Below are 72089 nucleotides of genomic sequence, written 5' to 3' on the forward strand. Positions count from 1 at the left end.
AAAGATTGAAAGAGCCAAAGGGTCAGGGAGACTGCTGTGAAATATTCCTTCGCATACCTAATTCTGTATTTGTAGTTTAATGTTTTCTTTATTAAGTGAGGTACACAACATTATAGTCATTATAAAGTCAACAGCATGTGTAAAACTGGGATGTTCCTATAAGACAATCCTGAATAGATTATGCCTCAGGGTGACTTTAAACTTCTGATCCTCCTTCCTTTACCTCCAGAGTGCTCAAATTACAGACATGTACCACCACCACACTCAATTTATAATGTGCTGAGAATCAAATCCAGGACCTCTACATGCTAGGCAAATACTCTATCACCTGAGCCACACCCACACCCCTGTTTTGTGCAAATCAAAACTTCAGCATGCATTTTATAGTTCCACATGCATTGAGCACCCAGTGCAGTGGCAAGAGCCGTTGGTTGTGTATCCAGGATCAGACTGATGATGTGATGGTTAATACTGATGGTCTGTTTGGCAGGGTTAGAATCACCCAGGAGACAGCTCTCTATGCATGACTCAGAGATTATCTAGACTAGGTTAAAAAGGAAGACTCTCGGTGTCTGTGCTGCTGGGGTTCTATTTACGAAGTGGTTCCCTGTGTCAATGTGTTCAAGTGTACTTCCCACTTTCTCTTCAATAAGGTTCAGTGTGGATGGCTTTATGTTGAGGTCTTTGATCCATTTGGACCAGAGTTTTGTGCATGGTGATAGATATGGTCTATTTTCATTCTTTTACATGTTAATATCCAGTTATGCCAGCACCACTTGTTAAATACGCTTCCTTTTTTTCATTTGATATTTTTGGTTTCTTTATCAAAGATCAGGTGTTTGAAGATGTGTGAATTGATATCTGGGTCTTCTATTCAGGTCCATGGTCTGCATTTCTGGTGGGAATGCAAGCAGCTACAACCCCTTTGGATGCCAGTGTGGCGATTTCTCAGAAAATTAGGAAACAACCTTCTTCAGTACTCAATAATACCACTTTTGGGTATATATCCAAAGGATGCTCAATTATGCCACAAGGACATGTGCTCAACTATGTTTTTAGCAGCTTTGTTTGTCATAGCCAGATCCTGGAAACAATGCAAATGCCCATCGACCAAAGAATGGATAAGGAAAATGTGGTACATTTACACAATGGAGTACTACATAGCAGAAAAAAAAACCACGACAGCTGAATTTTGCAGGAAAAATGGATGGAGCTAGAAAACTTTGTTTTGAGTGAGGTAACCCAGACACAGAAAGACAATTACCACATGTACTCACTCATAGGTGGTTTTTAAACTTAAAGCAAAGAAAGCCAGCCTACAAACCACAATCCCAGGGAACTTAGACAACAATGTGGACACTAAGAGAGACTCACATAGATCTAATCTACATATGAAGTAGAAAAAGACAAGATCTCCTGAATAAATTGCGAGCATGGGTACCTTGTGGTAGGATTGAAGTGGGAAAGGGAGAGATAGGGAGGGGAGCAGAGAAAAATGTAGAGCTCAATACATATCAATAAAAATGTATTTTTTTTTTTAAAAAAAGGGAAGACTCGGTCTAAGTGTAGACAGTACTACTCCATGTACTGGGATCCCGGACTATATAGAAAGGAAAAAAGAGGACACTGACATCACTCATTCACCACTATGTTGACAATGGATGAAATGTAAGCCTTGTGCTATGCTTGCCAAGCCTTCCAGACCATGATGGATTTCTCTAACTGAAAGCCAGAATAAACCCTTGTTGTCTTAATTTCCTTTGGTAAGGTACTTGGTTGAGGCAATTGGCAAAGTAATCCAAATAGAAGACAAATGATAAGCTCAGGACATAAGAAGTAGACTATGAACTGTGCTGAATTATCTTTTAATAATCCAGTTCGATGGAAATTTACCTAGTCCAGAAAGAAATATTTTAATGCTTATTTTAATTTAGTATGTAAATAAATCAACTCTCAAATATGTTGAATGCCACCCAGAGCAGACCATCTCAATCCGTTAAAAGGACTTCCCTACATAGTCAAAGGTGATAGAATTTGTTTTGAAAACAGTATCTCAGGAGAAAAATGAATACTGTAAATAATTCTTTTCCATAAGCAAATGGTAATGTATGTGAGAAGGAATGAACTCTAGTCACTATCCCTTGTCCTAACACTTTGTACAACAACAAACTGGACCAACTGCTTCAAAGGAAAGCTAAGCCCTGGGCAGGCAGACATGATCAGTAATTCAGAGCACCAAAGACATGTCATTGGTTTGTTAGTTCATTTATTAATTGGGAGTAAGCCATTTTGTGGCTTTTACTGCCCATTTAACACAGGTGCCTCACACTGGTTCATCGGCTACATTGTCTATTCATCCACAGGAGGCTAATTTAGATGCCTATGCTATTTGTGATTAAGCCGTCATCTGATGGGACCAGTGTGTTGGTTTAAATTTCCCCTCCCAAAGGTTTGTCCTAAGTATTTACATACAGAGAGATGCTCAACATAATGATGGATACACTCGATACGCAGGATAAAGAGTGATATTCTTCAACTGAATACAATCCTGGAGAGTGATCAGCCTGCATTAGTTAAATTGCACATTTTGTCACAAAGAAATGTAGCAGACTGAATGAAAGCTCAGAGTATGCTAGGACAACAGACTCGTAGGGCTTTTGCTAACATCTGTGTCTTCACAAAAATAGAATTAATTCATCAATAGCTTCATACACAATCACCTTTAGAGCATGAATCCATGAATCAAAGCTGCCTCATCATTCAAAGTTAATTGCTTTCTAATCAAGGCACCCTAACGGAGACATTAATTAGCAAAACAGAGTTACAGATTTGCTTTAGCTTTGAACTTAGTACATTAACTTTTTTTTTTATCAGTAAAATTGATCATGGAAATTCATCAAATGTCAGCCACCTGTGGGAATGTGGAGGTCATTAGGATACTTCAGACTGATCTGAAGATAGATTGAAGTCTGGGGACTTTTCCTCTCTCCCAGACTACTTTCTAGTGTAGACACTTCAGACAACCAGCTGATAATCGGTTATCCCATCTATCCGGGGAAGACTTGATCAATAGCCCCGCCAGATATTTTCTCTGCAAATGAAATGCTCTGCCCATTCATCCCTACATTACATAAAATACCTGTGCTCACTGATCTGGTGCCGGCTCTAATGAATGTGTGTTCATGAGGATGCGGATACAAAAGGAAAATGGTCATGTTTATGTTATGTGAGCTCTTTTAATTTTCCTACTGTCACACCTATTCGTTACCTGGCACATTATGGTTCAAACATTGGATCCTGGACTGAAAAGAGCAGGTTAATGCCTAAACTTCGTTCTCTGAGCCCAGGAATTGTTTATTCAATTATGTTTAAGGAAGCCTTCTAAGGATACATCATTCAGTGTTAGTCCCATTTGTTCATTTCATGTACTCTGACCAGGGCAGGCTATCATGCTACAGGAGGGATGAGAAAACAGAGAGATATGAGCAAGTAAAGGATGGGAAGAGAGGATATCTATTTGGATTTTGATGGCAGAATCTCAGTTGTACTTTGAGTCTTTGATGATGCTATCTCATTATTGACTTCAGGTCCAAGTGGTCTAAGACAATCAAATTCACATCTCTTGCATATATGGAACCAATTGTGTTGCCATGAGATGTTGTAGATTACAACAAAATAATCCCACACTAGCTCAGAACTGAGTATAATAAAAGGTTCTTTATTTAGGGGTAGACTCACAGATCACAGCCCTCTGCATGAATGGTGAATAGAAACCAAATCCAGCAGCCAAGGGTTCATGCACTGTTTTACATCTGTATATATAGAACGTTTGACCATGCCCAAAGTAGGCCAGTATCTTAAAGGCTATTGGCTGAAGTAGTTCTCACAGAACCTCCCCCTTCTGTCTAAAATAACAGAGTTCTAATCCTAATACAGAACTATATACAATAAGAACAAATATCAAGTATAAAATAATTACAACAGCATAAACAATATCAAGCAAGAAACATATATTAAATGCTTCAATAGTTATACTGTCTTAAGAAGTTTAAGTCTTGTATAAGAAATGGCTTGATCAAGACATGAAAGAAAAGTAACTATGACTATCTAGTCTTCAACCCCATTGAAGACCTGAGAAGGGAAATAATATTACTTGAGTAAACAGGAAGCACAATCAAGCAACTTTCAACTGGTGCAATAAGTGACAGAGACAGCAAGCTACCTGAGCAATCTCCCAAATTCTCATTTGCAACGTTGGAGCAACCAACTTTGGCTAAGGCCTTAAGTAACTGACAGATCATTTTCAGAGGCAGGAAAAATTTCAAAACCATCTTATCCTGTCTTGGCAATGTTTGGCAGTCTTTTTTTCTTGTATCCTACTTGTCCAGTATGGACACTGTGTATTTTGTCACTGGTAGAGGTAGGGGCAGTTCTTTGCCCAAAGGCCAGTATCTCCAAGAAGAAAATAAGCTCCAAGTGGAATTTCTTTGGTGCCCAACATTCTCTTGGAAATAGATCGGTGCTGCCAAAAGCAATTGTGTCTCATGTCAGCAGAACCCTGTTATTTAAATGCCATATTACAGGTTTTTGAAGTGGTTGAAGGTTATCTATCTATGCGGAATATAATCTCTGTGTAGCTAAAGAACCTGATTAGTCTAATTATAAGTATGATAAACATGGATAACTATTGACCTACAATTCTTAATACCTATATAACTTAAAGACTAAGGCTTCATATTAGAATACTTAATAATCTTTGAACAACTGTGCAGCAAATAAGGACAATGACCCCAAAATGTAAACAATGTATAAGTATCTTGATCAGAGGTAGAAATGTATAGTGCAATATGATAAATATATCCTAAAATTGCATCAATATACAATTTTAAGCATCAATATACAATATCTTAAGCAGAGGTAGAAACATGCATGCATACAATGACAAAATAACTGTGTAGGTGTATAAATATTGTAAACAGAAATAGGAGCATATTCAATATAACAAATATAATTTGAGCGTGTATAAATATACAAGAATCTATACCAATGTAAATTGTCTATCAATAATAGCTCACAAGTATTCACTCTTTTACTCACAATTATTATTAGTGTGAATAAACTCATAATAATCTACCTATTATTCCTGCAGTATCTTTTTAAAAAGATATTCCTGATCCTGATCCTACATAATTTTCCTCCCAATCCCCAACCCTATACTATTTGTAATCAACCCCTAATTGATGTCCCAAACCCCGAGACAAACTTTGTTGGGAGAGGAGGTGTCGTCTTCTAGAATTACTTCCAGCAGTCATGGGGTAATGTTATTTCTATGGGATTCTGTAAAAACTAAAATGATGGTTAAGTCTCAAGATTATTGTCTGGTATAATTGCAAATAGTCTCTGAGTAGTCGGCAAGGTTTTTCTTAGGTTCCTATTTGGAGTTTTGGCCAGAACGCTGTAAGAAGGTGCATTATTTCAGCTAACCTATAAGTTGAAATCATCGTGAGTAGCTGGTATTCAAAACTTATCTTAAAGTAGTGTTGTCAGCATCATGACATCATATCAACTATGTGGAATCATTGTTGTGGGGCCCCATCTTCTTCCTGGAAACTTCAAAGATTACTGGAGGAAAATTTATTGTTCATTGTGGAAAACTTAAACATAGACTCAACAAAAAGTATGATAGAGACAAAAATAGATATGGGGAGAAGTAAAATTTTCTCTAAAATCTTTCTTCTTTTTGTCCCATACCAGATGGCTTCAACAAGAAACAGAAACTTTGAATTTTTCTTTTACCAATGTGCTTGGATTTAGAGAATGACAAAGTCATTGTCCAACTCCAAAGTCAGGTTTAATTTTTAAGTGAGTTGCAAATTTTGTTATACGTATGTGTGTGTGTGTGTGTGTGTGTGTGTGTGTGTGTGTGTGTGTGTGTGTGTTCAGGTAATGAAGTTTTACCTTGCAGATTTCTCTTTGCTTCGTGATTCTTTCTGGATAATTATCTTTTCTTCTTTAGGCATCTAGATGTCCAAGGTTTCTTGACTTTTTGAAGATGGATATTTCCCTGCAAGGACAAGAACAGAACCCTGCCCCAAGCCTTCTGAGTTTTCCTTACCACCTGCATGGTTGTCACCTCTGTATTTGACCTGTCATTTCTCTTTCTCGAGAGGTTTCTCTTTTTCAAACCAACTCTTTATTAATTTCAATGATATCCATAGCTTTTCTTCTACTGTGAAAACAAGAGCAAAACCCCTTCCCCAAAGTAGCACATCTCCTGGTTTCCATTGTGAAGTCATGCATTCTTGAAATACACTGGCTGATTCAATTCAGAAGTTTTTTTCTATTATCCAATGTCTCTCTCCTGCCATTGTTCCTTTCTCATTAACGTTAAGAAAACTCAAGGTTAATAAAGCATTATACAATCTATTTCTTGGGGCATTTTCCATCCCTTTCTATTTGCTTACCATATCCTTTATTGTTCGATTTGATCTTCCTATAGGTGCATGGCCTGTAGAATTGCTTAGTATACCTGTAATGCACTTTATATTATAATAAGCAAAAATTGTTTCGTTTTCTTAGAAACATATGCTGGACCATTGTCTGTCTTTATTTATTCAGGTATACTCATGGTGGCCAAAACTGTTCAAAGCAGTTGTCCATTGAAAACCTAAATAGGTGTCAATGATGTGGTGTACATATATTGGTTTTCCAAATTCTACAAAGTGGAACACATCCATCTGCCAGATTTCATTCCTCTGAGTACCCTTTGGGTTACCCCCAAATCAGAGGGAAATAAAACCTTGTGTTGGAAGGCCTAGTGTCACATTACCACTGCCAACTATTGCCCCCAGCTCAGAACTCAGTCAGAAGGGCCTTGTCATGTGAAAAGATAGGTTGGGATAGCACAAGTGTGTATCTGTGTGGAAAAGGAGACAGATTTTAATCAAAACATCAGCCTCTGCCACAGAGCATAGCCCCATGTTTCTGACATTTTACAGTTGTGTGTCTGAGGTTACAGCCATGGAGAGTACAGACAGTTCCTGGCACTCTAGGTACAGATCCTGCCCTTCTCATATGCGCTGGGTTTCACTTCACACTCTGGCCTCCTAAGAGCCATGCAGGAGCTTGTTTGGCTCCCATTACAGATGCCACTTCTCTCTTCTAGGAGCAGAAAATAGAGATGAAGCCCCTGAAACTCATGCCTAGGGAGACACAAAGTTACCTAAGAACTTAATTTCAAGAATTCTGTGCCCCCACCTGCTCTACCTTGTTCCTCCAGAACAAGATTATCTTAAATTTACAGTTTACCAAATATTTGAACTTTCATGTCTTCTTTTTCCTTCTTTCACTGGTGCTATTGATTCTCTGCTCTGTAGTGACCATTGCTCTCTAGAGCAGCTAAACACCAGAATAAAATAACATTCTCGAAGCCAGCTCAAGTCAGTGAATACTGGCTACCCAGTTCATGCCAGGCATAGTCCCAGAGCCTACAATGATCATATAAATAGTATAAATGCATACTCTATCAGAGCAGAAACACATGTACACACATAAGTATAGTGTGAACTGTATTTGTACTTTGATAAAGGTGATAGAAGTTCCATCTATGAAACAGGAAACACTTGAAAGACAAAGACTATTTCAGAAGGCAGAGAAAAACCTTGCTGGTGAGAAGAGAAACAGAAAAGGAGCATGACAGGTGTGGGAGGATGTAGGGGGAAAAGGTGTTGTATTAGTGAGGCTTTCAAGTGCTGTCATATGTCACCATGACCAAAATCAACTGGAGGAAAAATAGTCTGTTTCGTCTACCACTTTCATCACTTAGGAAATCAGGACAGAAACGGGGAGGCAGGAACTAACGTAGAATCTCTGAGAAGTGCAGCTTGCTGGCTTAGCTCCCCATGGCTTCCTCAGCTTGTTTCTATACAATGCCCAGGGCTGGTACTACCCACGGTGAGCTGGATCTATCATCCATCAGAAAAATGCACCACATGCTTGCTTACAGAAAATGGGGGCATTTTCTCATTTGAGAGTCCCTCTTCCAGAATGTCTTGGGTCAAGTTGACATAAAACTAACAAGCACAGGTTGAATCAGTGGACAAATGGCTCTGGGTGTTTTTGTGAAGTAAGATTGTCAATCAGGTTAAACAGTTTTTGTAAGAAACAGAAAACCTTTACCGTGTTTGAAGTATAGGAGGAAAGCTTGTTTAGAAAACATGATAATTACCAAGTGAGAGATGTCTTAGTGTGTTATGGAACAGAAAGAGAATCTACACACTTTAAGATAATACTAAAGCGTTCATACAGGTTCTACCCAGATTTCTAACAGCAGTCATTGGCAACTTGGATATCACTATTTCAACTCACCCACTACTTAAGATACACCCCAGCATTGTTGGAACTACAGGCTACAATTGTGTAGAAATGCATGGGAAGGTGCTGAAATACATTGTGGGGAGAATTTAGCATGAAGGCACATTTTCCTTGGCATGCATAAGACAGTAGAATAAGCAATGTTGGACATGCTGTTTGGAAATCATGATTGATTAGCATGATTCTAAGCACTCCAATTGTGTTCTAAAAACCCAGGTGTGGAAAAGTTCTTATCTTTCTGAGTTATTGCTGCTACATATGTTTATGCAGCGTAGGAGGGATACTCTAATCTCCACTTCCTTTATTTGAAAACCAAAATTCTAAAGATGAGACCTTCCAAAGAAAAAGGAACATGAACAAGGAAAGGTGGGGATGGTTAATTCATCCAAATTATTTCTATTATTTCTTTGAGAGGCAAAACATGTGATGTGGGTTCCTTTATCCCAATATTGACTCAATCACTTTAGTGTTTCCTAATATTACTATTTTATGACTGTACCAAAGTTTCGATTTCTATACTGCTTTGTACAATAATATGAAAATGTATCCATCTACATTGTCACTAGACATGTTTTCAATCCTTGTGTTTTTCATTTACTTCTTTACTTAATTCGTTGCTAGGGCTTTAGGTGCCTGACTAATACCAACCAGAATGACTGTCACCCAATAAAGGAACAGGAAATATGTAACTCGCCACAACCAAGTTGCTCTTAACCTGTCATCTTGAGGGGTTTTCCCAGGTTAGTATTCTCTCTGAGTTCTCACTAATAGCCTTGGCTATATTAACTATGGATTGACTCCACATTTTATTCTCCCCTAAGCTTAGCTAAAAAATGGCAATGATTGGCAGGGGAGAAAAACTTAATGAAAATCCAGATCATTTATTTTTAGTGTCATTGTTCACAAAGCACTATGAAAAAGTTCACAAATGCTGATTCCACATTTAAGAATCTGTGAATGGGCAGGTCGCCCTGCAGTGCTGGCTACCCCCTCATGCCTGCCATCCCGGCTCCCATCCAGCAGGGGCCCTGACTTCTAGCAGAGGACCATCGGTGGGGTGAGTTTCCTTCGGGCCGTGGCAGGGTCCCGGTGAGGAGGACCTTGGGTGTTCCCCGACCCCTTAGATGCCCAGGTCGCCCTGCAGTGCTGGCTACCCCCTCCCGCCTGCCATCCCGGCTCCCATCCAGCAGGGGCCCTGACTTCTAGCAGAGGACCATCGGTGGGGTGAGTTTCCTTCGGGCTGTGGCAGGGTCCCGGTGAGGAGGAGCTTGGGTGTTCCCCGACCCCATAGACGCCCAGGTCGCCCTGCAGTGCTGGCTACCCCCTCCCGCCTGCCATCCTAGCTCCCATCCAGGTACGAATTCCTATATTTCTCCCTTCCCCCTGGGGCCATAAAATTTCCCCAGCTCAGCTGCCTTGCAAGCTGGGCCTTGGCTGTAGGCGCAGCTCGGCTCCAGGACGTTCCTGGGTCCTAAAGGCCTCCCTGAGGACAGGTGGTCCAGGTGCCAGCTCAGCCACATTCCTGACCAGCAGGGGCCCTGACTTCTAGCAGAGGGCCTTCTGTGGGGTGAGTTGGCTTCGGGCCGTGGCAGGGTCCCGGCGAGGAGGAGCTTGGGCATTCCCCGACCCCATAGACGCCCAGGTCACCCTGCAGTGCTGGCTACCCCCTCCCGCCTGCCATCCTGGCTCCCATCCAGCAGGGGCCCTGACTTCTAGCAGAGGACCATCGGTGGGGTGAGTTTCCTTCGGGCCGTGGCAGGGTCCCGGCGAGGAGGAGCTTGAGTGTTCCCCGACCCCATAGATGCCCAGGTCGCCCTGCAGTGCTGACTACCCCCTCCCGCCCGCCATCCCAGCTCCCATACAGGTTTGAATTCCTATATTTCTCCCTTCCCCCTGGGGCCATAAAATTTCCCCAGCTCAGCTGCCTTGCAAGCTGGGCCTTGGCTGTAGGCGCAGCTCGGCTCCAGGACGTTCCTGGGTCCTAAAGTCCTCCCTGAGGACAGGTGGACCTGGTGCCAGCTCAGCCACATTCCTGACCAGCAGGGGCCCTGACTTCTAACAGAGGGCCATCAGAGAGGTGAGTTTGCTTTGGGCCTTGACAGGGTCCTGGTGAGGAAGAGCTTTGGCGTTCCCCGAACCCACAGTCTCCCAGGTCGCCCTGCAGTGCTGGCTACCCCCTCCCGCCTGCCATCCCTGCTCCCATCCAGGTACGAATTCCTATATTTCTCCCTTCCCCCTGGGGCCATAAAATTTTCCCCAGCTCAGCTGCCTTGCAAGCTGAGCCTGAATTGTAAGCGCATCCAGGAAAGAGGGAGTGCCTGTGCTTCAATAGCCTGCCTGAGGAAAGGTGGGCATTCTGTCAGTGAAGTCCCTGCCCAAGAAGGGAACCTGACCCAGTAACAGAAGTTCCAATAGAGAACATTTGAAGTAAGAGATGGGCAGACGCCAAGGCAAGACCTCATCCAACAATCTGAAAAACAACATGAAAACACCAGATCCCAAGGACCCTACAACAGAAGGGCTTGAACACCTTAACCCAGAAGAAGTGGAAAAAAGTGCCATTATGAAAGCAATAGAGTCCCTTAAACAGGATATGAATAACTCCCTTAAAGAATTGGATGAGAAATATATCAAAAAGTTTGAAGAAATGAGTATAGAAATTGATGAGAAATATAACAAAAAGTTTGAAGAACTAAGTAAATCCGTGAATGAGACCCTGAGAAACCAAGAAAAAACAATCAAACAAGTAAAGGAAACAGTGCAAGAAGTGAAAACTGAAATGGAGGCAATGAAGAAAACACAAACGGAGAACGGGCTGGATATGGAAAACCTAGGTAAACGAACGGAGACTACAGAATCAAGCATAACCAATAGAATACAAGAGATAGAAGAACGAATCTCGGAATCTGAAGATACCATAGAGAAAATAAATGCTCTGGTCAAAGAAAACGGCAAATCCAACAAATTCTCTTCACAAAACATTCAAGAAATCTGGGACACAATAAAAAAAACAAATCTAAGAATAATAGGGATTGAAGAAGGAGAAGAACTGCAGATCAAAGGCCCAGAAAATATATTCAACAAAATTATAGAAGAAAACTTTCCCAACCTAAAGAACGATATTCCTATGAAGGTTCAAGAAGCATACAGAACACCGAATAGACTGGATCAGAAAAAAAATCCCCTCGCCATATAATAATCAAAACACAAAACATACATATTAAAGAAAAAATTTTAAGAGCTGCAAAGGAAAAAGATCAAGTAACTTATAAAGGTAAACCTATCAGGCTTACACCGGATTTCTCTATGGAAACCATGAAAGCCAGAAGATCCTGGATAGAGGTAATGCAAAAACTAAGAGACCATGGATGCAAACCCAGGCTACTATACCCAGCCAAGCTATTGTTCACTATCAACGGAGAAAACAAAATATTCCAGGATAAAAACAAATTTAAACAATACATAGCTACTAATCCAGCCTTACAGAGAATATTAGAAGGAAAATCACTACCGAAGGAATCCAACATTCCCAACACGGCCTACAATAACTCGAACATCTAGCGACCATTCACAAGCACAAATCAAAGAAGAAAAACACATACACTCTACTACCTAAAAAAAAAAAAAATGACCGGAGTCAACAACCACTGGTCATTAATATCACTTAATATCAATGGACTCAATTCACCTATAAAGAGGCACAGACTTAGAGATTGGATACGAAAACAGGATCCAACATTCTGCTGTTTACAAGAAACACACCTCAACCACAAAGACAGACACCTACTCAGAGTAAAGGGTTGGGAAAAGGTTTTCCAAGCAAATGGACCTAAGAAACAAGCGGGCGTGGCCATTCTAATATCTAACAAAATCGACTTCAAACTAAAATCAATCAGAAGACATGGAGATGGACATTTCATACTCGTAACTGGAACAATTCATCAGGAGGAAGTCTCAATCCTGAATATCTATGCTCCTAATATAAAGGCACCCACATATGTAAAAGAAACTCTTCTAGAACTCAAGGCGGTCATCAAACCACACACACTAATAGTAGGAGACTTCAACACTCCTCCCTCACCAATGGACAGGTCAATCAGACAGAAACCAAACAGAGAATTGAGGGATCTATTGGAGGTATTGAATCAAATGGACTTAACAGACATCTATAGAACACTCCACCCAAATAGGAAAGAATACACCTTTTTCTCTGCAGCTCATGGAACCTTCTCGAAAATTGACCACATACTTGGTAACAAAGCAAGCTTCCACAGATACAAAAAAATATTAGTAACTACCTGTGTCTTGTCAGATCACCATGGACTAAAATTAGAATTCAACAACAATGCTCCCCCCAGGAAGCCAACAAACTCATGGAAACTGAACAGTCAACTACTAAATCACCCCTGGGTCAAGGAAGAAATAAAGAAAGAAATTAAACTCTTCCTTGAATTTAATGAAAACAAAGACACAACATACTCAAACCTATGGGACACTATGAAAGCAGTGCTAAGAGGAAAGTTCATAGCACTAAGTGCCCAATTAAAGAAAGCGGAGAAAGCACACATTGGAGACTTAACAGCACACTTGAAAGATCTAGAAAAAAAAGAAGCTGATTCACCCAGGAGGTCTAGAAGACTGGAAATAATCAAACTGAGGGCTGAAATCAACAAAATAGAAACAGAGAAAACAATCCAAAGAATCAATGAATCAAAAAGCTGGTTCTTGGAGAAAATCAACAAGATTGACAAACCCCTATCCAAATTAATCAAACGGCAGAGAGAGAACATGCAAATTAATAAGATCAGAAATGAAAAGGGGGACATAACCACAGACACAGAGGAAATTCAGAGAATCATTAGATCTTACTATGAAAGTTTATATGCCACAAAATTGGAAAATATAAAAGAAATGGACGTTTTTTTAGATAAGTACCATATACCAAAGTTTAACCAAGAACAGGTGAACAATCTAAATAGACCTGTTAGTCGCGAAGAATTAGAAGCTGTTATCAAAAATCTCCCTACCAAAAAAAGCCCAGGACCAGATGGTTTCAATGCAGAATTCTACCAGAACTTCCAGGAAGAGCTAATACCTATACTCCTTAATGTATTCCACAATATAGAAACAGAAGAGTCATTGCCTAACTCCTTTTATGAAGCTACAGTTACCCTAATACCAAAACCACATAAAGACACAACCAAGAAAGAGAATTACAGGCCAATCTCACTCATGAACATCGACGCAAAAATTCTCAATAAAATACTGGCAAACCGAATCCAAGAGCACATTAGAAATATTATCCATTATGATCAAGTAGGCTTCATTCCAGAGATGCAGGGCTGGTTCAACATACGCAAATCTATCAATGTAATCCATCATATAAATAAACTGAAAGAAAAAAACCATATGATCATCTCACTAGATGCTGAAAAAGCATTTGACAAAATTCAACACCCATTTATGATAAAGGTGTTGGAGAGACTGGGGATACAAGGATCATACCTAAATATAATAAAAGCAATATACAGCAAGCCGACAGCTAACATCAAACTGAATGGAGAGAAACTCAAAGCCTTTCCTCTAAAATCAGGAACGCGACAAGCCTGTCCACTCTCTCCATACCTCTTCAATATAGTGCTTGAAGTTCTAGCAATAGCAATAAGACAACATAAGGAGATCAAGGGGATTCGTATTGGAAAGGATGAAGTTAAACTTTCGTTATTTGCTGATGATATGATAGTTTACATAAGTGACCCCAAAAACTCTACCAAAGAACTCCTACAGCTGATAAACACCTTTAGTAACGTGGCAGGATACAAGATCAACTCCAAAAAATCAGTGGCCCTCCTATACACAAAGGATAAAGAAGCAGAGAGGGAAATCAGAGAAGCATCACCTTTCATGATAGCCACAAATAGCATAAAATATCTTGGGGTTACTCTAACCAAGGAAGTGAAAGACCTATTTGACAAGAACTTTAAGTCTTTGAAGAAAGAAATTGAGGAGGATACCAGAAAATGGAAAGACCTCCCCTGCTCTTGGATTGGGAGAATCAACATAGTAAAAATGGCAATTCTACCAAAAACAATCTATAGATTCAATGCAATCCCCATCAAAATCCCATCAAACTTCTTCACAGACCTTGAGAGAACAATAATCAAGTTTATATGGCAAAACAAAAAACCCAGGATAGCCAAAACAATCTTATACAATAAAAGAACTTCTGGAGGCATTACCATCCCTGACTTCAAACTCTATTATAGAGCTACAGTATTGAAAACAGCTTGGTATTGGCATAAGAACAGAGAAGTCGACCTATGGAATCGAATAGAAGACCCAGATATTAACCCACAAACTTATGAACACCTAATTTTCGACAAGGGAGCTAAAGGTATACAATGGAAGAAGGAAAGCATCTTTAACAAATGGTGCTGGCATAACTGGATGTCAACCTGTAAAAAAATGAAAGTAGATCCATATCTATCACCATGCACAAAAATCAAGTCCAAATGGATTAAAGACATCAACATTAATCCGTCCACTTTGAACCTGATAGAAGAGAAAGTGGGAAGTAGTCTACAAGATATAGGCACAGGAGGCCTCTTCCTAAGTAGGACCCCAGCAGCACAGACAATAAGAGAAACAATGAATAAATGGGATCTACTGAAACTGAGAAGCTTCTGTAAAGCAAAGGACACTGTCAGTAGGACAAAAAGGCTGCCTTCTGACTGGGAGAAGATCTTCACCAACCCCTCATCAGACAAAGGTCTGATCTCCAAAATACACAAAGAACTCAAGAAACTAGGCACTAAAACTCTAATTAACCCAATTAAAAAATGGGGTACTGAACTTAACAGAGAATTCACAACAGATGAACTTCGAATGGCCAGAAGACACTTAAGGTCATGCTCAACCTCCTTAGCGATCAGGGAAATGCAAATCAAAACCACTTTGAGATACCATCTTACACCTGTCAGAATAGCTAAAGTCAAAAACACCAACGATAGCCTGTGCTGGAGAGGATGTGGGGTGAGGGGAACACTCATCCATTGTTGGTGGGAATGCAAACTCGTGCAGCCACTGTGTAAATCAGTGTGGCGGTTTCTCAGGAAACTGGGAGTCAACCTCCCTCAGGACCCAGCAATTCCACTCTTGGGAATATACCCTAAAGATTCCCTAACATACTACAAAAGCATTTGTTCTGCTATGTTCATAGCAGCACTATTTGTAATAGCCAGAACCTGGAAACAGCCTAGGTGCCCCTCAATAGAAGAATGGTTAAAAAAGGTGTGGAACATATACACATTAGAGTTTTACTCAGCGGTAAAAAACAATGACATCTTGAATTTTGCATGCAAATGGATGGACATAGAAAACGCTTTACTGAGTGAGGTAAGCCAGACCCAAAAAGTGGAACACGGTATGTATTCACTCATAAGTGGATTCTAACCATAATTAAAGGTCTTTGAGCCTATTATTCGTGATCCTAGAGAAGCTAAATAAGAAGATGAACCTGATGAAGATTATTTAGCTATCCACCAGGAGGTAGGAAATAGACAAGAGTCCCAGGTAACCTCGGGTGCATGGGGGGGTGGGAGGGTTGATGGAAGGGGAGAGGGTTAGAGAGAAGGGAGTAGGGGAGGAACGGGGAAAGCTCGGTGGCCTGGGATGGGGGGGAGGGAGGAAGGATGAATATGGGATCAGGGAAGAATATATTTCAACTAAGGGAGTCATTTTAGTGTTTACAGGAGACTTGATTACATATGGAATCCCAGGTCCAAGGAGAGATCTCCCAGATTGTTCTCTGTACAGAGGAGAAGGTGCCTGAATCGGCCGTGGCCCATAACCATACTGATGTATATTTTGCTTATCACCATAGATCCTTCATCTGGCGAAGGACGGCGATACAGTCAGAGACCCACATTGGAGCATGGGACTGAGCCCCCCGAGGTCAAAATGAGGAGCAGAAGGAGGAAGAACATGAAAAACGAAATCAGTACTGCGAGGGATGCTATCACCCACTGATACAAGGGAACGGATCTAATGAGAGTTTACCAAGGCCAGTTGGACTGGGACTGAACGAGGAGGTGATCTAACCAGATTCTCGGAATTTGGCCGGATTCTCTGACTGTGGCTGGCCCGAAGTCTTTCTGAAAAGCCATTGACTATGATACTGGGACCTGTTTCCTCTGCATATACTGGATTTTGGGGATCCAGTCTGTTTGGACACTCACCTTCCTGGACCTGGAGGGAGGGGGAGGGAACTGGAACTTCCCACAGGGCAGGAAACCCTGACTGCCCTAAGGGATGAAGAGGGAGGAGGAGAGGGAGTGGGGGGAGTGGGAGGGTGTTGGGAAGAGGGGCGGAAATGGAAATTTTTATAATTTAATAAAATTTACTTAAAAGAAAAGAATCTGTGAATGGTAAATATGAGTTGTCTTATTTGTGAAAATCATCTTAATGTAAGAATTAATAAAAGGTTTCCACCACATTTCATCAGTTTGTTTATTTGTACCCACCTCTGGCTATTCTTCACAGGGCAATCTTGTCTCTGTCGTCATGCTGGGGTCTCTCCAGAGAGGCTCCCTAAGGCATGCATCTACACTAGTCCATGGTCCTGAATTAATTACAGCTTTACGCTTTCTTTATAGGAGCCACCACGGCCAGATATTTTCCTACGTTTCATACAGTTACTTTCTGTCTCTCTTTACTCTAAAATTAAAGCCATAGGTTGTTCTATGCCTGTCACACTTTTCTTAGTACCTACCTCTATGTAGAAAGGGACGTAAATTCAGTTGTCACCAAGGCACTCTCAAAATGTGTCTATTTGGAAACAGATCCTTTGGAGAGTAAATATGGTCTAATGGTGGCATACAGACAGAACCCTAATATTATAAGAATAGAATGCTTTTTCACACAAAAAGAAACTATACCATGTAAGAGCACCCCAAGAAGGTGGCTGACTCCAGCTAGAAAGATCTCACTAGCTGCTGAATTTGCCTATAATTTGATCAGAGTTGTTTTCATCTCCAGATCCTTCACCAAGTCAGTAGTATCTGTTATGGCAGCCTGAGATCATATGTGTGCAATTTAATTAATACAAAATTATTAAATGATTTTTTTCAGTTCCAGGTTCTTTATGAGGGCTCACTATGCTTATAACAGTAATAACAATATCTGAAAGCCTGTGGTGGTAAAATTAATGGGCAATCGAGGAAACAGTTATCTTAGATCAAAACTAAAATTCCGGTAATGTAATGTATCTGGAAGTTTCTTGTCCGGCCCAGTACTGCAGCCACTTTTAAAATAGCCACACAAATGCTTAATATTAATTACAAATTGTTTGGCCTATTATCTCTTATTATTAACTAACTCTTATTATTAATTAACTCTTACAATTTAAATTAACCAATTTCTATTATTCTATAATTTACCAAGAATCTTGTGACTTGTTACCTCACTTCTTGCTTCTTTAGCTGCTGCTGACTTCTCCCAGACTCTGACTTTTTCCCCCTCTACCTCTGTTTGGAATTCCCACCTATCTATATTCTGCCCTGTCATAGGCCAAAGCAGCTACTTTATTAACCAATGACAATAAAAAAATTCAAAGCATGCAGAAGGACATCCCAAATCACCACAATATGAAGCTTTTCTTGCTATAAATTTTATTCAGTATTTGCTATGTTCCCAAAATGGATGGCATTGACTAAACAAGGACTATGAATTTGGTTACCTTCTAATCTCTGTCTCAGTTTTAGGTTGATAAGGATATATTCTGGAAGACATTATGTCTGCGATTTACACACTATTATGTGAGATTATAAGATGTGGAATGTGTATATTTGAGGCATTCTTTGGACCTTATGAAAACCATGTAAGAGCAAAATCAAGAGCGTTAAACAATACCCACTCAATGACATGCTGGGTTTTGTTGTGCTTTGTTTCTGGAAGTGGCCACGTGTCTTCTTAACTGAAAGTCAGTGAATGTGCTTAATTGATTAACTTAGCAATTGCCCAAACATTTGTGGTCTAAGTTTTCCCTTATTCTGTTTTCAGGCAGTAAAGGGTACAGGTGTCAATGACAGGGAAGAAAGTGTAGCCAAAGGTTCATCCAAATAATGAGTTTTAAAATGATATGGGTCACTTGAACCTGCCTGATGAACTGATGATTTGATTAATGGATCAAGAAGGTGAGTACATTGTTCTAATTACAACAGCTGTGTTATAACAACATCTATGAAGGAGCTTATTATGGAACCATCTATTAAAAACATGTTGCCAGTGAATTTTATAATCACACTATAAAATGTTATTAGAGAATACAACTACATCTTTGAATCATTCAATAAATATTAATAAAGCATTTATGATGTGACTGTAATTTAAAATGTTATTATCTTTGAAGCAGGTGTCAGGCATCAAGTACCCATGAACCACAGTACTGTAGCAGTTAGAAGCTTCCCATTGCTATGTGTTAAGTCCTGTCTCCTTGTATTATTTTGAAAGTAGCCCTTTTCTAAATCATAAATTTTGAGTCCAGTTCCTTGTTATGCAAATCTCAGGAGGAGCAGAGTATTTTACCCAAATCCTGCATCTGAGATTTAAACTGCAGCCACGCTCAACTCATGTATCAGCAACTGGTTGTGACTTGACTCTTCCAGGTCATGGAGAAGCAAGGTTTGGCCAACTTCCTTTTAAGTTTGTTGCTTTATATTATTACCAAGTACATTGATTGAACAGTACACTTATCTGAAGGTCTAAGAGATCCCAGAATCTATGAATTTCTTTCAAGGCTCACCAATTTATAAGTTTCAGCATTGATGAAATGGTCAAAGCCAGGGTCATCTCTTTTGATTACTTGTTTTACCAAATATAAGTTGGCAAAATGACAATTAGAAACTCCTTCCTGAGTTATGTGAGCTGACATTGTACGCAGAATGTTTAAAATGACTAACTTTTGGACAAATCAATGGAAAGTCAGTAAAGGCATTCTTATTACAACATAGAAAACTCTGAAATGCCTTTGCAAATTGCAACTGTGAGTGTAAACTGTAAAAACAAATTAAAATTACTGTTATGGCATTCCTTCTAATGTGCTATCAATTAGAAATATTGAGGGACTTGCAATCTGCTTCTTTTATGAATGGAGTCTTAGAATATGATTTACTTTTCTTCTGTTGGAGTCTTTGAATATGATTTGCCTTTTCTTTCATTTGAAACAAACCTATCCATCATGAGGTTGGTGTTGTTAAGCCAAATAAATAAGAACTCTTAATAGCCATCTCATTATCCATAAGTAAATCAGTTAAATCTCTAATGTTTTCAGTTTAGCTAATGTATTGTTAACTCTTTTTATTACTGTGACAAAACACCAGATAAAATCCCTTAAGTTAGGAAGGGTGTGTTCCGGCTCTGGGTTCCTGGGGATAGTCCATCATGGTGGGGAAAGCAAGGCAGCAGGAGCTTAGGTGACTAGTCTCACTGTGTTCAGAGTCAGGAAGCAGAATGAGATACAGAGAGAGCTGAAGGCTGGCGCTCTACTTGCTTTCTCTTTTACACTCAGTCCAGGACCCTGGCCCATGGTCAGGTGCCACTCATGTACGGGACCAGAGTTTCCTTTTTCAGCCACTTTGCAAACATGCACAGAGTTTTGCCTGACTCTAGAATATGTCAGGTGGGCAGATTTATGATTTCTAGCTCAAGCACTTTGGTTTTAAACCAAAACATAAATTCATTGGTTTTTGTTCATTTTGGTTTTTTCCCCTGTGCAATATTCATACATTCCCTTGACTCATTGTGGCCAAACAAGCCCAAAGTACAGCCATGTTTTCTAGCATAGATTCTGTTCTTAGCACTTTCTAAATACTCAAATATACAGGTCTTGGAGTGTGTCTACTATATAGCTTCTCAGGTAACATTTGTGTTGGGGAATGTGGTAGAGGAAATAACTTTTTAAAAAGAGGATGAAGGAGTCAACACAAACCAAAAAATTTAAATTCTTTAGTGAAAAGGTGGCCATGGTTTTATATCTATTCACACATAGCTTACAAGTTTATGTGGCTTCTATATGTCCTTTGGTCTCTTGATGACACTTTGGAAGTACTTTAGAATTAATGTGAACAATTTTGAATTCTTCTACTTATGTTGAATATACTTAGACTTGAATGGACAGCTTCCTGGGTTCCTAATGAGAGAGTTATTTAAAACTAGTAATGGTGTTAAGAGCAACAATACTATCAGAGTACAGTCTTTATTTTTCTAGCTCTATTTCTCCCTTGTTGCTCATGGTTCATATTAGCGCTAGGAGCAGTCAATAGTGATGAGTCATGGCCTCTTCTGCAAACTCTGCTTTCGGGTTTGTTTGTTTGTTTTCTCTTAGTTGAGTAAGGTAAGTTTGACAGATTTTTAAAAATTGTCTATATCTAGGAGCTGGGTAGATGGCTCAGTTAGTAAAATATTTGTCTTGCAAGCATGTGGACCTATGGTTTTAATTGCCACCACCCAGCAGGGTGTCACTGGTGTCCCAGCACTGAGAATGTACAGACAGGTGGCTCTCTGAAGCTCAGTGTTCAGACAGCCTCCCCTCCATAAAGGCTGGTGAGAACTGTCTCAAAAACAGGTGTACCGAATCTCATGAATGAGCTCTGAGGTCTTCCTGTGGTCCTCACACATGGGCATACACACGTACAAATAAAAACTACAAGTAAATAATGGTATGGTGATGTGATTCAGCAGGTCAAAGCCCTCACTGCACAAGCCTGGAGACCTGGGTTCAGTCCCCAAGACCCATAAGATCTACAAAATGATTTTTTGACTGTCACTCATATGCTTTAGCATTCATGTACCCACACTTACAGATACTTCATATAAACACATGTATAAACATATTAATAATAAATAAATAATTTAAAATAAATCATATATTTATAACATACAATGTGATGTTTTGTCTATACATATATCATGAGGTCTTTAACAGCATTTTATAATACTCATGACCTCACACGGCTATTTTGTGTTTGTTTACAAGGAATGAAATATTTAAGATTGACTCTTAGAAAATGTCAAGTTGTATAATACAATATTATTAGTATTATTAGCCACAGTCAATATCATTATGTTATATGTGAATCTCCAGAACTTAACACACTACATAACTGACTCTGTACCCTTAGACCAACATACCATCTCTGTTAAACTGTCTTCTCAACATCTTTGTCTCCTTGTTTATGAAGAGAGTAAAGTATATTTGTCTTCAATTTCAGACACATATTGAAGATCAAATACAAAACCCATAAGTAACTGCAAATCTGCCTCTCCTTTCATTTTCTTTCTCTTTTTTGTATTTTTTATTGATTTTTATTGAGCTTTACACTTTTTTGTTTTCTGCCTCTCCTATCGGACAGGACATTGGTACCTTTCCTGGGATTTTCACAATGAAGACACCAGATTCTTATGTGTCAAGTTGACTCTAACATGGAAGAATTTAAAGTTACACAAATAATCAGTAATATCACTTGATTGTTTTACCTTGGTGAGATTTCAAGGCATTACACATTTAGGTGGCATTTCTAGTCTGAGACACAAAATACAGATGAATAGATTTACGAAGCTGAAATCTTCTACACTCCAAAGTTTGAAAGAAACTGTTCATAAATGAAGTTTTTAGACTGAATTTATCACTTAAGTGACATCTCTGAAAATTGTGATTCATTTTAGGAAAACCTAAAAAGAGGTGAGTTTTCAGAAACTAGGAAACTTCGTAACTCTGGATGGTTTTCTTAAGAGTAATGATTCCTAGAAGCAAGAATATTTTTAATTCAAGAAAATCTTTAGTTTCCAGCTTCCTCTCTTGATTTGGATGGGTAGAAAACATACAACTTCCAAAGTTGCAAAGTTCTGGGGGATGTATTTGCGTGTGTTTTATCTCACTGGAATTATGGGTGGCATTGCTCATATGAGCTGATTTGTTAGGCCAGATCCTGTTGTGTGCACTTGAGACCTGTGAATAATTCAATTGTTCCATCAACTTAAGACTGGCCTCCCTTTCCCATGTAGGGAAGCAGACACTTGACAGTTAAATGCTAAGAGCTCATAGCTGGGAAGCGGAGGAATCAGGATTTGGATCCAAGGTAAAGGCAGAGCCAAAGACTGAGAGCTCTGCCAGCATCCCCAGCCTTGAGCAAGTTCAAGCCTATTTGAGGCAGTGGATACTGAAGATTTACATAGTATAGCCAAATGTCTGCCTTCACATTTAACCTCTTGAGGATCTCACATAGGCTCAACAGTTCCCTCATTGCAAACTTTACCCTCTCTTTCCAAGGTGATTTCAGAGCTTCTCCCCTTTCTTTGGGAGTTCAATACCAATTTTTCCCCCCAAACAGCTCTATTGCCGCGCTAAACAAATCAAGACACCTGGGGTCGTACTTAAGCATCTCATTGCCAAATCTGCAAACATTACAGCTCCCTTCTTCCTGATATGCTTGAGCAAGGGTTTTTCTTTCAGAGAAGTTGATATAGTAAGGAGTCATATTCAGCCCCCAGCATCAGCTCTGGCTGGTTCCTCCCAGCTGAATTGACATATCCCCCACCTCAATGGCTCCCACTTAGTGGCTTCCATTTCTTAACTAACAGACTCAACAGAAACCACCCACAACCAACTTCAACCCACGATGCTATTACTGCCCTGCAGAGCAAGCTGCTCTTCCTGCCTTCCCTGCTTCATAGTGCTCATCTTAGCATTCTCATAACTCAGTGTGCTTACTGTCTGTCCCCAACACTCGACAAGAATGGCTTTGAAGTATTATGCCAAATCTGGTGTGGGAGAATTGTCTGTATTCTGTCAATCATGTTTTAAATAAATGCGGATTGGCCAGACAGAAAGTATAGGCGGGAAAATCAGACAGGAAGTAGAGGTGATGCAATGAGAACAGGAAAATTCTAGGAAGGAGGAAGCTGATTCCTCCCAGTCCTACGCAGATCACTGAGGAAGCAGGATGTGACCTGCCAGCTAAAAAAGGTACCAAGCCATATGATTAAAATAGATGAAAATAATGGGTTAATATAAGTCATAAGAGCTAATAAAAAGCCTGAGCTAATGGGCCGATCAGCTTATAACTTATGGAGACCTCTGTGTGATTTTCTCTGGGACTAAATGACTGGGGAACCAGCAGGACAGAAACTCCAAGGATCCCGGCCCTCATGTTACACAAATCAACTAGACAGTTTCTTTTGATAGCTCAATGGTTCTCAGCCTTCCTAATGCTACGATTCTTTACAGTTTCTCAGGTTGTGGTGAACCCAATCATAAAATTAGTTTTGATGCTACTTCACAACTCTAAGTTTGCTACTGGGATGAATCATAATGTCAATATTTTTGGAGATAGAGATTTGCCAGTGGGTTGAGATGTACAGGTTGAGAACCACGTGTCCAGCTTGTCAGCTACATCCACTTTTCTTAGCTACTTCTTGAATCCTCATCTCTATAGGATTCCACGAAGCCAGCCTTGTCTAATTTTCTTCCTGCTGCTCAAATCATGTTTTTGTTTTGTTTTTCAAGACAAGGCTTCTCTGTGTAGCTTTGGTGCCTGTTCAGGAACTCAATCTGTAGACCAGGCTGGCCTTGAACTCACAGAGATCTGCCTGCCTTTGCTGGGATTAAAGGCATGCACCACCACCACTCAGCTTCAAAAGCATCTTTTCAGGCATTCCTCAGCCCAAGCTACAAACGTTGGCATGTACCACGGTGCTGTTCAGAACCTTCACACTTCTTTCTTCCTCTTCCCATTAGGACTCCCAGCATTTGAAAGGTTATCTACCTGCCTGTACCTCACCCAAGGATCCTAGACCTCGGGCATGTTGTCTTATTTGAGGAAAAAAAAAAGGTGCTGTGGGTTTGATTTAGTTGAGACTCTTAGAGAGTAGGTTGTCTAGTTCGTCCCAATCAATCCTAAATGCCACCACAAGTACCCCTATAAAAGGACAGCTAGAAAGTTTTGGGACATGCCAGAGGGGACGAGGTCCTGTGACCAAAGAAGTACAGGTTGGAGTAAAGCAGCCACAAGTCAAGGAATGTCATGGTCACCAGAAGCTGGAACAGAAAAACATCAATTCTACAGCTAACCTCTGCAGAGAGCCGGGGCCTGTGGCCCTGCTAAAATCTTGATTCCAGCCCAGACATCTGATCTCCAGAGTGATGAGACAATTGTTTTTGTTTTTTCAAAATTACCTAATGTGTTGCAATTTTTGATAGCAGTCAGAGAAAGCTATTATGAAGTTTCTGTGTTGGTCAGCTTTAGTCATCTAGGAAGAGGTAGTCTCAGCTGAAGAACTGCTTCCAATATACCGACCACCGGGGGTGTCTGAGGGGCATTTTCTTGATTCATGACTGCTGAGGGAGAGTCCAGCCCCCTGCGGTCAGCGCATCTGTGGGCAGGGGGACCTGGGTTGTGTAAGAAGGAGACATGAGCAACCCCCCCCCCCTCAGTCTGCCTACGTCAGGAAACGACATCATTGCCAAAGTGCCTGGGTTGGAAATTAATGCTTCCCTTGATTTATGGTTATTCTTTTTTGTCTTGTAAGTGGGAAAGCTGGATCCTCACTTCTAAGCTATGGTATATATTGTCACTGTGGGAGGACTCAGGTACACAGGACTAGAGTCACACTGACATTCTCTCAATGAGGGCCCCATGCATGCTTTATACAATTTTTGAGTTGATATCACATGTTAAACATTCATAAATAATATACAAACTAGGGTGGTACAGGTAACCCACATCTAATCCCTTTCTTCTTCGTTCCATTTTCCAGGTGGTCCTACTCCCCCTGAGCCGAGTATTATCCTGTATAGAATGCAGGTCTGTCGTTTACATGGTTTCCATTTTCAAGATATGATTTTGCATCTGCATGCGTTCCTAGAAGTACATCTATTTTAGCTTGATTATGTTAATTTCATTTTAAGTGGTATCATGTTGTTAAGGCTTGGACGTTGCTTTAAATTTACATTTTTCCAGTCTTAAGCATATTCATGTTGCTACCGGTGCTGTGTTTTGGCTGTGGTGCAATTGTCCTGGGTATAAGTGACTTGCCAAGGTCTCTCATCTGCATCTGCGTGGCTTCTGCATTGCTCGTTCATGACTAACACTGCTATAATCGCTCTTGGGCATAGCTACTCTTACACGTTTGAGAAAGTCTGTACATGGTGCCAGAATTGTTGAGTCATTTCTGGTCATTTCTAGTTCCCCATTTTCTCGGAGTATGCCTGTCTCACAGTCGTCTAAGACAGCAGCCTTGGCTCCTAAATCCTGATGTCACATGTTTGATGACTTTCTTTTTCTCAGAGCGTAGACCCTGCACTGCAGTCATGGGTCATGCTCTTTCTAAAGCATGTATGACTGTTTTCCTCTTGATATAAAACACATCACAAACTTGATGTCATTTACAACTCAATCTGGACTTCTAGTAAGGCCTACGCAGTGAGTGAGAGCTTAGCCCGTTCCTGCTTGTGGTCCAGCACCCTGGCATCCCTCCCTTCCTTTACTCATTTTCCAGTCATGCTATCTTCTTCCCTGTGCACAGAAGTCCTATGCTCTGTTACTTCAGTGCTTCTGCGTGTGTGCTTGCTATGACTGGACCATCCCTCCTGCTCTCCAGTGTTTAACATTTCATTTCATTCCAGTCTTATCATAAAGGTTATTTTCTTTAAAATTAAGTGTAGCTAACTTTGAATTGTTGAATCCCCGTTTATTTTGTCTTGCAAAATTTTTCCACTGTTTTATAATAAGTATCACATGTTGTATTATTTATTTCTTTTTTTCCCCTTTAGACAATAAAGACTCAAAGTTCAAGGACTGGTTTTTCTCTTGTTATAATGGCCTGGCAAACTGCCTGCTGCGCACAGAGCAAACCACAAGAAGCTGCCAGGAAACATTATTGCTATTAGTATTTTATCACAGAAAGTCTTATTATAAGACAATCTTATTTTAAACCAAAACTATGTGACATTCAATGAGGCTTTCCCAACTCTCTGTCTAACTGAATGAATGGATGGATATATGTGTGATAGAGAAAGGTCTTTGCTCCACTATTCTATGACAACCCCGCGAGAAACTGCCTCATACATTCAAAATGCTATTACACCTCCTCTCAACACCCCACACAAGAATAATCAAGTTGAAGACAACTTGGTAAAGTATCAGCTTCCCCTCTTATTACCTGCTCTGACACCCTAGCTCCTGTGGACACTTATCCCAATTAACAACTCCAGCCAATCTCCCTGGCACAACAGAAGCCAGGTCTGTAAATCCTCTATCTCATCCATTATAACTTTGCTCCCTACTTTGTTGCCTGCATTAATGATAACTACACTCTTGGGTCTTTGTCTACCTCAAGCAGGTTTGCAAAGCCACATAATTCATTAAGCACAATCTCCTATGCTCCTGCTCACCCTCAGTCTTCCCCTACACGGCGATCAACTTCAATGTTTTCCTTAGGGCATGGGCCATTCTTATGAACTGGTGTTATTATGATTCGATTTGAACAATGCTTTCTTTATAGGAACACCCTGCAAAGCGGTATCTAACTGCATAGTACTTATCTACTGCTGTCTACCGTGTTGCTAATCCAATGGCATTCACTTTTCCTCCCGAGGTCTGGATCAGATCTATCTTGCAAACATCATTTCTGATCTCTTTGGACTTAAAGTTAACACACGGGAGGCAGCTGCCCCTCTTCTCAGGATGTGCCCTTGCCTGTGGCACGAAATAAACATTTTTCAATTTTCACACCCATTTAAGATCAGGTGTTTGCTGCAGGACACAGGGTAATACAATTTCCATACAGAATACAGTATTCAGGATATTTTTTTTTTTTTTGCCCATAAAATACGTGTTCAGGAGAGCAACCCATCATTGCAACTGACCCATTTTAAGGCTTGTCCATAAGATATAAGTAACTCAATCACAGCATTATGTGTAGTGTATGAGCCACAAGCCATCCAGACTTATATTAACCTTTTAAAATCGCTAAAGTAATGTCTAGAACTTGAAAGTTGAGCATGAAACCTAACTTCGGTATCACTAAAATGCAAACAAACCCCTAAAGGCTTGCATTTTCACATCTCCTTGAGGGATCTTTTTTACCAATTTCCTTGTACTTGAGTATGAAGAAGAGTTTAAGTATCTTAAAGAAGCATCTTCCATGAACCAAAAGAGAAGTTCGCTGGGACACGTTTTTGTACCCACCTCTATATCCCATTACTTGTTCATGGCCAGATTCCTCTAGAGCATAAAACTAAATCCACTCATGCTCTGGGCCAAGATCTAATTTGCATAATATATTTTTCCCTTGCCTGGATACCAAGAGTAGATTAGTAATTTGATGTGAAGAATAGTGAACAATTCTTTGGGAAAGTTTCAACTGTTATTACTTTGGGGAGCTTGAACTGCAGATTTAATAACAACTAGCGTGTTGATCCGAACGTGTTTGGGCCACAGGAATAAATACCACAGAAACACCAATTTTCATATTTAAAATATGTCAATCGTGTCCAACATTAACTGAACAAGTAGTTCAGGGGATCTACAGATTTATTCATGACCACACCAAAACTCTTAACTGCTGTTGTTAGCGCCAACCCTATAGTGTCATAGAAGGGCTTCTGGAAATGTGTTTGAGTTTTTCTGAATGGAACACATAGTAGGGGTGCAGCGTGCAATCCAGACTGGGCTGGAATTAGTTTTAGCTCTCTGTCTACTATCCTCACATCTCACATGAACTACCTACCAGTTCACAAAGCACCATCCTCCTCAGATGCGTAATTATTTGGTTCAGATAAGGTTTATCTGAATGTTGCTTCTGTGGAATCAAAAGGAGAGTTAGAATGCCAATTACGTTTCTGTTCTGAGAAGCTATACCCAGCCCAACAGCATCCATCACTAATATTGAACAAGTGCATGGATCTCAAGAAGGTTTTCACTCACAAGCAGTCTTTTGGCAAGGGCCAGAAGATCACAACAAAGTGACTGGAAATCCCTTAGGAAGGAAACGTGTGCGAGTAGGGGGTTTATAAAAAATGACACTTTGTTGCAGTTTTTCCAAGCAAATTTAGCTGCCTGTCATGCAGACAAGGGTTGCCATGGTAAGCGGTTTTTTTGACTAGGTAAACCAAGTAGGAGTGAGCCAGAGCATGTGTGGAGCTCCTGGGAGAGGGAAGTTCAGGTTGCCGGGAGCAAGAATAACTTTAGTATTTAAAATCAGGAAGAGCGTGACACCCTCCTTCCCGATGTGACGCCGGCAAATGTCTGTTTCTCTCTGTCAGGCGATTTCCTTCCAAAATGATTAGCATAGGAATCACGAAGGTTTAGTGGAAGAAAAGATTGAATCAGGGTGTTATCGGTAGTCCCCAGTTAGGATGCTGTTTTGTGTCTGGGGCGGGGTGTGGATTCACACGTGCATGTTTCTGAGCAGGTGCATCCACGTGTGCACGCGTGGAGATCTTCTATCACTAACCACCTAGTTTTTTGAGACAAGATTTTTTCTTAACCTGAAGCTTGCAGATTTAGCTACACTGACTGGCCAGGAGCCTCCAGTGTAGGCCTTGGGTCTGCCTCCCAGGGCTGTGTTTACAGACTTGTACCACCTTAACAGTTTTTATGTACATCTGGAGGTTCTGTACTCTGGTCATTAAATTCATGCTGACAAACTTAACCCATTGAACCATCTGTCTAGTCTTCAAGTTGTTGCCTTCTAGATCATAATAGTATGAGTGGTAGTAAATATTAGCAACAAAATTCTCTTCAGTATGCATTGTTTTAATGCCAGGTTGAAACATAATTTCAGGTCTATGGGATAAGCAAAACCTCAAATACACCCCAAATATAAGGTAAATAAGGTCCCATAATTCCGATAATGCTAATATAATTACTTTCCCCTCCCCAAATTATCTCTAATTCAAAAACTTTCAGCGTCTGTGGAGGTAGAAGGCACCATGAACCCATATATATAACCCTATTGAACACTTCTAGACAAGCCTGTCTTTTTCTAAATGCATTATCTCACCATGTTTTATCTACCCCAACAGCTTTTTATATCCCCTATGTGCTGCTGTCTTCTACTTCTGATCATGAGAGACTCTATCTCGGAGCCTTCTGCTCCCACCCCCTGCCTTTGGGCAAACATGTCCCTACTAATAGTTCCCATTGCGTCTCTGAAACTCTCCCACGCAACATTGTGAGCTCAGCGGGAGCTAAATTGGCCCTTTGTAATATAAAATCTTTTAAATGACAGATATTGTCAGGAAACAAATGAATTCATGTTCAGAAATTAAAAGTAAGAAAATAGAATACACAAACAGAAAACTCCTCAGGATCCCCTGGGACACCAAGCAGAGAAGTTTGGGGTTGTTAAGTAACAGAAGCACAAGGCTGTAGTTTAGGAGAACTAATAAGAAGGTAGATTAGGCTATCTTGAGTCAGAGTGGTCAAGTGAATCAGCAGTTGTAACTGGGACCAAGCAGCTGAGAGGGAAGATTGCTGTCTCCTTGGACTTCTTACAAAAAGAAACAGGAGTGTGTGTTTTTACCTGGGTCAGAAAGCTGTGTACATATCCCTGTAGATGGGCAACATCAGCACCCAGGAGACTCGTTACCCAGTTTTGACATTAGAAGCTGTACCATTCTCACACAGCTGGCCGAGAACGCATCAGAACATCTCAGCAGGCCTTACCATCCTCTTCTTTCAGACCTGGTGTTCCTAAACATACTACTTGAAAGGAAATCCTAATTTCAAGGATGTACACACAATTGTCCCTAGAGGTGGTTTGTTTTCTCATCTTTATAGGCTTTGCCTAAAAGCTGTATTACCCACCTTTGTCTGGCATAACGCCCTGTTTATTTGCTGCATATGGCATATGATATTTGTAATTTATTTTTATTTTTTACTACTTTACTGGCTATCTTTTCCAGTAGGTTGTAAACTGAGGACAATGTTATCATTACCTTATTTTGTTTTCTTCACTTTAATGGGTCACCCTGATGTTGTCAGGTAAAAAGCTTATTAGTATAGCCCATTTGGAACACAGCTACATGCCCCGTGTGAAAGGACCCTATGAGTTAGTTATACCAAGAAGACCTTGAGCCATGCTATGAACTCATGCAATTCCTTTGTAGATGTTTACACGTGGTCATTTGTTAGATAGAGCATAGGCAAGTGGGAGCATGGGTGAAAATGCTGAACAAGATCACAGGTGGGGATTGCAAGGCCCCTGAGATGAATGCGCCAGGATAAAGATGTCTGAGAGGTATCCAGGCTGAACATGAGGGATGAGGATGCTACTGTGTGTATCATTGGGAAAGGAAATATTTATCCTGCCCTAACCATTCTTCTGAATAGATCTGGAAGAGTCACAAGAATGAGGAAGTTTTCGTTTACAAATTAGAGAGAAAGTGAGGAGTAGCGATGGCTCAGAGGAGTTAGGCAGCGTGGCACAATGTGATTGGCTGAAGGAGTCAGCAAACAAAATGGCAGCCGGTACCACAACTGAGGATGTGTCGAGAGTCATGGGCTATGTGAAGTGGCATTAAATTCTAGTTGAAATACCTGCTTCCTCCCTATACATACACAGAAGTACTCCATACAAAGTCCCAAGATGCCATCTAGGTTGAGTTCTCAGAGTGTATCGATAAGAAAATGCCCAGAACTGAGCCCTGATCCAGTGATGCAAAGATATATACATTCCTATCTATTGGAACCTGAGTAAATCAGAATAAAATGATAGCAATGAGAAAAAGAATTTATTAATTCTGCCCCATCAGATTACACACTTAACATTGATCCACTCAAGCCCTTCACAATCATGAAGTAAGCACAATCGTTTCCAATTTTCAGATGTAGTAAATGAAGCTTATAACAATGATATAACGTATCTAAATTCATAAAGAGCAAGCAGTTGAATCTGGATGCCCGGAGGTCACCTGTTAAGAAAACAGTGCTCACTGGCTTCCTAATAGTTTCGTGAGGAGAAAGTTTATTCAACATAATGGTCACAGTCAGCCAAAAATGTCCTTGAGCCATGATTTAAACAAATTAACAACTTCCTGTTGAGTTCCTGGGGTTAACCTATGGCTGAAGCCCACTGAGGACATCCAGGTCTCCCACCTCTGAGAAGCAGAAGGAGAAGTGGCCCACACAAGGCTGCAGGTCAACTTGGGGAAGAAAGGTAAGAAATTCACCAGCAGCTGTTTTTACCCAAGATACCCAAGAGAAGAATCTATCTTTTGTAAGCCAATAACATTCAGATAGACTTTGTACTATGAATGTAACCTAAGCAAACCACTGTCACATGACTTCATTTAAGCACTGGAACTCTAGAACATGGGAAAACAGATCCAGTCCCATGTTCTGTAAAGTGGGGCAGAACTAGAAAACTGACTGTGTTAGGATCGATAATGAATAATTTTTTTGTTGTCAAGTTGACACAAGCTTGAATTGTATGGAAAGACGGAACCTCAGTTGAGGAACTGTCCCACAGGTTTGCCGAAAGACAATCAGATAGAGGATTGATTTGGGAGGGCTATAGGTGATCCCACCCCCTTAGCAGTCAGTTCTGGAAGGTTTGAAAAAAAAGTAGTTGAGCAAACCAGGAGAAGCAAGCTAGTAAGTACAACTTCTCATGGTCTCTGCCTTAGTTCCCACCTTGATTTCCATTCATGACGGACTCTGATCAGGATGTGGAAGCCAAATAAACCTTTTTACCCCCAAGTTGACTGTGGTACATTATTATAATAGAAACCTAACTGGGAGAGTGAAAAATGGTAGGATTTAGTCAGAGGAGACAGTTGTAAAGGTCAAGAAATCCAAAGGAAAAACGAGATGCGATCAGAGCAGCAACAAATAGTAAGCTGGCTTGAAACTAATTTCTTGAAACTTGATCTGAGCTTTCTGACTTCTCAAACCATAACTGATGGCAACAAAGAAGAACAGGGTCATCCTTTAGTCTCCGCTGGAGAAAGCCACCCAGGAGGAAGAGGGTAGGAAGCCACTCTCATTATGCTGTAGTCTGATGTCTTTAGGTCTCACCTAAAATTGTCTCTCTCAGGTCCCAGACAAAATCGCACCCTCACTTTGCTTGGTGGCTTTTAAATTGGGTACCATGAATGCAGTATTCTGAAGCAATGAATTTTTCTTCCCTATATCTGTAGGTTGGAGGGATATTCAGCTTGCTTGGGTTTGGGCATTTTTGTCAATGAACCATTAAAAATTTTGGGATGTCAGTTTTACCATAAATAAAATGAGGATAATAAGACTTTATTGAGAAAACATATCTCAAAATACTTGTTTCTTGGTATATTTGTTTTAAAATCATTTTGCTTCACAAATAAATTTTTAAATATGTTTGATTTTTAAAATAAATAGTATCTTCACTCCAATTGTTTAAAGATTACGTTCTTTAGATCAAGGCCAAGTTCCTTTTTATTCCCCAGTGCATTTCAAAAATTAGTCTTAGCTCAGGACATTGTAGACACTCTACTAATAATTGCTGGTGCTCAGCATGAGTTAGGGACTCAGAAGATATGGCTGCTTCTTTCTGATATTATCATTAAGTTCAGTAATATTTTCCTAACAGAAATATTTTCTCAAGAAAATTAACCCTTTTACTTAATAAAATTTGTAAGATAACAAATGTATAGGACCTATTACCCAACACTTTGTAATGAAAGTGACTTTTTTCTTGGCAAATTGAAGGTGAAGGAAATGTAAAGACATGAAATGTATGTGCACCTAACTGACTTATCACTGAAAATTATATAATAAATAATATAATATGAATGTTATGTATGTACCTCCAAAATCTGGTTATGGCGCCACTCACACTTTTCCTTTCAATACATGTTTCAGAAATTTGGCTTTTACTTGCTTATAATTTAGTAATCCACTTCCCAATTTATGACACTTCTAATTCAAGAAATTATTAGAGTCTTGGAAATACTCTCTAATGGGACATGTTTTCCAAAGCTGGTCTTGAATCGCAAAGCCCACGAAGTGTGCAGACATGGAGAACTTCAGAGTGCATTGCCCTGCTGGGCCATCTATGCTGCGTCTCCAGGTGCCAGCTTCTCCTTCAGGGTTGTCTTCTTCAGAGGACCCTGTTTCTTCCATCTGCAAGAAAAATAGGGCCTTCTTCCGAGGAACTGCGGCTTCTTGTTTGCATCATCGAAACCCATGCAATACTGCACAGAAAGAAAGGAGGGGAATTCCCAGGCGAGGTCCATAGCTGTGCTTTGTTTGCGAATTCACTGCCAAAGTGTGAACTAAGATGGCAGAGTCTGTCTGTCTTTCTATTGTATGTGTCAATGTGCCCGAAGGCTAGTAAGCATTGAGTGTATTAATATGCGAGAGAAATAAAAGCACGAAGTCATCTATTTGGGGTTTCTTAAAAGACAATTTTTTTTCTAAATATGAAACCGTGGTAAACCAAAAATGAAAAGCATATTCTGAGCCTGAAACACTCTGAATGACAGAATAATCCAAACCATATAAAGACGAACATGCGAGCTGTCCATTGATAGTTGTAGGTCACTCTCCCTACGTGCTACAGGCCCTCTTGATGCTAAAATTCAGAGGAGAATTTGTGGGGAAAACCAAGACTTCTGGGTACAAAGAGCTGTTCAAAGCTCCAGTAGCAGCAAAGCCTAAAAAGTCAGATGTAAATGAAATAAGGCATAGCGATGGCGTTAAACCTACTGAACCCTGTGACCATCTCAAAACTGTTTTCTTTCTAACATGTATTTTCATGTGTAGAGTGAAACTAAGTGAGAAATTGAGCCAGAAACCTTCAGGTTCACAGGCCTATGCTTCCTTTCATTCTCTCTCAACCTCATCGCTCTAAATAGGAGGGACATTCTTATACTCTTGCTTTGTCTTCATCATTTAGCACGTTCAAGTGTGATTTTAAATTTTAAGCAGATTTTATTAATATTCTTTGGTATTGCTTGTGTTCTCAATCATACTACAAGACATTTATGAATCCAAGCCACTGTCTCACAAGATTATATCTGACAAATGCAAAAGAAGGCACAAGTGAAAGACAGCTAAAGACAGGGCAAAACAAGAGGCTATGTAGGATTCTAGAATTCCAATGTTTTCCTTTTGGAATCAAAAAGAGTCTATTTCCTTGCGAAATTGATGGTTCCACTTGGGGAGATGGTCTTACCTTCGGGTTAGAGTTACAGTGTCGATGAAGCTAAAATTGTGTTTAATCTTTGCAAGAACAGCTCATTTTGTCCCAGAGGGCGATTAAGAGCTTGGCTTGCACAGCTCCCTGGGTACCTCCAGTCTACTGTAAAGGAGACTTGGTAGAAACCTGTGGGTAGAGTCCTCACTCATCAGTGTGATCCAGAGAAACAAATCCATGAATGTGATACGTGAGTGTACACGGTAAACAAGAACATATTACAACTACTTACTCATTTCAGTCATTTCCTCTTTCATTCACTAAGCCCCAGCCAAACAACTATGGAGTTCAGAATATATTTGTACTTTGGTAAGCCAAGACAAAGCCACTCTTTTTGGATTTATCGGGTATGCTAAGACCATCATGTATCTTAAGTTTGTGGCCTTCCCTAGGTTGTTTATAACTTAGCATTGATTGGTGCTTAGCTGGTCAAAATATATAAGAGATGGTACCTACTTTTATTCTTTTAAAGTTATGCTAGGAATAGATTCACAAGGAAAAATAAGTTAGCTTTGATGTCAGGCTCACAGCAACTTTCACTTTTGCAAAAATCCTTGCTCGCTGCTACAGTCTTTCTCTCTTTAGCATCTTCATGAAATTCAGTATGACCTTGAGAAGCCCAGATCTTTCCATACACAAACTCTGTCATCAATTAATTACTGCTGTAACTCTTGAAACCCCATTCCTTCCACATTATTGAGCCCCTCTGAAATTATGCTGACTGTATATTTTGTGGCAGGACTTCTGACAAATAATCGAGAAAATGCCAACTCAGAAGCTCTTGCTTTCATATGTTACATACGCAGGGCAAACATCTGAGTTTATCCAAGCCAATATGACACAGCTTCCTTTATGAAATAGTAGTAAGATGGCTATGAAATGATGTATAATACTGTCTACGCATGATACAAAACAAAGGGGAAGACTCCTCACAGTGATTGATGTCAGGGCCCCATCATCAAAATTCACCTTCTTCCATAGCCAACTTCTCTTGTCAGTTTAATACTAAATTTTCCTAGGCTTTCCTAAATGTTCAGTTTCATCATTGGGATGGCAGTAAGCTTAACTTTGTATCTATGGTAAGGGAGAGGCATAGCTGGGAAAACAAACTGCAAAAGTTCTTGTAACTTAAAAAATGAAGAATATCATTCTCATGATGACTAAATGTTTGTAACTGATAGTTTTTTGTCCCACCTGATCCCACAACAGCTTTTAAAATAACCACTCATGCCAGGCAGTGATGGTGCACACCTTTAATCCCAGCATTTGGGAGACAGAGACAGGTGGATCTCTGTGAGTTTGAGACCAGCCTGGTCTACAAAGGCTAGTTCCAGGACAGGCTCCAAAGCTACAGAGAAACCCTGTCTCAAAAAACAAAGCAAAAACAAACAAATAAAATTTCTCAGAGGCTTAATATTAATTACATATTGTTTGATTTATTAGCTCAGGCTTATTATTAACTAGCTCTTAAAACTTAAATTAACCATTTTTCTTTTAGTCTATATTTTATCATGTGGTTTGTGGCTTGTTACCTCACATCTTGCTTCTCTGGCAGCTGCTTGCATCTCCCTCAACTCTACTTTCTTTCTCCCTGTATTCAGTATGGCTTTTCTACCTAACTATATTCTGTACTGCCATACGCCAAAACGGTTTATTAACTAATGATAATAAAACATATTCACAGTATACGGAGGGGAATCTCATATTATAAATGGTTGTAGTGGATGGAAAATGATAGATATCTACAGAATGGTTGCATGTATAAGTTATTTTTTATATTTTTATTAAAAATTTACTTTTCATTTTACATATCAACCCCAGTACTGCCTTCCTCCCCTTCTACCACTCCCTACCTCTCCCTTTCCCATTTCCTGTCCACTCCTTAGAGGAGGTAAGACCTTCCTTGGAGAGTCAACAAGGTCTGGCATGCCAACTTGAGACAGGACCAAGACCCTCCCCCCTGTATCAAGGCTATGCAAGATCTATCACCATTGGGATAATGTCTCCAATAAAACACCTGAGATAGGTTCTGATGATACTGCTGTATCATAACTATTGTAAGTGTCCCTGAAGAGATGGGAGCTTCCTCAAATTCCCTGTAGGTTTCTAATGCACTGAAGGCAAAAATCCCACCATTCAGTCACAAACATGTTTGGTAACATTGCTTTGGTTTTCATGTTTCATTTCTATAGGTAAGCCTTTGACTAAAGCTAGAGATCTTATTGTCACTTTAACCCCTATTTGTCGATGGCAAGATTTGTCTTGTCCTCTCCCAGAGAATGATGTGCGCTAGGGGAGAGTGTGATACTTAAAAAATTAAATCCCTTAATATTTTTTTTATAATTATTGTATCCTGGAGTCCTGATAATGGAAACAGGAAAGTGCCAAGGACCTCCAGGTGAATTCTAGGAGATAATCAGGAAGGCCTGGTTCATACCCGTTGCACAATTTGGAGTGTTCGGTCACCTTCTAAAGGGCACTAATAGATTCCTGTAAATTACTGAGTTTTCCACTTAATGTGCTGACATGACAGTGTGACTGGTTGCAGCTTGGCTAAGCAGGCCAAGCTAAGCAGTCAAGCAGGAGTGTGACTGGGGACTTGAGAGCTCACAGGAGCCCTTCTTTCTCTGCCCATCCCCCCTCCTCAGGGCCCTGGTAACAGCTTAGACCTAATTAGTCCATCCTAGTGAGTAGAATTTCTATCAGAACCCTCTCTCCACTTGTAACAATCAGAAATTCTCTGATATTCCTGAAGGTAACTGCTACCTAGAATAGTGACCATATACTTTAAAAAAATTTACAAAGGCACCTTTTTTGATATAAACATGATTGTGAGCACGGGTGGCGGCTGTAAGTGTGCTGCAAGTCAGAACTTCAAGTTGTGAAATCATAAAATCTATGTGAAATCACTTTAAAAGGCATACGTCTTCAAACTATTACCGTTTTATCCTCTACTCAATTCAAAACATTGCCTGTGTAATATTTTAGCATTCTCTGGGTGTCTTCAAAATTATCATCTCTATTGTACCTACAGCTATTTCAATCAGGAAGTCTCTCAGGCTGAGCAGGCGACCAGACACCAGAGAATTTTTCGTTTGTTCATTTGTAGTTTTTTTTTTTTATATAAACCTATTTCTCGGCATCTACTGATAGGTACAGAGTTCCTTTCTTTTACTTTCATTTTCAGATCATGCACATTTTGATGTATATTTAATTTTATAAAATGGACTATAATTAGTATTGATGAGAAATGCCTAGTTTATTATATGGAAATATCCATAAACAGAAAGGGTTTTGCGGTTTCTACCAAAACTAGAAAACTGCCGCATGGAAATATGGGTCCCAGGTTTTCCAGAGAAAGCCTGGAGAGTAGGTGAGATAGGTGAAAGAAGAATGACGTGTGTTTCACGGCTATAGCGGTGCACTTTTCCACGTTTACACAGAAAATGGGGAATTTTTTAACTATATGAAGTGTTGCCATAAAATGAAACAGGCCTTAGCTATATTATTGTATAAAAGATAATTCTTAAGTGCTTGCTTTCAGGCAATCAGGACTGAACAACTTACCAGCAATGGCTGAGCCTAGTTAAGTGTAAAGAAGCAATACAAATAGAAATAACAGAGATTGAAGGAGGGGGCGGGTTCTAAAGTACTTTCCTTCTAACCTGGACGGCTCCTTCTGTGGTCTAGCTTTCCTGTTAGTGGACAGTACTATGCAAACTTCAGGGAGAGAAGCTATCAATAGTCCTGTCTAGCTGTGATGCTAAGGACGTATTATAACAATCAGCATGGCAAGATTTCCCTAAAGACAAAATAGTGGCGCTCATATTAGCAGAATGTCTAAATGGACTGAAGGCCACTCAAGGGGAAGAAAAATATGCCTGCTGCTGCTAGAAACCTAGCAAACTACCCAGGACTAGTGAGGTCATGGATCTGAGAAGAGAAGCCACCTTCATCAATTTTACTAGATCAGCATAATTCTTAACTGCATTCTAAATACTTAATCTTATACCCACAAAAAAGTGTAGCTCTCAACCCTCATAGAAGAAACTTCTCTTGGTGTTGTGGGAGTATCTTCCGCTGCCTCAGCCAATAGTTGCTGAAGCACGAGCCCAAAGTGCAGCGGGGAGCGACTTCCGCTCCGTCAGCCAATAGCCGCTGAAATACCAGCCCAATGGGGCGTGGTATATTTCTCTTTTAAAAAGAGACACAGATCCGGATCAGGCCCTCTTGGTTCCGGCTCCTGCTCCTGGCTCCTGCTCCAGCGACTATTGGCTGAGGCAGCGGAAGATACTCCCACAACATCTTGGGAGCAAAGTCTATTACAGAAAGCCCAGCCATGTAGAACCCAGGTCCAGTGGGTATAGTTATAACACAACTTCTGCACCTAAGGCTCAGGGAACATCACAGAAGAGGGGGCAAGGGATTGTAAGAGCCAAAGGACCAGTGTCGTGAGATTATGACTTTTGCAAATGTCAGAGAAGCCACATCCATGATACTTCAACAATATGACTGCCTAGGCAAGATCACCAACTTTAATATCAATAGTATACTGACTAGTAAGAGGAAAAATTCTCACAGGGGTCTCAAAAGCAAAAGCTACAGGCAGAGGAAACATTAGCCTCTCATAAATGTGAGGCCCCTAGGTGGCTATCCAATACCAAGTGATCAGCTCTGAAATCATATACCCACAAGCGACACTAAAGGACTCAGAAATTTGTGTTTATGTTTATATATGAAACAATAACAAACAAGAAAAAGAAGCTATCAGTTTTAGAGGGGCTGGAGGGGACATGGGAATAGAAGGAGAGAACATAGGATAAGGTAGAGGAAAGGGAGAAGTAGCGTGATTATATTTTGATTTTAAAAGATTTTGATAAAAATAGTAATCTTTTAAAAATACAAAATAAAATGCCTTCCTTCTCTAAGATCTTCAAAATGATTTTCTTTCCCAGCTTTGTGCTGAATTCTTTTTCCTTTTGCTTTTGTTCATTCAGCTTGACACAGTCTTGAAGTAATAGGAAAATGAGAAGAGAGGCTAGGAGCCCAGAAATATTCCCAGCCACTTAAGGGAAAATGTTATCTTTGTTATTTCTTTAGGCATCTATTGTCCACACATCTAACACCATATAGCCTCAGTGAGTATGGCACATGGGCACAAGTGCAAAAATATTTTGGCACAAAAACGGTGCCCTTGGCACTGATGACAAGCATGGAACCACACCAAAACTAGGGCTCAGAAATTCTTTGGCTTGTGTCTCACAGACATGAAGGCACCTTGTCATCTTCAACATGGTATTTATGAGGCCGTCGTGTGCTTGCCGAATGGATGGTTTGTATGTCTTATATTGTAAAGGCTCAAATACTTAAATGCTATAACTAGATAATTATCAGTAGCAATATTGTTAACACAGTTACCTAAAACACACCTCATGCATATATTTTACCAATAGTCAAAGTAAACGGAAATATGCAAATACCCAATCTAAAAACTGCATATAAACTCCTCTCACAGCTTTATTCATAATTGTCAAAATGAGTGGAGATAGCCAAGATACTCCTTACTAAGTATGTAGAGAAACTTGTATGTCTGTATCATAGAATATTATTCAACACTATAAAGAAAAGAGTTATCAAACTTTGAGAAGATGTGAAAGGTCTTACATAAATCTGAAGGGTCTACTCATGGTGTTTCTAAGTGCAGGTCAGTCTGGAAAAAGCAAAAGTGTGGAGACAGTTATACAGGTGTGTGGTTGCTAGGGACCAAAGAGTAGAGAAGAGAGAACAGGACACAGAGAATTTGGAAGGCAATGAATATATTGGGCTCATCAACTCTGACCAACCTGTCTAGTGCCTTGCTGAGGCAGGGGCACCAGTGGGCAGCCTCTATACTTGTTTCATTTTCTTGGGCATATTGCTATTGATCTAAAACTGCTCCTAAATAACCACTGCCTTTTTCTAAAATGATGATAGACTAAAATAATTCACCCTCATTTGAAAATGGTGGTTCACTTATTTATTAAAAACTATATCCAAGAGTTGATCTACTGCTGGTGGGTGAACTTCATATGTAAAGGTATGCTACAAGGTGCAAAATGGGGGATCATGTGTAAAGCTTCTCTCTAATGGTTCTGCCTCACAGGATGTGAAGGGAAAGCCAGATGTCTGAAACTCTCCAGCCTTCTTAGATGAATTTGGGGACCATGGGCAAAGAGATGTAGCTTCATCTGGACTGATGTCAGTCAGCATCCTGCACACAGACGTGACTGGACAGTTTGCTGCCTTTGCAGGTGGATTAATTATTGCGAGCAATGCGGATGAGCTTAAGGTCATATCGATTAATAAGCGTTAGTTCCTTATGTGGGCAGGTTTTGATTAAATGGTGCTTTTAATATTTTAACATACTGCGCCACCTAACCAGGCACTCAGAACCTTAAGAATCAATGAATAATTTGCCTTTTAGGAAGAGCAATGAAAATGTTTAATATAAGGAAGTCATGGTCATTTGTCCTTAAACATTTGACTTTTTTTTTAAAATGATAACTGTGAAAATAACTGTGAAAATAAATACAGATAATGTTCATCAATCTGCTAGCCCCATTCACAGAATCTATTTTATAGTGACTAAAATATTCTCTGATTTGTGTTACTAAGGAAACATTCCTATTGCTTGAAAGAAGAGCTGTCCATGTAAAATTAGCAACACCTTTTTTCTCTCATAATTATTATGTGGCGATGTCCCCCAGTAGGTTGATCAACTCAGCTCCATTAACATGGAGTTTAAAGCACGAACTCTACATGAGAATCAGCAGCTGGCGCTAACAACTTTTCTTTATTCTATGGAGTAGAAAGACCACGTCAACTTCAGGAAGTTGCAGACTATGTCAACACCGGCTGTTCCTTCTGTTGCTTCCAAAGCCATCTCATCAGGTTACTGAGGAACAACTCTGACATGTTCATAGTGAAAACAAAAAGCTCAGTGACAGGATATTGATGCCCAGATCAGAAACCCTCCCATGATGTATATTGGAAACTAAAATTCTATTGTTTTAATAAAAGGGAATGGGAAGTAAAAGATTCATGTTTAAGTTATGATTTATGAAAATGCAGAATCATCATGCAGCAAACACAGTGTTTATTTTAATGTGAGTAGATATAATGTTTCTGTTAATAGTATCAAGAGAGGACAACAGAGAGAACTTCCGTTTCTTAAAGAATTGAGAGTAAACATCCATTTCTGTAGTATCTGAACTTGTCTCTAAGGATGGAAAATGAACTCCACCATCGCCTTGCCCTACAATTACCATTAACTATACTCATCAGAGCAAAGCTTATATTTCCTCATGAATACAAGGTTAATAAGAAAACAGGAATTATGAACAACTTTAAGATTCCATGGTGACCAGAAGTTAAAGATATAGGAAAACATGCCGAAAAGATTACATATTAATTTTCTAAATAAAAGTTGAGTTATATTTCTGTTTACAACAGAATTGCATGCAATTACCTGAGAGAGGAAAGCCAAAGGAAGAGGAAGAAAACAGCCTATATTGTCCAAAGAGGAAATACTTCCAACACATTTCATTCTTTTTCTAAGTACTTTGTGTCATTCAGATATGCATTTTACATATTACTCTAAGAAACCTGAACTCAAATCATGTTTTATGCCATCCATTTGATGGAATTTTTCTTCTGTTTGGTGTTATGCAATTTGCCAGAGAAATGCCATGATTTGTCTGAGGATTTCTTTAATTTGAGCACCCAGGCTTCTGAGTGTCACTGTTGAAAATAATGCTACAATGATGCCTTCATGTGTGCATGATTATCTGCATTCCTATATGCAAAGCTCACATGCTAAAAGTATCTTTTCTAAGACACTACAGGTGTCTCCACAAATGTACTTGTATAAAATATAATGCATTCCCATGCAGTATACAGTCTCTATGGCTGTCCACAAGGGATGTGCCAATTGACACTTCCATGCCTCTTTTAAAGATCTGCCCCTCCCATGCCGCAAGAGAATGTCTGGATTTCAGTGTCTTTCCATGAGAGTACCCTCTACCAGTGGGTTTTAAAAGCAGCAATTAAATGAGGTCAGAAGGAAGAGCCTGACTTAATCTGTGAAAAATATGACTTTGCTGTTAATTAACTGACCCTAAAGCTTAGTGGTATTTTTCCTGATTAGCTCTCACAGTCCAACCCTTTTCTAATGCTTATTCAAGTCGGCCTAATAAGGGACATGTGCAGGCATCATTAATTGCATCAGAGATTCCGAATCAGGCACAGAGTCATTGACCGGCCGCGTCCCTTCCTTGGAGTCTAAAACTTGCAGTTTCCTGGGGACTGACTCATCGCCCCTGTCATATTTCACAGGAGACATTTACCCAAGATAAACTGGGTCAAGGAACGTCTTTCTTTGGAGGGCCAAGGTTTAGCCAATGGGTCATAACAAATAACTCTTAACTAATTGTTGGTAATATTGTGACGGTGACAGCATGCTGTGTATTTATTGAAAACTCAGCATGGACTGCTTAACAGCCCTCTCTCTATTTGGTGTCTTTCTTAGGGTGTAAAACCAGGTGCAGATGCTGAGGGGGAATCCAATCTAGGGAGCCAAAGTGAAGAACTAAAGGTTCTGAATAACCCAGCTTGCCTATGCTTTGTTCACTCCCAGAAGTAATGGTCTCACCAGATTTGTGGGTATGTACAGTATCATTTGTTTTGCTATTCCTATGGAACTTTGTCCATTGTGTATAAAGAACTTACTTGAGAAGTTCTTAAGTGAAGTTGAGAGAGTAGCATTGGTAGATTTGTCCTGTTTCTGAAGGCTCTTGGCAGTCACCATGAGAGGTACAACATTCCAAGCTTATATGTTCAGCCATCTATGTGACAGATACATACCCAACCTTCCAATCTCAGCCCTCTTTTCTTGCTAATTAGCCCCAGAAACCCTGGCAACTGCATCCTCCCAAGGTTTAGTTCGGCATCCTCAGGCATCCTTTACTCCTTTCTTTCACTAACACCTGTGCTGAATAGTGTTATGTCAACTGGACAGTAGCTAGACTCATCTGAAACAAAGGAACATCAGTTGGGGAAATGTCTTCATGTGATCCAGCTGTAATATATTTTCTTAATTGGTGACTCTAGCCCATTGTGGGTGGAGCTATCCCTGGGCGTTCTATAAGAAAGATCCTGCGTTCTATAAGAAAGAAGGATGACCAAGCCACGGGAAGCAAGCCAACAAGCAGCACTTGTCTATGGCCTCTGCATCAGCTCCTGCCTCCGGGTTTCTACCCTGTTTGAGTTCCTGCCCTCACTGCTTCTGATGATGATATGGAAGTGTGAGTGAAATAAACCCTTTCCTTTCCAAGTTGTATTTGGTCATGTGTTTCATCACAGGCAGTAGTAATCCTGACTAAAACACATGCAAGGCTTACTGCAAAAGAACCATCTTATGGGTTCACAGAGACTGAAGTAGCAAACATGGGTCCTGCATGGGTCAGCACCAGGTCCTCTGATTAGCATGCTATGGCTGTTAGCTTGGCGTTTTGTGGACTCCTAATAGTGAATGGGTGTGTCTCTGACTCTTTTGCCTGCTCTTTAAATTCTTTTCCTTCTATTCGGTTGCCTTGTTCGACCTCGATATGAGGGCTTTGCCTTGCCTTATTGTATCTTGTTTTGTTCTGTTTGTCTGCCATTTCTTGGAGGTCTGCTCTTTTCTGAAGAGGAAAAGGAGTGGGTTTGGGGGAGAGGGGAGGTGGGGGGAGCTAGGAAGAGTGGAGGGAGGGGAAACTGTGGTTGTGATGCATTGTATGAGAGAAGACTCGATTTTCAGCAAAGAAGAAAATCAAGAAAACCTCTGCACAATGCCATCATTTCTCAAAGTCTCCTGCTCTTACCTGGACTCTCATATTGTTTAGATCCTGAGCTCAGAAACTTGAGTTTTTCTCCTTCTGTTTTTAAATAAATTGCTGCCACCTCCTAACCTGCTCTGTGAAGTGCCTGTGTTACATTCCCGTTGCTTAGTGCATACAGTGATGTTCACTTATTACTTTTCTGTGGGAATTCTAGGATGAGACAGCAGGGAAGAGTTAAGTCTTAAAATGTTTGTTAGGTTCAACTACATTATATGGGAATGCAGCTACCTGAAGGTGATTTTGGCCTTGCTTTGTTTCTCTTTCTTATAACATTTACTGCTATAAACTCCTGCGTTTTCCTTGCTCTTCTCTGAGCATGCCCTACCAAGTCATGCAATGTTCATCTGGAAAAGTCTCCCGTTGCCCTTCCTTCATGGGTTGAACACAGTCTTCTAGCTTCCCACTCTTAAGATAGTCTACAGATTCTGTATTGTGATTCCCTTATACTTCCTTTTCATTTTGTTTCCTGGAATGAGTCTGTCTCCTCTTCTTGGCTTTAAAAATTGGGAAGCCCTATGCCTCTGTCCTGAGCAATCTTTGCTTCATTGATTTACCCCTTCTACTCCAGCAATTCAGTTCACACAGTTGCTGATACTGTGTTTCCAGCCTTGGCATAAGAGCTGCATTTGCATGCATGTATATATCTGCATGAGACAGCTTTCAGTGTGCAACTTAAAAACTGAACCATCTACGTCCTCCTCTTTTCCCCCCTTTAAAGTCTACCTCCCCATCTGAGTGATAAAATCAAGTTTAGAAAAACTAAATAAATCTTCTAAAAGATCATAACACAGAGATCTTCAAAAGTATCCTGGAATACATTGGATGATTCTAAAGCCTTAGTTAAGTGGAAAAGTATAGTAAGGAGGGGGTTGAAGGGTGGGTACCGAGAGGTGAGCATAAGAACACACTGTATACATGGTGTGAATCCCATAACAAAACTGCTTGCTGTATTAAATTTCTTTGCTCCCTAAGCTATACATGAAGCATCTCTTCCTACATCTGAGCATCACTTCTTGCCAGGCTTCAGCTCACTTACCCTTCCAACTTCCTCGGGCTTCTGTGTGGTTCCTGTCCTGTTGATTCTGCTGGTATTCCGAACAAACTCAAGTAATGTATGCTTGCTGCTCCTCTGTCTGGCCACTCTATGCTGTGCTTGTCAGCCAAGTACTGTCCCCTTAAAGGTGGTTTCCCTGTGTTCATCATTTAAGGAGACCACAATCGCTGCCCCATAATCCTATTCAATTTGTCCTGCCCTTCAGACCCTAACTAGAAAACAAGCTGTATAATAGCAGACTTCTCTCTTTCAATGTTATGTCTATGATGCTATATCCAATTTCTGATAGTTAGATGATATTTATGAATAAATAAGTATAGAAAAACAACTGGATAAATTAGGTAAAGTGGAAGACTTTTTTTGATTGCATTTCTTTGGCTCAAATTTACCAAACAAGGCCAATTTCATACTTATTGCCTTTCTTGTGCACATACCTGAGACTGTGGCCATAATACGTATTGCTATGGGAACTGGATATGACCGAATTTGGTTTTGTTTTCACAGGTAGAGAAACTGAGATACAGAGTGATTGCCCCATGCTGTTAGCAACCTCCAGCCTGGACCATTGGTTCTCTAATTGGAATTGCTGATTAAACATCTGGCCCTCCTCCAAACCCCGGGCCATACTTCCTCAACATAATTTGCTGTCGAAGAGAGCAAAGCATGGAGCTCGGGACTCTGTTTCTTTATCAGTTACCTTTGTTCTTCAACATCCCTGGCCTTTTGTTAACTTACTGTAAGAGAACTTTCGTGATAGTATTCATTGGATCTTTTGGGGAACTGCGGTGTGAAAATTCTAAAACTAAAAAGAAGAAGCAGGTTGTCATCTGAGCGGAGCGTCACTATTCTGTTTTAGAGCTGAGATCTGGACAGACCTCTGCCCCCCATCATCATAAAACACTTTCCTTCCCACAGAGCGTTAAGTCCGATCATACCACTAGTGTTTAAATAAAACACTTTCTTTAAAGAGACCCTATCAAGGCTGTGTTTACTCTATCAGTGAGGACTCCTCCCCAGTAGAGGGAACCCCATAAAAGGTAGGCAGTATCTTAACCTGTACCCTTCTTAACTATCTGTAAATGGGAGGAACAACTGAAACAATCAAGGACGAATTTGCCAGAATTCTTCAAGGGTGATCAGAGAGCCTGTCTATCTCAGATGAAAGAATGTGGCTAACCAGACATTACTGTTACCAGGAGCCAAGATGAAAGGAAACACGGGCGAGACAGAAAATTTGCCACCTAAATGACTGAACAGAAACATGAAAGAAAAGACACCAGGCATCCGAGTCTAGACCTAATTGCAGTGAGGAACCTTTCTATGAAACGCAATTAGGCTTCTAGAGAGATCAAAGCTTTCCTCTACCAGGGAGGTGTGAGGGCAAAGAAATAGTCTCCCTGACAGTAAGAAGCATTGCCAAGATGTAAGTGGAAATCCAGAATATCTTCTAGGACTTGTAGTGGGCATGTATGTGATAGACTGTTAGTTATAATGGCACATACACAAAACATAAATAAATGCAATTAGCCCAAGATACTCTAGCTAGTAAAATAAATTATCCTGTGCTATAATTAAATGTCATTGGAAAGCATCTTTATAATAATAGTTACTTCATTATATAATATTTTTGAAAATTAAATTTACAATATTCTGTAGAAATGATTCATAATTCTCCACTTTGCCAAAACACAGACACTGTGCTCCCAGAAGTTTGAGCATGTGTAATGCTGTGTGTTCCTTAGAATCTCTAAAACCCATGGAAAACTATGTACTGTACTTCACCATGTCAAGCAAGGTAAACTGAGGATTTTGTGAATATATACGCAAATGCATTGAGATATTTCCTCCCCCAAATCCTAGTTCTGGAGGTTTGTATCTAGTAGGAAAGAAAACAGATAATACCTAAAGTGTAATTTTTATGATTGTTGAAAGATGTCTGCTAAATTGTGTCATAGTTGCTAAGAGTTCCTGAAAGTCTCTAGCAATTATGGAATTTGTACTGACCTAATAGGCAGTTTCTTGAGCCAGGACATAGTAGATTTTTGTCATCAAATCAAGAAAACATGAGAGACTTCATAGATACAGATTCTCTTACATATTTCTAGCAAGACCTGAGCAAGGATGGGGTTGAAGGGAAGAAAGGGAAGGAGGAATGATATAATGATACTTTCAAAAAATGAAAAAATTATTACAAGCATGAGGCATTAGAAATCGAATAAAACAGGCCTCTGTGTATATTTAATTTCCTTTAAGACATTTTCAGGTATTTGGTTTTAAACCAAAGAAAAGGAGATTTTGCAAGTGCTTATAGAAAACCCCAAGATTCTAAGTGAAAACCAACAGTGTATTTCACTGTTTTAGCCAAGTAAAGATATATACTATTTTTCTAAAACCTTCAGTTAGCTGACTTTTCTCCTTATGAGTCATATTCTCTTACCTTTTGAATGTATGGCAGGCTCTGATTGGGTGCTGGGTTTGAGGGATTTTCCTATGCTGCACGGCAGATATTTGCATTCTATTCATATTTATGATCTTTGTTCTAATACATAGTTAAATTACTTGGAAACAGACTGATCCTTTTAAGCCTTGCTTTTAAGATTTGTTAGGTGGTCCCAGAATAACATTTAGTCCAGGGCTAATTATCCCCCATACTGAGTCAAGACTTTCCTATGTGTTTTATCTAATGCTGTGTGAATTCTGAGGTTTTTCCACCTGGCTGGGAACAACAGGCACTATTTCTAGTCAGTACAAGTGCCAGCTACTGTCCATTCCTGTTCTATTTGAACAGGCTCCTGCATTTGAACATTTGATTCCCACTTGACAATGCTGTTCTGGAAGGTTGTAGAACCTTTGGCGTACAGGCCATGAGGGGCAGAAGTGTATCCCGAGGGGGCGGGAGGCAGATCTCTGAGGATTATAGCTTAGCTCTACTTTTGTCCCAGGTGGCTGTAGGCTCCCACCAGGACTTCTTCAAGACCTTCTACCATGCCTGATTCTGATACTTTGGGTCCAGTCATTAGTTGTTGCCAGGCATTTGTCACCATGGTGTGGAAAGTTTGGAATACAGTGCTGATTCTATTGATGACTCTCCTTCTGTGCTGATGAGTTTCTTCACACATGCGTGATGCTTTCAGACACTTAATAGGGACCCTCCTCCAATCGCCAGCGCTCTCTCGGGGTCTCAGCACTGAGAACGCTAGCTCGCTGCTCCCCCAGAACTCTTCGAGCTCCATTTCCACTCACAGAGCCTGTGGGTCTTTGTCTGGTTACCTTTTCTTCCTGAATCTCCCTTCCAACACTTCACGGTCTCTTCCTGCATGTCTTTCCTCATGTTTTAATATTGGTCCCAGTTGGTCCATGTTATGTCAAATAAGAAGTCTTTAAGATGATATTTTTAAAGTGCTGAGAGCAAATAAATGCCCATCTAGAACTTTACCTGTGCCAAAATTGCCCAAACAATGAACGAAGAGTGAAAGCATTCTCAGATAAACAAAACCGGCAGAATTTGTCAAAAGCAGTTATACATTAAAAGAAAGTGAAAACAAAATTCTACAGGCAGATGGAAAATGATTCTGGAAGGCCTCACATTTCGGAAGGGAAACATGAACACCTAATTGAAGACTTAATCCACTGGAAAATACAAATTAAAATTTTTACAATGCTTTCCACGGGGAATCAACAAAGTCTAGCACATCGCTTTGAGGAAGGATCAAGACCCTCCCTGTTACATCTAGACTGAGCAATATATTCCTTAAAAGGAAATGGGTTTTAAAACGTCAGTACTTTGCTGACTTCCCATGGGAAGCCTTACCCTCTCTGAGAGTGGATGCGGGCATGAGGGAGTGGGAAAGCTGGAGGGAATGGAAGAAGGGAAGGGAGCCTTCTTCCCTTGTAGTCACCCTGATACCAAAACCACACAAAGACTCAACCAAGAAAGAGAATTACAGACCAATCTCACTCTTAAACAAATATGCAAAAATACTCAATAAAATGCTGGCAATCCGAATCCAAGAACACATTAAAAAATATCCACCATGATCAAGCTGGCTTTATCCCAGAGACGCAGGGGTCATTCAACATATGAAAATCTATCAATGTAATCCGCCATATAAATAAACTTAAAGAAAAGAACCTTTTCTTTCTCATATAAATGAGATAATCTATATGATTATCTCATTAGATGCTGAAAAAGCCTTTAACAAAATCCAACACCCTTTATGATAATGGTCTTGGAGAGATCAGAAACACAAGGAACATATCTAAACAAAATAAAAAGCAATATACAACAAGCCAACAGCTAACATCAAATTAAATGGAGAGAAACTCAAAGCGATCCCACTAAAACCAGGAACAAGACAAGGCTGTCCACTCTCTCCATATCTATTCAACATAGTTCTTGAAGTTCTAGCTAGAGCAATAATACAACAAAAGGAGATCAGGGGGATTCAAATTGGAAAGGGAGAAATTAAACTTTCGTTATTTGTGGATAATATGATAGTATATATAAGTGACCCCAAATACTCTACTAGGGAACTTCTACAGCTGATAAATATCTTTAGTAATGTGACAGGATACAAGATCAACTCAAAAATAATCAGTAGCCCTCCTATATACAAATGATAAAGAAGTTGAGAAAGAAATCAGAGAAACATCACCCTTCACAATAGTCAAAATAACATAAAATATCTTGGGGGTAATAGTAACCAAAGAAGTAAAAGACCTGTTTGACAAAAACTTTAAGTCTTTGAGGAAAGATATTAAAGAAGATACCTGAAAGTGGAAAGATCTCCCTTGCTCTTGGATAGGTAGGATCAGGATAATGAAAATGGCAATCCTACCAAAAGCAATCTACAGATTCAATGCAATTCCCAACAAGATCCAACACAATTCTTCACAGACCTTAAAAGAGCAATACTCAAACTTCATACAGAGAAACAAAAACTCAGGACAGCCAAAGCAATCCCGTGCAATAAATGACCTTCCGGAGGCATGAACATCCTTGACATCAAACTCTATTATAGAGCTACCGTAATGAAAACAGCTGGTATTTGCATAAAAACTGACAGGTTGACCAATGAAATTGAATCTAAGACCTGGATATTAATCCACACACCTATGCACACCTGATTTTTGACAAAGAAGCTAAAAATATATAATGGAAAAAAAAAACATCTTCAACAAATGGTGCTAGCATAACTGGATGTCAACATGCAGAAGAATGCAAATAGATCCATATCTATCCCCGTGCACAAAACTCAAGGCCAAATGAATGAAAAACTTTAATATGAATCTGACCACACTGAAACTGATACAAGAGAAAGTGGGAAGTAGCTTTCAATGCATGGGCACAGGAAACCACTTCCTAAATATAACCTCAGTAGCACAGACACTGAGAGCAACAATGAATAAATGGGACTTCCTGAAACTGAGAAGCTTCTGTAAAGCAAAGGACACTGTCAATCAGACAAAAAGGCAGTCCACTGAATGGGAAAAGATCAAACAGAGGACTGATCTCCAAAATATATAAAAACCCCAAGAAATTAGACATCAAAATTTTGAATAACCCAATTAAAAAATGGGGTATAGAACTAAACAGAGAATTCTCAACAGAAGAATCTCAAATGGCCGAAAAACACTTACGGAAATATTCAACATCCTTAGTCATCAGGGAAATACAAATCAAAACAACTCTGAGATACCATCTTACACCAGTCAGAATAACTAAGATCAAAAACACCAATGATGGCTTATGCTGGAGAGGATGTGGAGTTAGGGGAACACTCTTCCATTACTGGTTGGAATGCAAACTTTTACAACCACTTTAGAAATCAGTATGGCGATTTCCCAGAAGATTAGGAAGCAAACTACCTCAGGACCCTGCAATACCTCTCTTGGGCCTATACCCAGAAGATGCTCAATCGTACTACAAAGACATTTGTTCAGCCATGTTTATTGAAGCACTGTTTGTAATAGCCAGAACCTGAAAACAACCTAAATGCCCCTCAACCGAAGAATGGCTGAAGAAAACGTGGCACATTTACACATTAGAGTATACTCAGTGGTAAAAATCAACAAAATCTTGAAATTTGCATGCAAATGGATGGAACTAGAAAAAACATCCTGAGTGAAGTAACCCAGATCCAGAAAGATGAACATGTTGTGTACTCACTCATAAGTGGATACTAGATGTAAAGCAAAGGATATTGAGCTTATAGCTCATGATCCTAGAGCAGCTAAGTAACAAGGTGAACCTTAACAAAAACATACATAGATCCACCTGGAAAGGGGAACATAGACAAGATCGCCTGACAAAATTGAGATCATGGGGGTGGAGAAGGAGGGAGAATGGAAGGGAAGACAAGGGGAGAAGGGGAGAAGGAAGGAGAACTTGAGGGAATGGGATAGTCGAGACGGAGCAAGGACAGAGATGAGACCAAGAAAGAGATGTCTTGATTGAGGGAGCCATTATAGGGCTGGCAAGAAACCTGGCACTAGGGAAATTCCCAGGAATCCACAAGGATGACCCAAGCTAAGACCCTAAGCAATAGAAAAGAGGGGGCCCAGTCTTAACTTGCCCTGTAGTCAGACTGATGAATATCTTAAATATCACCATAGAACATTCATCCAGCAACTGAGGAAGCAGAGGCAGAGACTTGCATTGGAGCACTGGGCTGAGCTCCCAAAGTCCAGTTAAAGACTGGGAAGAGTGAGAATATGAGCCAAGAGGTCAAGACCATGATGGGTTCACCCACTGAAACAGTTTACCTGAGCTAATGGGAGCTCACCAACTCCATCTGGACAGTGAAGGAAACAGCACTGGTCCAAACTATTCCTTCTGAAAATGGCTGTCAGTTGAATGGCTGGGGCAGATTGCTGGGCCCCTGGCGTTGGCACCACGATTTATCCCTACTGCTTGTACTGGCTTTTGTTGGAACCTATTCTCTTAGGATGGATGGCTACCTTGCTCAGCCTGGATATAGTAGGGAGGGCCTTGGACCTTCCCCAAAGCAATGTGCCACACTCTGAGGAGTGGATGGGGCATGTGGTAAGGGGGAAGGAATGGGAGAAGGGGAGGAAGTGGGAACTGAGATTGGTAAGTAAAATGAAAAAAATAGTTTTTTTAAAAAAAAACTAAATAATTAAAAAAGAAAAATAGTACTTAACTATACACCGTTCATATAAAATTTGGAAATAAGTATTATTTAGGCTATCAAACTGTTACTATTAAAAGTGAAAAATTAGATGCTACTTTTAGCAAGAGCAGATATTGGGGGGCATATCTTTCCCATGCATCTCTTTGTTAATGAGGGGTAAGCAAGAGCTTTGGGAGCATGTGGCTGGATTTATTTTAAAACATATTCCACTGGCTTTCAATTTACATCATAACAAAAGTGTGTATTATGGGGCAGAAATGTTTTATATGATTAAGAATTGTTTATTCGGGATTTGTAATTAATTTAACTATAACATCTAGAGGACTACAATTCTGAAAAACTTTCACTCTTGATTGCTTATTATTCACATGACAACACTACAATAATGTGACACTATTATAAATGGGACTGGGGCAAGCAGTTGTCCTGACTTAATAACATTTTAAAAGAAAAAGTGAACATTTCTGTGTAAATCATACTTGTTTATAAAATCGGCACAAAGAACATTGAGGTTTTCCTTTCACAATGAGATTAGCGATGGGAAGCAGACCGGCCGGCCATCATCATCCGAGGCAGCCACCATCATCCTCCACGTCAGCCGCCATCCCGCAAACACACTCTCACAATTTTACTCTTGGCCTTGCTGCATGGCAGATCGCATTTCTCGATAAAAGCAGAATGAAGGAAAGAATTCACTCGGTTGCTGTGTTAAAGGGTCTCCTTCGATCTAGGTCCCATTTTGAGGTCAGCAATAGCCTTCATGTGTTTGAACTATGGTTCTACTAAATCCAGTCACACATTAAAAGGAAGTAGCTGATTAGTTATGCCGTACTAACTAAGAACAGTTATTAGGCCATGCTCATCTATGATATGGCAAAACCTGACCCTACACGAAGGATTGGTGCCATTAAGAAGATTGATCGAAATGCACAGGAGTCATAATTCAAAGAATTGGTACGGAGAGAGCCATCGAATTCAGACTGTATGACTTTCTGCTCCGATGCTGAAGGAAGAGTCCACCCACACTGTCTCAGAGCTGCATTGAGCCGCAGGAAGTGTCGGTCAAATGGGCACAGAGCAAGTCTATGCTTTTCATGTCCACTTAGCTATGGCCACTTGAAATGAATTACATTCAGTAAGTAATTTCCAGCTCAGAACAGACTCCTAAGACGATGATGTGCTTGCAGGCGTGAAGAGAAGGGTCCTAATTACTCTCTCTGAATACCCAGACTCAAAATGGAGAGTAATTGTTCTCAAGTTATTGTAGGGAAAAACTTTAAGCAGGGAGAAATGAGAAGAAAAATTCCATAACTGTTCATAGTTTCATTTTTCTTCCTATAACTTTATATAAAGTCATGTTTGTTTAATTGGTCTCTAAAAACAGTGCATGAATTTTTTATGTATATTCATATATGTGTGTGTGAGTCTGTCTGCCTGTGGTTATACATGAGTTTATATTAGTGTAGTTATGCATGTGCACATACGTGTATGTAGGTCACAGATAGCCCTCTGGTTTCTTTGTTTGCAATCCTTCATTTTACTTCTAGAGACACTGCACCTGGAACTCACTGACTGGACAGCAGGCTTCAGTATCCTCCTGTCCCTGCTTCCCCAGCCCTAGGATTAGAGCTGCCTGACACTACATCTAGCTGTGTATGCAAGGGCCTGGGTGTCAGAGATCCAGACTGGGGTCCTGGTGTTTGTTCAATACACACTTTACTGACTCAGCCATCTCCAATTCTTAAAATATACTTTATTCTGTAACATGAAGGGGCCTGTTTGTTGGGGTTAATGCCCGTCCCAGTTACCCACAGCTGGCAAGCCCCAAAGAAAATCACACAGAGATCTCCATAAGTTATAAAACTGATTGGCCCATTAGCTCAGGCTACTTATGAGATCTTGTAGTTTATATTAACCCATTATTTTTATCTATGCTAGCCACATGGCTTGGTACCTTTCTCAGCAGGGCAGGTCACATTAGGCTTTACCTAAAACATTTGCTATGAATTGATCTTTCTCATATAAAATACTGCAAAATCTTAGTAGTTACAGGTTAGGTCATCATTGCAGAATGAGAAATTTCCTTTGGATTAAATGATGCATATATCATGTGTATATTTTTATTAGTCTTCATATCTCTACAAACTTAAAGCTGCTAATAACTTTACTAATAAATTGAAAATGGCTAGATGGCCACACACCACATTACAGAAAGTTCTTCCATGTTAAGATCTAAAAGGTGGAACAAAGTATTCTTTTTGAACTGACTTTGAACATGAGATGAATCATTGCACAGAGAGTTCATAAAACAATCACCAAGAAGGGCCAGGTCCTCACTGCTATAACCACCATTGTTAAAAGGAATAAAGACATCGAATCCTTTTGAATTCCTTACTTATTTTAGCTATTGCATGTCATCTTAGAATTCTTTGAATTGTTTATTGTTATATCTACAAATGCCTCACTTCATACACACGCTCCCTGTGGGGTGTGATGGAGGAAATCCTGGGTCGAATTAGGACTCCTACCCATCTCATGCCTTGACTGCCCTTGATTATGTGTATGAGACCTTTTACTGCTCTATACTGAGAGTGTAGTTTAGCACTTTCTCCCGTGAAAGCTTAACATATACTCATGGCACAGTAGAAAAACCAGATGAGTGCAACTCTAAACTAAACTTTTAAATGAGAAGTGTTTCATCTTTGCAAGCATCTCTTAGACATTTCTTTCTCATGGCAGTAATTGGAGAGGTGCTTTACCATTGAAGACAGGGATGAATCATTTACCTTCAAAAGTACTGATGTCTGTGCTGCGCAAATACCACTTCATGTTTCCAAATATAGAAGCGTATGCATTTCCTTTCCTATTTACCCTCATTATTCAGATAAAATTTACAAGATGATTAATACATTCTAAGTATTCAAAAGCCACATAGGTTAAATTCCAAAAATAAAAGTGTGTCAAATATTTACTCTTTCTCTGTGGTAAGAATAAAGGCCACAAAGAACTCTCTCAGGTTATCTCATGAAATCCCTATGGTTATCACGGGAGATGGAGAAAAGATGGTTTTGGAAAGGATGGCTCGGTCACCATCCCCGCCCACCTTCCTGGGAAATCTCTAAACTGGTATCTGCAGCATCAAACGACTGCTAGAGTGATCATCAGTCCTAAGCTGGATATGCTGTGCTCCGCAGAGGTTTCTGTTCACTGTCCGGTACGTTAGTGGATGATGTATGTTTTGTAGCTAATGGACTCGAATAGATCTTTGAATTTCACAGCTCGGTGAATGTGTACTCCATTTTCTTTCTGGCTCTGCTGTTGCATTTTTTTTTAAAAGAGCATATTTCCGTATATTAAAACTAAACCATCAAGAAACTGGCAAAATCTGCTTTACACATGATTGGAGCAGATGGGAAAGACACAGTTAGAATTCTTTTAACTATTGATGCTAATAGTCATTTGACCAAAATCTTTGACATTGTTGAATGATTGAATTACTTCTCGAATAGAAATGGTATGTGGAACAGAACCCATTGTTTTCTGTTGGGCTTACTGTAAAGATTTCTGTGGTTACTTTGGGCAGAGAGATGAAATAGTAATACCAAGAAGTTAGAGATGCCATTTCATGTAAATTACCCATGTGCTGTGCCTACCTTGAGATGGTCTGAAAACATTTATTTTTAGAAGTATCGTAGCGTTTCTTATATTCAAACTGTTCATTCCCGAGACTAAGAGTATAAGAACTTTTGATCTGAATAATTTCACAGAATCAGCAATCATCCAAACAGTTCTACACTGGCTTTACACACAATAGATTAAAAGAAAAATTCATGAACAGTAATTTCATCATCACAAAAGAAGTAGAAAGGTACATTCACATTATTTCATAAGAAAATTAATACTGTGCATTCATGTGACAAAAAGATGAAGCTGCTTTAAGTGCTTCAAATTAGCATCCAAGCTAGGTATTTGTTCCAGATCTGAAAAATAAGTACAATATAATTGGACGCAAAACAGGGGGAAAAAGCCCTAGGAGTTGAGGACCTATGACCCAAGACTCAGTCTCCCATGTATTATGTAAATAGTTTCATTAGAATGAAGCTGTGGCCACCTCTTTATGACCTACAGTGGCAGAACCGGAGTGGCTGCAAAGAACACCACATGGCTTTCGAAACTGAACATGCTGGCATCAGTCCCTCTCAAGGAAGACCTGCATGGCAATTCCTAAACCAAAGAGGTTAATCATCCATACAACAGCCCAGGAGGATCTCAAATAGGTGAAGAAACTCTGAAAATAAAATAAGCACATGATGAAGTAGCACTGCGGTTGCTCACGTCTTTCACTGAACAATAATTTCACAGAAACAAGGTTAGAGCTAAAACAAGAATCTAGGCTTGGTGTGGTGGCTCATACCTGCAATTCCAGCACTCAGCAGATTGACGCAAGGAAATTGGGAAATCAAAGCTAGCCTGAGCTACCTGGTGAGTTCAAGGCTACATAGCAAGACCTTTTCTATCTATCTGTCTGTCTGTCTGTCTGTCTATCTATCTATCTATCTATCATTTATCTATCCATCCATGCACCCATCCATCAAAGAAAAAGTGGCTAAATGTATAAAACATACTTCTTTTTCCTTTTGTAATCTTTCTTTTTTTCCTATTTATCTTTTATTGACGGAAAATGTGGTGCATTAAACAATAGAGTGCTATTCAGTGGAAAAAAAACAATGACATCTTGAAATTTGCATGCTAGTGGACGGAACTAGAAGAAAATTCTGAGTGAGGTAACCCAGACCCAGAAAGACAAACATTGCGCTACTCACTCATAAGTGGATATTAGATGTAAAGTAAAGGCCAGCCAGCTTGTAGTCTTCAACCCCAGATAAGCTAGGTAACAAGAAGACTCCTAAGACAGACATACATGAATCTCCCTGGAAAGGGAAAATAAACAAGATCTCCTGAGAAAATCAGGAGCTTGGGGGTGGGGGTAGAAGGGAGAGCAGAAGGGGAGGAGGAAGGGTTAAGGGGGGGAAGAGGAAGGGTTAAGCGGGGGTGGGGAGGTACGAGGGAACAGTTGGGGTAGGATAGAAAGGGAGAGCAAGGAAAGAGACATCTTGCTTGAGGGAACCATTATGGGGCTTTCAAGAAACCTGGCTCTTGGGAAATTCCCAGGAATCCACAAATATGACCCCAGCTAAGACTCTAAGCTACAGTGGAAAGGATGCCTAAATTGGCCTTGCCCTGTAATCAGATTGATGACTATCTTAAATGTCATCAAAGAACCTTCATCCAGCAACTGATGGAAGCAGATACAGAGATCCACAGTGAAGCACTAGACTCAACTCCCAAAGTCCAGTTGAAGAGAGGGAGGAGCCATAATATGAGCAAAGCGGTCAAGACCATGATGGGGACACCCACTGAAACAGCTTACCTGAGCTAATGGGAGCTCGCTGACTCTGAACTGATAGCAGGGAAACCAGCATAGGCCCAAATTCAGTCCTAAGAATATATTGTATGGCTGGAACAGTCTGTGGGGTTACTGGTAGTGGTACCAAGATTTATCCCTACAGCTTGAACTGACTTTTTGGAACCCATCATCTTGGAGAGATACCTTGCTCAGCCTAGATATAGTGGGTGGGGGAGCTTGGTCCTGCCTCAAAGTGATGTGCTAGAAGTTGACTCCTCATGGAAGCCTTACCCTCTCTGAGGAATGGATGGGAATGGGGTAGGGCGAAAGTGAAGGGAGCGGGAGGAGGGGAGGGAGTGAGAACTGTCATTAGTATTAAAATGAGAAAAACTAATTAACAAAGAAAATAAACATTTAAAAATTAATAATAAAATAAAATAAAACAAAACAAAAAACAGAAAAGGGGAAATAAAGCAAAAAAAAATACAAACAGAAACAAAAGAGCCAAAGTAAAAGCATGAGAAACTCATATAGATGCAGAAAAACACATGTGTGTACACATAGAAATTCCAAAGAACGACAAAACTAAAAACTTTAAGAGCAAACAGAGAGAAAGATAAATAACTGGTCAATAGAATAATAATCAACAATTGCACAAACACCTTTACATGAACTCCTGCTTTAACACGACTGTTTTTCTTTTCTTTCATTCTTCTTTTTTTGTGACAACTTGGATCATGACATTTAGTTTGCATTATAGAGAAAACAGACATTCAGACTCCGAAGAATTTATTGTCTAGGGAAAAAAACAGACATCTACACACATAACTACTTTAGAATTAAAAAAAAAAATCCTGTCTCGCAGTGGAATTTCTGAAGACACCAAGCACAAGGCAGAAGAAACAAATCATCATCACCCACATGTGTAACTAACGCTGTCTGGATACTAGACACCATGTCCAAAGGGCAGGATGTAGGAATTCTTGGGTAGCCAGTGTGGGATAGAGCATTTTAGAAGTACATTCAGCATAGTTCAATGAAGAGCATTCAGTCAAAGATTCAATTTTAATTAGTGAAACGGTAATATTAGAACCATTGAAATCAAAGAAGGGCTCATGAATAATTGTTTCAGAACCCCAAATTAGACTATCTGGTTTCTTCCTCTGCTCTTCAATCTCGGAGTTTTGCATTAAATTATATTCCCTTCATTGACCTACATCAGATAAAAATTCTGTCCCCTCTTGATGGCAGTAGCTGAATCAGTAAGTCATGGATTTGAGCCTCTGTACTACCTCTCTGTCAGGCTTACTGTGGGGCCACAGTAGTTAGGATAATATATAGTAACTCAGGGATCTGCTCACAAAAAAAGGTAATTTTTCTATTTCACTCGTACACATAGTACAATGCACACAAAATGTAGAAGTCCTTCTCCCAATGTACCTATTGTTTATACCGTGTTCTTCTGGGTTCGTATATTTTTCAGACTCTGTTTATCTGTAAAATAATTGAATTAGGTGACCTACAAAATCTTCCTTGGCTTTCAAAACACGTGGATTATATACATTACTCAAACACATCTCTGTTACCCTTCCCTGTGCTCTACCTGGCTATTTTACTGGTCATTGTTTTTCATATCTGGGTTAGGGACCCTGTTCATGATAATGACTATTTTGCTTTTAGGAATGAATTTACTATATGACAATTGTATGTAGGGTAGCATTTGATGATGATAGCTCTGACATTAGGTTAAGAATAATGTAGTGTCTATTTCAACCTGGAAATTCATTCACTTGAATTTCCTGAAATGGAGATATTTTCCTTCATTTCTACTAGAATGTACCAATGGACTCTACTACTCTGCAATGTGGTACCTTTAAGGAACTATTCTTTGACTGTCCTCTAATGGTCATTAATTTAGATAATTTTCTTTTAATATTGATATTGGAGTTAGTTGTAAGGCACAGGATACATGCTGAATCAATGGAGTTTAAAATTCATGTTAAAGGAATGGAAGACTATGCAACATCTGTTTTATGTACCGTATCCTCAGTAAATCATCGGCATCAGTATGATGGCAAGTTCAGTTAGAAACTGAAAATGCACAGAGTTCTTGCCAACCTCCAATCAGTTTGTATGAAAACAGCGCAGCAGTATTTACTTATACCTGGTAAACTGAGGCCATGGCTACTTGAAGAGAGGACTCACACTAGGCCACAAACCAGTGGGGCTCAAGTTATTTCATTTATTGAACACAAACAAGCCTTCATTAAAAATGTGATGTAGTGAAAATCCTTCATGAATTTAATTTTCCCCTCATCAATGCACAGAGCATTTACAAACTGAATAACCTGCATTAAGTAGATGGAAACGAATTAGTGTAAAATAAATTGGAAAATTTCAAGCCACTAAAATGTACAGTGCATGCTCATTTGTAAAATCTTAACAGAATGGATATTTTAAATGTATCCTTTGTCTTTGGCAAAAAAAGAAAGACAAGGAAATTAATATTTTTGTAATATAGATGTCATCTTATATTTCATGCCTGACTCATTTGAAAATGTAGATTAATTTGCAAACAATTTAGAAAGCTGAACTATTGAATTGGGTCCTCTAAGATTTAGGATTAGTCATCTTTTAAAGTTGACACCCAGCGAGAGCTTGTCAATTACAAAGGAGTGAAATGAAGTGAAAGTGAGTCTCATCTCCATCTTCTTGTTATATGCTTGGTTGGCCAGAGAGACACCATTTACAAGCCGAAAGTAATTATTCAGAAAGTTGCGCTTCATGTTAAGACCAAATTTAAGCAAGGGAAAAGTGCCATTATGTGATGGTTATTTTATTCAGTGAGTGGGGAGGTTGGGGGGGGGGATAAGGAAGTACAGCTGATGTTGGAATGTCCCTAATGTGTTTACATCCCTTACCTCAGCGATGAGCAGAGATGATTTCAGGTCCTGCACAAACAAACAATGCTCCCTGCTTTGCTGCTCTATCACTGCCCAGTGAGTGACAGCGTTTGGGGGAAAGAATGATGATGTGAAATCCAGGTGTCATCGTTATGGGAATGGAGACAGTCATGGAAATCCCACCCCCTTCCCTGATCTTAAATGTTTAGTAGGATTTTTATTCTGTTTGTAAGTGTTAAGACCTGCAATATTTTAATTCCTTGGAGTCTCACGAAGGTAAATTGTTTATTGTTGTCAAATCGATATGTTCGGAAAGGAATGCTTCCGTGTGATTATTCATACTCTAACTCCTGGCTTTGACCTAAGGGTGGAATGCTGACAGGCAAAGTCACCCCTAGAACAAAACAATATTTAGAGATGGAGCACCCCAATCAATTGACTTTCCCATTGTGCTGAACCTGGAACCATTAAGCAGCCTTTGGATATCTATCTGCCTCTGAGACTGATAGCAGAGATTAGTGGGGCCAAAGAATTGTTGGAAATTGTGCACGTTTTACTAGTCTTTTCTCTCTGGGCCTCCTGTGACCATTTACTACCATATGCCATCTCTTCCCTAAGGAGAGAAGAAAAAAAAAAAGAAATGGAAGGGGGAAGGCAGAAGAGATGCGTTGTAAAATTTGCTTCTCTCAGAACCACAGCTCAAGACATCCTCCCTTCTCCACCGTCTTACCTAGAGCTCTCAGGCCAGCTCTCTCTGCGCTATAGTAAGAGAGGAAAGGGTCCAGGCGGATCATTTGGTACTTAAACCCCTGCTCATTCCTTTCTTGTTTTTTTTTTTTTTTCAGTGATGCATGATGTTAGAAACCACTCCACAGACTGAATTTGGAAGAAATAGCATTCTGTCTACCTAACCCACATTCACTTTCTGAAGCCACATTGAAACACCCCATGACTCTGTCTTAGTAACTCAGACCTCAGCAATTATTCATTGCTGAGCCTCAGACTCGGTTTATGGTCCTTCTTAGGACTTTTTGTCAATGGCTGAGCACAGATTTTTTTTTTAAATCATGAAAGTAATAAAATAATGTCGGTGTGGACCACAGAAGAAAATATCAACTGTATTTCAATGTTCTAGTGTCAAAAGTGAAAACTATGATAATTCTACATACTCTCTGGCTAACTTTTCTATGTCCACACCATATTTTTTTAAACCCTCTTCCCCATGGTTCTGCATACTGAGCTCTTATTGCATACTAATCCCCAAGACCTACACATCACACTGCTAGGTACAGACAGCTGGCTCCTCCTTCGCTATGGGCACGGATCAAGACTTACTAAATAACAGCATTATTGAAACACAGTAAGTTATTTAGAACATTATTACTAAATCCTGTTGCTGGGTTTATATGATTATAGCATTTGAAAAATTTACATTATTTTAAAGCCAATTCTCAGGAGGAAAATTACCGGCTCAAAAAGTGAACCTTAGTAGTATAATTGAAGGAATTCAATTTTAACTTCATAACCATGTATTTGGACATTGATTTTTAACTTACTCATTTATATACTCTAAAGCACACTGTGTAGCTTCGCCTTCTGATTGTGAAATCAGATAGTACCACCCTCTCTATACAGTGTTTCATAAGAGTAGGAAACAACATGTTATCATTTGGCATCAACAAGAAAGCATGATTAGATGGGAAGAAAAGATCATATCTAGGAGAGGGAAAAGAAAGTAGTGAAATACATGCAAAGTGAAGTGGATGAGAAAGAGGGAAATGTGAGATGGTGTGAGCAATAACAGAGCCATGAAAGAAAGGACAAACTGTGGATAAAAATGACACAATGTAATCCATTGCTTTGTATGTTAATTTTAATAATCAATTAAAAAAAACAGATGTACTTACTCTCCCTCAAAAATTTGCATAGTATGCCAGAAGGGCTTGACATCTGATTCCACAGATATGTGCCTAGCCACATTCATTGTGCTCTATCTGTAATAGACAAGAAATGGAAGGAGCCTAGATGCCTACTAGTTGATATGTGTGTAGAGAAAATGTAGTTCTCTCTCTCTCTCTCTCTCTCTCTGTCTCTCTCTCTCTCTCCACACACACACACACACACACACACACACACACACACATACACATACACACACACACATACACACACAGAGAAATTCTATTCAGATATAAAGGGAAATGAAATCTACAGGTAAATGCATGGAACTGGGAAATACTCTACTAAGTTAGGTGGCCCAGACCAAGAAAAACAAACACCATATTGCATGTACTCTCTTATTTTTGGATCCTACTTTGACTACTTAGGTTTGAGTATTTAAAGTGAAAAATTAAAACTGGAAAAGTAGAATGGAACCATTACAAGGAAGAGTGGGAGAGGAAACTATGGAACAGTACTTAATTGGACACAGATACTGTGAAAAGGAAAAGGGAAAGAGAGGCAACTTAATCGGGGTAAAAGTTGAGAAGGCAATGTAGATGGAAAGGAAGAAAGGTAGGATAAATACTATAATGATGATGGAAAAAGCCATAGAGAATCTTAATGTTTTTATGCGCTTACTTAAAATATTTATTGCATATATGTTTTCTTATGCATTGCTTAAATGGACTTATTCCCTACAGGGGGAAAATGCTCCTACCAGGAACCATAGATGACCCAGCCAAAACCCTAGGTAAGGGAAACTTTGTTTTGAATTATTGGTTATATATACACGTATGTGTGTATATCTATATATGTATAGAAGAAGAAATTGTTCAATAAGATATTATAGGGCATGAGAGGAATCAGAGGGGTGATATGACTTATATAAATTATACTCATATATGAATTTCTAAAAAAATCAAAACAAAAAATAAATACTAATTATCTAAAAATTAGTGTAAAGTCTCTCTAGTTGTCTATGAGAATACCAGTGTTTCACAGTCTTGTTCTACTTAGTTGTTAAACTGACTCTGATAAAAAATGTTCTCATATATCTCAATGTGCAAAACACTGATAGCTAAAATGCTTCTATATCACCATTTTTCCCTTTGAGTCTTCTTATTCATATTAGTTTGTATTCAAATTTTTAATTTTATAAAATATATGTAACTTCTTTCTGAGGTGGGTTGATTGTTTGACTGAATAATTGATTGATTGAACCAGGGCCTAAGTAACCCATTCTGTCCTCCCTAAGCTGAGGACTACAGGCATGCACCATGACTTCTGGCTTTACATGGGCAGCATATGGTGCTGCTGTGATAATTCTCCACATACTCCTATTTTTGTGTAATTATTTGTATCTACAGACAATGGGAATTCAGATACAGATAAACTCACATGGATTACTGTCTCCTGTCAACTGCTTTTTATTCTCCATGTTCTAAAACAGCTTTCACATCAACCAGAGTGCAAAAGGTGAACTAGAAAAGCATGTTCTAACGAGGTATCTGGTGATGTTAGTATGGTCTTTGAAGTTGATATAAAATTGATTAAGTATAACTAATGATTCTTTTTAGATTTCAAAAATTTTCAAGAATCCAAGCTGCCATGACCATTTCAGGTTACATGTATATGCTGACTTCTGGACTTTTGCATTTCCCATGTGTTCATTCATTTTTGTGTCTACCCACATATCAGAAATAACTTCCTTTTTTATACCAATAAAACCATATTTTGATGAGACTTTTAACAGATTTGGAGATTTTATGTCTGATTAAAAATTTAGCATTAAATAAGGCAGTTCCTTGACAAAGCAAGACATCAACAACTGTCCACTACAAAGTCTTGTGTCATAAGAGAAATAGATGCCCTAAAAGACTTTTCTCACTTTCCAATTTTCCTATCTTGTATTCAGAAACTGCCTAGGGTTCACTTTGAGATATCTAAAATATTCCAACCTACTTTACCCCTTCAGTAGCTCAGAGAACTTCATGGAAGAAGGGGCAGAAAGAAGGTCAGAGCAAAAGATACGAGATGTGCTGCAAAAAAAGAGTCTTTTGGACATGACTCAGTCGTTTTGTACTCATGGCTGCATGACAGCTGTGGTCACTTGAGCAAGACTGTGATGATGGAGGCTATAAAAATAATCCCACACTAGCTCAGAATTGGGTATAATAAAGGGTTATTTATCATGGGGTAGACTCCCCTGCATGAATGGGGAAAAGGAACTGAATCTAGAAGTCAGGAGAGAGTGAAAGAGCAGGTCCTTTATATCAGCATTTATAGTATGAGAGCCATGCCCAAGTGGGCTAGTATCTTAAAGCTTACTGGCTGAAGGAGTTCCCACAGCACCTACCTTTTGTTTAAATAAAAGAGTTCTAAGCCTAATACAAAACTATATATAGTAAGAACAAGTATCAAGTGTAAAAATTAGAATTACAACCAGTATAAATGATATCAAGCAAAAAACATATACTAAATGTTTTAATAATTATTCTATCCTAAGGAGTCTTAGTCTTGTATTAGAAATAGTTTGGCCAAGTCATGAGAGGAAAGTAACTATAACTATCTAGTCTTCAACTCCATCGAATACCTTAGAATGGAAATAATATTACTTGAGTAAACAGGAAGTACAATCAAGTAACTTCCAAAATGTATAATAAATGACAGAGATAACTAGCTACTTGGGCAATCACCCAAATTCTCATTTGCAATGTGGGAGCAACCAACTTTGGCTAAGGTCTACAGTAACTGACAGACTATTTTCAAAGGCAGGAAATTTTTCTTACCCTGTCTTGGCAGTCTTTTTTCTTGTATCTTGCTTGTCTAGTCTAGATACCATGCATTTTGTCAGTAGTCAAGGCATTGGCAGTTTTTTTCCCCAAAGGCCAATTTTGCTAAGAAGAAAACAAGCTCCAAGTGGAGTGTCTTTGGTGCTCAACATTCTCTCAGGAATAGACCAGTGCTGCCAGGAACAATTGTGTCTCATCTCAACAGAATCCTAAGTTATTTAAATGCCATCTTCCACAGTTCTTTGAAGTGATTGAAGATTACCTATCTATGTGGAATACAACCTCTATGTATTGAAAGAACCTGATTAGTCTAACTATAAGTATGACAAACATGGATAACTATTGACCTATAATACTTAATACCTATATAGCTTAAAGACTTCATATTAGAATATTAAATAATCTTTAAACAACTGTTCTGCAAATGAGGACAATGACTTCAAAATGTAAAAAATGTATAATTATCTTGATCAGAGGTATAAATGTATAGTGCAATATGATAAATATATCTTAAAATTGTATCAATATACAAAATGTCTTAGGCAGAGGTAGAAGCATGCACGCATGCAATATGACAAAATAACTTTGCATAGGTGTACAAATATTGTAAACAGAAATAGGAGCATATTCAAAACAACAAATATAATTTGAATTTGTATTGGTATGCAAGAATCTATACCAATGTAAATTGTCTATCAATAATAGCTCACAAGTATTAACTTTATTATTCACTATTATTATTAATGTGAGTAAGCTCACACTAATCTACTTATTATCTCATTCCTGTTCCAAGCATGTAAGACTGTTGTGTGGCATACAGACAAGATGTATTCCTTGTAAAGAGCTTGATCCTGTGGGTCAGCATAAGTGCTCTCACCAAGAATTTGATCTGGAAAAGCCTCAAATCCTTTTGCTTTTCCCTGTTATTCTAAAATTTTGTCTTTTCTCACCAATAGCATTTCCATAGTGGTTGTGGCCTGTCTTCCAGGACCACTGAAACTAATTGAAGCCAATCATGTGGGGTATCCTTATTGCTGGAAGCCCATGTTACCTTCTCCCTAACAAATCATGAATGCAAGCCATAAGATATTACTACTTGCTTAATTTTTTTAGATTGTTCATACCTATAGATATCCATCTACATTCTTTGGATCCTTTTGGGCATTTAGAACTTGATGCTTTTTCAGAGGTGATTACAGGGTAGGAAGCTAAAAACTTGGGTAATTCATCTTTGGCTCTGACATGTACTGGTGATGTTAAATCCTGTCCTTGTACCTTCTCTCCCTGCCCATTAGTTCTGATAATATCCACAATTGTTTCAAATCTTTTTATTACTGTCTTTTGTAAAGCCTGAATCTCTTGACCTGTATATATTTCTAGTGACTTCATTGAGGCACCTAGTCTCTGGTCCTCATTCTGCACATGTGATTCTAAGATATGAAGCTTTTCCTTTAAAAATGATATCTCATCCTTGGACATTATTTGGATAGTGCACAGATGCCTTCCTGGAGAGATACTCTATCTGCTAACCTATCATATCTTCTAAACAGATTTTTATTGTCAAATTCAACATTATGATTTTTTTCAGATAATTTCTCAATACCCTTTGACATGAATTGAATTTTATCTGTTAATGTTATTCTTTTCAATGGTATTAATTTTTTCAGATAGCTGTTCATTATTAGTCTGTAAAGACTGTATCATTTCTAAAAGTGCCTTATTCTTAGCTCTGTTATCAAACCATTTTCTTAAGGATACAATATGAAAAACAAAGCTAAGTGCCAATAACCAATAAATGGATGTATCAGTAAAACCATATAACCCTTGCAGAATACTATCAATAATATAAGCAAAAAAGTTATTAAATTCCTGAATGATAATACTATCAGCTATCGTATAGTTTTCAACTTTATTAATTTACTTACTGCCATTAGATTTCAGTAAATTGTAAATTGTTGTAGGTGTAATAATCTTTATTGACCAGCAGATGTCATGACTGTAGCCATGTGGCAGTGAGACATGACCAGCAGTAGCGTGGGACTGTTCAATCCACTTTGGTTTTGTGCATTGCTGACTGCTTAAATACTGACAAATATGCTTTCCTTGACAAATTTAGAACAAATAAATTAATTCTGTAATAAGAGAGAGTTCTTTGGTGGCCAGAATATCCAGGAGCCCAGAGCAAGTGAGCAGGGAACACAAACTGGAAGCTGTGTAAGTTGCTGCACAGTGGTGGGGGAGCGACTTAGTAGGTGAAATTAAGTCAGATGGGCAGGAGGTGGGAGATCTTCTGGGCCATGGACCTTTGGGGCCTTTTAGGCCTGTCCCAGTAAGCATAAAGTTGGGATTCACATGGGTACCAGATGATGATGGTTGCTATAAAAATAATCCCACACTAGCTCAGAATTGAGTATAATAAAGGGTTATTTATTTAGGGGTAGACTTACAGATCACAGTCCTTTGCACGAATGGGGAACAGGAACTGAATCCAGAAGCCAGGAGAGCAAGTGAGCACATGCTCTACGTTGGCATTTGTAGTATAAGAGGCCATGCCCAAGTGGGCTGGTATCTGAGAGGCTACTGGCTGAAGGAGTTCCCACAACAAGACTGGACTGATGTGTGTTTTATCATGGATTAGGAATGGTCTCATGAAGCTCCATGCCCTAGGAAACATTGGTAGTTTGCTGGGAGAGGGTAATCATTTTTCTAGTAGTATAGCCCCATACTCCAATAAATAACCTCCAACCCATCCTCATGTAAGCAACTCTGATTAACCTCATTGGGTTATAGAAAGGCATCAAAGCCGGAAAGAAATGTGATAAGAAAAGGATGTCAGTAGCAGAGGAAGAGGAATGAGAGAGGCAAGTGGGTATAAGACTACTAAACTCATTATATTCACATATGAAACTGTCAAAGAATAAATAGTAAAGATTGTCTATTAATATGTAAAACAGGTTTCCACAGTAAATCATTATAGTCCCATTCAGTCAATTATAAGTTACACCATTTACAGACATATCCATGCACCATTCAGAGAGACAGCAGATGCTATCACCAAAGCTATGATAACTTATTGATTACTATACATCTCCTAACTTTAGAGAAATTACAGTGCAAGGATTTATGAGAGTTAGAGCCACAGAGAGATGGCATGCATATTATTTTGGTCCTTGCTTTTTTACATCAGGAGTAAATAGATTTCAAAATTATTTTCTTTAAATTCACTCCTATTAATTCTTTGTGTTAGGAAGCTGGTGATATAAAGGCTTAACATATATTTCATATTGATTACAAAACAAGAAAATAATCTGACTTTCCAACCCTCTCCTGCTTTCTGATACATTTTTTTTAAAAAAATCCTTTCAATGGTGAAGCTTTGAATTATGTATTATTTTTGACTTTTTGTGATGCTTGTGTGTGTGCTTATATGAGAGTGTGACTGTATTTGTGTTCAGGTACATGTGGAGCCCAAAGGGTGACACTGGATATCTTCCTCAACTGCATCTCTATTTATTTGAGACATGTTCTCTCATTGAATATGGTCCTTAACAATTCAGATGGACTGGTTTGGCACAGAGCCCTGTGGATCCTCCTGTCTCTACGTGCTCCCCCAGTATTAGGAGCACAGGTACACTCATAGCGTATTTTTTAAGTCAGTGTTGAGAATATAAACTTAGGTTCTCATGCTTAACTGGCAAGCAAGTTAGTGCCTGTATACCATGTACTCAATTCTAGGGGAAAAAAGCACAAAGTCATGGAGATTGATAAAATCCTAGAAAAAATTATTCTTAATTCTCCAAGCTCTGTGCCTAGTGGATTTTGTATTCAGATGTACACCTTCCTTATGTAGACACTTAGTACTATGCACTTTCCTCTTAGTGCTGCTTTTATAGTGTCTCATAAGTTTGGGTATGTTGTGCCTTCATCGTCATTGAATTCTAAAAGGTCTTTAATTTCTTTCTTTATTTCTTCTTTGACTCAGGAGTGGTTAAGTAGAGCACTGTTTAATTTCCATGTGTTTGTGGGCTTTCTGAAATTAGCATTGCTGTTGAGTTCTAATTTTAAACCATGGTGATCAGATAAGATAAAGGGTGTTACTTCATTATTTTTTACATATCTGTTGAGGTTTTTGCATTGTTACCAAGTATGTGGTCAGTTTTAGAGAAGGTTCCATGAGGTGCTGAGAAGAAGGTATGTTCTTTTGTATTGGGGTGGAATGTTATGTAGATGTCTGTTAATTCCATTTGAGCCATGATATATGTTAGTTCTCTTGTTTCTCTGTTAGGTTTCTGTCTGGTTGGCTTGTCCATTGGAGAGAGTGGGGTGTTGAAGTATCCAGCTCTTAGTGTATGGGGTTTGATGTGCAATTTAAGCTTCATAAAGTTTCTTTTACATATGTGGGTGCTCTTGTATTTGAGGCATAAATGTTCAAGACTGAGACTTCATCTTGATGGATTGTTTCTGTTATGAGTGTAAAGTGTCCCTTTCTGTCTCTTTTGATTGATTTTATTTTGAAGTCTATTTTGTTAGATATTAGGATAGCTATATCCACTTGTTTATTAAGTTCATTTGATTGGAAAATCTTTTTCCCAACCCTTTATTTTGAGGTAATGTCTGCCTTTGAGGTTGAGGTTTGTTTTGTTGTATACAGCAGAAGGCTGGATCCTGTTTTCGTATCCATCCTCTTAACCTGTGTCTTTTTATAGGTGAATTGAGTCCATTGATATTAAGAGATATTAATAAATAGTAATTGCTAATTCCTGTTATTTTTCAGTGGTAGTGTGTATGTGTTTCCCTTCTTAGGGTTTTGTTGGTGTGAGGTTATCTGTTGCCTGTGCTTTTGTGGATGCAGTTAGCTTCCCTGGATTGGGGCTTTCCTTCTAGTACTTTCTGTAGCGATGGATTTGTGGATAGGTATTGTTTAAATCTGTTTTTGTCATGGAATACCTTGTTTTCTTCATTGACAGTGATTGAAAGCTTTGCTGGTTGTAGTGTTCTGAGCTTGCATCCATGGTCTCTTAATGTCTGCATCACATCTACCCAGGACTTTCTTGCTTTCATGCTTTCTATTGGGAAGTCGGGTGCAATTCTGATAGGTCTACCTTTATACCTTTATACCTTTTTACTTTGCAGCTCTTATATTCTTTCTTTATTCTGTATGCTTTGCATTTTGATTATTATACGGTGAGGGGTCGTATTTTGTTTTTATCCAGTCTATTTCATGTTCTATAAGCTTCTTGTATCTTCATAGGGATATCCTTCTTTAGGTTGGGAAAGTTTACTTCTAAGATTTTGTTGAATATATTTTCTATGACTTTGAGTTGAAGTTCTTCTTCTATCTCTATTATTCTTAGGTTTGTTTTTTTTTCATAGTGTCACAAATTTCCTGAATGTTTTATGTCAAGAATTTGTTGTATTTAATGTTTTCTTTGACCAATGAATCTATTTCCTCTATAGTATCTATAGCCCCTGAGATTCTCTCTTCCATCTTTTGTGTCCTGTTGGTTTTGGTTGCCTCTGTAGTTTCCATTCATTTGCCCAGATTTTCCATATTGAGAGCTCCCTTGGTTTGTATTTTTTTTGTTTGATTGGGTTTTTTGCCTTTATTTCAGACTTCATGTCTTAAACTGTTTGTTTCACCTGTTTGATTGTTTTTTCTTGGTTTTCTTTAAGAGATTTATTAATTTCTTCCAACTTTTTGTTTTTTCCTCCATTTCTTTAAGGGAGTTTTTCATTTCCTCTTTAAAGGTCTTCATCATCTTTATAAAGTTACGTTGAAAATCATTTTCTTCTAAGTTAGGATGATCAAGTCTTCTTGTTGTATGACTACCGGGTTCTGGTGCTACCATGTTGCTTTTTAGGTTCTTGGATGAATTCTTGCATTGGCGTCTACCCATCTGTTCCTTAAATTGATGCTAGCAGTGTCTTTGCATCTTAGTCCAATCCTTGTAATGGCTCTGTGTGTCTTGGGAAATGTTCTTGGTCTGCTCTGTACTGTCACTGTCTGTGTCTCAGGGGTTTTGGAGCCGCTTACCTGTGGGAAATCTCCTGCTGGCTGACTAGAGATGCTAAGGTAGGTGGGGGAGGGGCCCAGGTTTTTGCCCTGGTTTGGAGGGCCTAGAGAGTGGGTTGTCCTGCTGGGTGGCTGGTCACTCACCTCTTGGTCCTGTCTGTGTGGTATCAGGCTGTGTTTTTACCATTCCACTGAGGTTGCAGGGAGATAGATGAGTATTGGGGCAGAGTGGGATTTGTAACTTTCAGGGTCCAATGGTCAGGGTGGGGGTAATGGAGCAGCCCACCTGCAGGAAACTGTCCT

Source organism: Myodes glareolus, chromosome 10 (assembly GCF_982192425.1).
Source record: "Myodes glareolus chromosome 10, mMyoGla1.1, whole genome shotgun sequence".
NCBI lineage: Eukaryota > Metazoa > Chordata > Mammalia > Rodentia > Cricetidae > Myodes > Myodes glareolus.